Below are 72,089 nucleotides of genomic sequence, written 5' to 3' on the forward strand. Positions count from 1 at the left end.
GCATCTAGATACATCTATATGTAGTAATATTTTGCAAACAAACAAAGATACATAGAACATCCATGTTGAATGCGTTTATCAATTTCTATCGGACAACCATGGTCTTGGTCTTTTGGACATGCCTATGCATATACTACTGCTTGGATCACTCTCCTTTACCCTTAGCAAATCCTGTTAGCCACTGGGAACAGCGAACTACTACTTTGTTATGATCCACAGTTGAGTTTGGTTGATGCAATTCTGATGTCATGTATGATATGCGGGAGCGTTTATTTTTTTAAATTAGGTTCAAAACATCTTCCATCGTGAACATGATAAATAAATCCACCGCAAATTATATTAGCAACGAAAGGTACGCACTTTCGAGCTTATATTATGCTTGATTATGTGCTACCAAGAGTTAAGATGAGCTTTTGTGACAAGAGGAAATCAGAAGTGAGTGACATCCCTTACATTTACCAAGTTGAGCACATGATAGTCGGTGAGCAATCGTATGAAAAGCATGCAAGTCTATGACATAGGATAAGAAAAAGGTTCTACAATAAAGGCCAAGGTAGCAAATTATAACTGACAAGAAGAGAGCCTGCATATGCTAGAATCGAATAGCACTTCATGGCAACAATGCCCGACATATAAACATATGCCCATTCCAAGTCTCTCAGCTACAGTTACTATAGTGGCAATGAACTGAGATCACACATATATTCAGAGTGTAACGATCGCATTATATATGTAAGTGAGTTGTGTAGGCTTTGAAGGCAGTAATGTTTGAAGGCACCGGGGATTGGCTTACGTTGGCGTTCAAGAAAAGAAATATCTAGCGAAGGAGGCTCAGAACTGCATCTCTGTGGAAAGGCGGCTAGACTGGAAGCTCCTATGAAACCCTACACCTCTCTCAAAGATGTAATTCAACATGAATCCTGAGCAGATCAGCTAAGTTTGGTGTGGCCAAATCAGAGAAAAGGTATGTATCTCAACAGAATCCAGTAAACAATGTACTGCTATATAGCAAGCAACATATAGATTCACAGCATTTAGCCAGGGCTATCCTTCTCAGCGTCTCACAGCAAGTACAAGACCTAATATCATTGTGTTTTACCACTATTTTCCCCAATTTAATTGCTTCATAGATATCAGGCAACAAAACTGTAAGAAATGGGCGACAAAATCAGAATTTCCACTGTTCCATATAGTGCAGCAAATGTAACTTGTCATGGTATGGCCAAAAAAATCAGCAGCAGCCCTCTTTCAGTCACAATACTAAATCAAGAGAGGATCAAGAAACAACAGCAGTGCTATGCAGATGATTGTGAACATGAAAACTATATGAACCTTCAATATCCGTAGAAACCTGTCAAGGTTGGAGGTGAGAGGGTATTTTTCCTGCACGAGCTGCAGCATACACATCTGCGATCTCAGGAACACTTTCCTTGTAATGGTCGATGAATCTTGAAACGAAATATGACTCCCTTGCAACAACAATTGAGAATTAGTCAGAACTAAGAAGCCCCTTGCCCTGCAGTATCTACATGACAATATACCGAGGCACCAGCCTCGCTCTCAGGCTGTAACTGATGAGTGCAGGCCTACACATGGTGTACTCTGGCTCGAGACCGACCTTGCTGACGAGGAACTCTACGGTGCTGCACAGGTTGTGTTATATTGTGATCCAAATTCCAAGAAGAGGCTAACTTCTGACGAGCGGAGCGAGACCCGTCGCCGGTAGGGTTGGGCCGAGCGAAGGTACGGATCGTTGTCACCATCTATATATTTTTCCTGTAAGCCGCCGCTAGGGTTTTGTCGCATCATTGTACACCCACGGCGTTTGTAAACACCACCGAAATAGTGAAGTTTTGCTGGCTGGCGCCCGTGGTTTTTCCCTTGTGTGTTGCAAGGGTTTTCCACGTTAAAATCTCGTGTCCCCTTCAGTGTTTTACTTTTCGTTCTTCGTTTATTGTGCATCTCGATTATAACAGGTTGTCCTCAGATGCTCTTATGATGCTTGGGTGCCCGACGATCACAATTTGCAGCACTCCATCAGAGGAGCCAAGTGTCTTCTTCAGTAACTCCATTCTTGCAGCAATCTTCTATCGGTTTACGCAGGAGACGGTCGCGAGCGCATACATGAACTGGCCCGAGCCACGTTGCACTCCGAGCTCCTCTACACGTGCAATCAACTCCTTGAGCTTGTCTGGTTTGCAGACAAGCGCCCACGTCCCGCTGAGGCCAGTCTTGGCGACATCACACCTTAATTCAGTCGCTTCATAGATATCAACCGACAGAAGTGTAAGAAATGGGCGGCAGAATGACACAATGGTAAAATCAAGAGAGGATGAAAAACAATAGTAGTGTTATGTGAATAGCTGTGACCATGACAAATATATGAACCTTTAACATCCCTAGAAATGTGTTAAGGTTGCACGTGAGAGGGTATTTTATGAAATGCATCTCCTTGTTATCTGGTCTATTCTTAAGATGTCCTAATCTTTGCTGTTAGGGTTGTCTGAAAGGCTACAATCTTGGGCACTGGCAGAAGTCGTACATGGATGCTGGCGATGAAGAAATGGTAGTTGCAGAAAATGTAGAAGTGATAGGACAAAATGAAGCACTGAAAAGAAGAAGTTGATGAAGAAGAAGAAGCAGTGAAAAGATGAAATAGGTGAAGATGAATTGCAGCAGTTGGTGATCATTACTGGGGTTTGATATGACAATGTGTGGATAAAACGGGAGTTTTATTCAATGATCAAAAAGTAGTTCCAGGGGCCAGCTTCACTAGTGGTTCAATAACTCTATGTTATTTCAGCTTTAAAATTATCAGTCAGTAACCAAGATGTTTTTTTCATGGACTACAAAATGGAATAACTCCCTATTCTCATCCTCAATCATAACAAAGCTTGTGTACCTGCAAAGAGTCAAAGACTTTGTAAGTGGAAAAAATTCCTATTCTCATTCTTCTTGATTCGTTGGACAGGTTTGCCAGTTGCATCAGCAACATGGGAGGATTAGGATTTAGGACGCTGATCAGGCCAAGTTTCCTTCCACTCCAGCTTGGGGACAAGCTGCAACTCGAGAAGGCGGTACCGTCATAGCTACGGCGATGAAGATGGGTCCAGCTGTACCAGGGAAGGGGAAGCTCAAGGAGGTGCCAGAAGTAGAGGTTTGAATCAGCGTTATAAGAGTGGGCCGGCTGTGGTCGTTGTGTTGTGTCTTACACCAAGAAGCTCAATTTTGTTGCACATGAGCTTGCTCGTTTAGCTAGCTGCAATGGTACCTGTAATTGTTGGGTTGGCTCTTTCCCCGCTGCTATTGTTGATCTAGTACAAAAGGATGTTGTAAACACTGTTTTAGAGTAATATATGAGCCTCCCCTTAATAAAAACATGGAGTGAAATATTAGTTCCTTAAGCTAGTCAAATCACCAATTATTAGGGTGTCAAGTGGGGATCCCACCTAAATCCCACTTGTAGTTCATTTTAGTTTTTCTAGTGCAAATTTAAATTCAACACACAAAAGACTCCAAAAAAGAATCCAATGCCAATGCGCATTCCAGTATTGCAGGACTAAAATAAACTCGGCAAAACAGAAAAGGAAGTACTAAATTCATGAACAAGAGGTGTGGTTGTATGGTTCTTGTTGCAACAACATTTTCGACTGTTGTAGGCGAGGCAAATTGGATAGTATGAATCATTCATCTATCCTAGGTAAAAATACAACAAGAATTAAAATACATGGTAGGTGAGATTCTACACTGTACTAAAGCTAGTTGTCTTATTCTTGATGATATGTTACCAACAGTAAAGGATGAGCTTTACTGGCAAACAGAAATCAGAAGTGGGTGGCATATCACTGGTCTCCATATATTTACCAAGTTTAGCACATGGCAATCGGTGCGGAATGGCATGAAAAGCATGTGATTCTATGACATAGAAGAAGAAAAAGATTTTGGAAAAGATTTTGGAATGAAGGCCAAGATAGCAAATTCAAGACGTCAAATCCACAGCAATGATAAATGCAACGTTAAAGCACTGCATGGCAACAATGCCCAGCATATATACATATGTCCATTCCAAGCCTCTTTGTTCCAGTTAATATAGTGATGATGACGGGAGATCACCCATATATTAAGAGTAACGTTATATGTAAACGAGTTGTGTAGGCTTGGTAGGCATCCAGAATTGGTTTATTATGTGTTTCAAACAGAGAAGTATCCACCAAGGTAGGCTTTGAACTGCTGCTGGGAAGAATGGCCGCTAGACTGGAGGACATGGGCGGACCCAGGATCAAAATCAAGAGGGGGCAAAAATGTGCTAATGAGGGAAAAATCTCATGCTAAGTGGGGGCAAATGACTATTTTTAGCTTACTAATACAAAGGGACAAAAATTTGAGTGGGGGCATCTGCCCCCCATGGCTAACACTCTAAATCCGCCCATGCTGGAGGATCATGGACAAGAACTCCTGTAGCGCCTGTGAAACCCTACACCTCTCTCAAAGCTCTAAATCAACATGAATCCTGACCAGATCAAGCCAGTTTGGTGTGACCAAATCAGAGAATAAAGTGGACATTGCATTTATTTCGCCCCCTCTCCACCTTTGGTACCTCAAAATAGAAATTTTGTATCAAGTAGAACAAATGTACTGTTATATAGCGAGCAACCTACAGATTCACAATATTTGGTCAGGGCTATACTTAATTTTCCACAATTCAATTGCTTCATGACAATATAATCAAAACTGTAAGAAATGGGCGACAAAATCAGAATTTCCACTGTTCCATATAGTGCAGCAAATGTAACTTGTCATGGTATGGCCAAAAAAATCAGCAGCAGCCCTGTTTCAGTCACAGTACTAAATCAAGAAACAACAGCAGTGCTATGCTGATGACTGTGAACAAGAAAACTATATGAACCCTCAATATCCCTACAAACCTGTCAAGGTTGGAGGTGAGAGGGTATATTTCCTGCACGAGCTGCAGCATACACATCTTCGAGCTCAGGAACAGTCTCCTTGTAATGGTCGATGAATCTTGAAACGAAATACGACTCCTTCGCAACAACAATTGAGCAATAGTCAGAACTAAGAAGCCCCTTGCCCTGCAGTATCTTCATGACAATATACCGAGGCACCAGCCTCGCATTCAGGCTGTAACTGATGAGTGCAGGCCTGCGCACGATGTACTCTGGCTCGAGACCGACCTTGGTGACGAGGAACTCTACGGTGCTGCGCAGGTTGTCCTCGGATGCTCTTAAGATGCTTGGGTGCCTGACGATCGCAATTTGCACCACTCCATCAGAGCAGCCAAGTGTCTTCTTCAGTAACTCCATTCTTGCAGCAATCTTCTCTCGGTTTACGCAGGAGACGGTGGCGAGCGCATACATGAACTGGCCCGAGCCACGTTGCACTCCGAGCTCCTCTGCGCGTGCGACCAACTCCTTGAGCTTGTCTGGTTTGCAGACAAGCGCCCACGTCCCACTGAGGCCAGTCTTGGCGAGATCACGAACAGTTAAGCCGCACTTGAGAAGTAGCTCAACGTTGGGCTTAACCACCATGTCAATGTCACGCCTTAGGAGGGCACCGCCTCCCAAAGCACCCCCTGACACGGCCTGGATGAAGTCGTCGAAGGAGCCGAACAGTGGGATCCAGAACTGGAGCCTGCTGGCGACGTCGCAGGAGCGAACCGCGGGGGCGGCGATCAAGATGAGGCGCGCGATATTGGAAGGGGATAGCCCGAGGTCGAGGAGCTTGGCGACGCGGGGGGCGAGGGTCTCGTCCACACTGGAGCAGAGGAACCGTGGGTCGGCGGCGACGACGGAGGCGATGTCGGAGCTGGAGAGGCCGACGTCCGAGAGGAAGTCGCGGACGGCGTCGGGGTTGGAGGGGGACTTGAGGTGGGAGAGGAACCTGGAAGCCTTGAGGGTTTGCGCGCGGGTGAGGCCGCAGGTGGTGGTGAGGTAGTCCTCGACGGAAAAAGGGGAGCCGTCGGAGCTGGACGCGGCGGCGGAGAGGTGGCGGTGGAGGGTAGCGAGGAGAGGGGAGGCGCTGTCGTTGCGGAGGAGAGGGAACAGCCGATTTTGGAGACGGAGCATGGCGGCGGCGGCGGCGGAATGCTGGCTGTCGGCGGGATCTGTGGTAGGGTTGATGACGGGTAGAGCCGGTTCGGTGTGTTTAGGTCGAGACTGGCTAATTTACTACCGATTCTGGGGGCACTAAATCCTAAAGTAGTAGGGTTTAGAGTGAAAAAACTGGTAAATTTCAAATGTGCTTCAACAATGAAGATGCCAAGCTCTCATCCCCCCCTCCTGAGGCTTTCTCCTCGCCGGGCCAAACCGAAGCCGAACTCACCGGCGATGTTGACCGGGGGAGGCGGAGGGGAGGTGTCGGCGTTCATTCTGTATATACTAGGGTTAGGTTTCGGCAAGATGCCGGTAGTTGGTTTAGTGTAGGTGTAGGTCCAGATTGGTCCGGCAAGATTTGGAAGCTAGGGTTCTTCCTCGCCTTGGTCCAGTTCCTCTGGCCGGAGTTGGAACTTGTGGTGGAGGCCACTACACCGTCAAATAAGATCGATGTGAGTCTTCTCTTGCAGGCACAGTTCGATTTTGTTGCGTTTCCCTCTCTGACCGGCCAAGGTAGCGGGGGGATTTGGGCTTGCGCAACATCTTCTGTATCGGTGAGGGTGCTCCGGGTCGCAATGCTCTCTCTAGCTGGCCATGGTGGCGAGGGGAGGTGGTGTTGCGGTTCTGGCCTGCCCAAACCAGCAAGAGAGTGGGTTGTTTCTGCTTCTGTTTCGCTGCATCCCTTCCTTCTTCTTCCTCTGGACGGCTGAGGTGGCGAGGGGAGAACCAGTAGGGAGGTGATGCAGGAAGCGGAGCTTCGATGACAGTGGGATGCAAAGAAGCTCAATCTGCGGAAGATCCCAAGCGTCGGCGACTCCAGCTGCCGCTATCCTTGGCCAAGGGGAGCTCTCCGCACCTCGGAGAATCCGTTCCGGGGAGACTCTACTTCCTCCTGGCCTTTGTGCCGTTGTGGAGGATCTACAATCTCGGCACGTGGCCCATCCTGACGATGAACCAAGTAGCGTAGTCCCCGAAGTCGCCGCCAGCGACCGTGGCCCGAGATCCAGCCAACGACGCGGTGGAGAAGAAGGACTTATGTGCTTCCTTTGTTCAAGCCAGGGTCCTCTATGTATTTGTCCCCACCGTTTAAAGGAGCTTCTCGGCCTTTCGGGGCCTTCCCTGTTCAAAAAAAATACAATGAAGATGTCGTGAGTACCGAACACTGCAAAATCTATCTTAGAGCTATCTCATCTTGAAATTTAGAGGATGGAAGCAAAAAACCAGCCATCACTATGACCACTCCCCCGCTGCTGACACCAAAATCAACAATAAAAGAGAGAGAGGGGAAATAAAACTTAAGTTGCCGCCATACAGGATGAACCATTAAATTCTAAATTAAATAGGTAAAATATGTGCTTCAGAACCAAATTGTCGAAACCAAACTGGCCCATGAGTCAAAATCAAAGTAGTTGATTGTTTGTAGCAGAGAGAAACTGAGCTACACGGCCGTCAAATCAACCCAATTCCATCCTTATCCCGTACAATTTTCTCCAAAAAAAAAAAGTCGTCAAGCTCACAACAACATGGCCCAATGACGTAATGGCTTTTCAAGACCGGAGTGCATGCCAGCTCCAATCGACGGGGCAAAAAATTATGCTTGAAGAGTGAAGACTATCTTTTTGTTACCATGCACAACAGTGGCTCAAGTTCAAAGTTATTGCTGACATAACCTGGTAAAACCCTAGCTCAAGTTCGAAATTAGTACTAATGTGAACTGCATCATGCAGAACGGTAACACGCGGACCTACCTAATCATGTTAAATAAGAATGTAATATCTTTATATGAAGTTAGAGGTACAAATGAAAATAAAATAGAGATAGAGACAGACGGAAATAGGTAGCCAGGAGAACATGGGTCTAGGTGGACTTGTTTCTCAACGAATCTCAATGATGGTATTTAAAAGTTTTTAAGAAAATTTGAAATAAATCGTGCACATACATATTAGCTTGATACTTACTTTTACAAAAAACACGATTGTAGGTAGCCTACAAAAAACAAAAAAATGGAACTTTGTATTCTTTGAACTGTAAAAATAACAGTCATTTATTGTTACATGGATATTTTTTCAGACAAGTTACATGATTTTGCATTTCAGTCTCAAACTTGACATGCATATATTCTTTACATGCATGATTTATGTCAATTTTATTTAGTATTTTTACCCGTTTTCCTTTCCATAAAGGGTCCACACACCCATGTCCACCAAGGTTAGTTCCTTTTCAATTAAAGCTTGTAGTTAGGGAGTAGCGTTTAGGCGTAAAATCAAATCTTGTCTATAATAAGGGATATCATGGATTGGTTCATAGTTAAGCACTGTTTTAGTCAGAAGACACAAGCTAAAGCTTCGAAGCGTCTCTAATCAAATCAGAGATCAGGCCTACCAACAGTTAGACGAGGGTGCTAATGTCGTGATCATTAGTCGGCTGGTCTCGAGATCTTTACAAAATTTAGCACAGGACAACCAGAGCAAACTTATCAAATGCATGTGAGCCTACACAGTATATGGTAGATGAAAAAATATAGTTGTACAATAAAGGCAAATATACCAAATTAAAACACAGTAGAAATAGTACCACGGTCCACGGGTGATGGAATTGAAGAAGCGAGCACCTGCAGAAGCCAATAAAATACATTGCAGTGAAGCATTTCCACGGCAACAATGCCCAGCACATAAGCGTAGCTAGGTCCATTCTAAATCTCTTCGTTCTAGTTGCTCCAGCGATGGTGACAAGATCGCCCATATTTTCAAAGAGTATAGTTGTAAGTACACGATTTGTGTAAGCTAAGTTTGGAAGGCACCGGGAATCATCTTACAGCAAGGTGTTCAACGCACTAGTAGGAAAAACCTCATCAGTGGCGCACCAAAAATGGATTCTGTGGCGCATGGGAGGTGCGCCACAGAAACATCGCCACAAAAATAAGGTTTCTGTGGCGCACCTGCCCATGCGCCACAAAATTAAGGTTTCTGTGGCGCACTTGTTCTTAGGTGCGCCACAGAATTGGTTCTAAGTGCGCCACAGAATTTGCTTGTATTATACACGATTTTGTGCTGCCTGCTATACATATGCAGTTTATAAACAGCAATACAGATACACAGGTTATATACAACAACATTCAGATATAATATAAATATCATGTACATTGCACAGATATAACATAGACATCATCATCACATTACTTAGAGCCCGATCGAGATACATATATAGTGGCAAGTGTCAAATGTTTTGCATACAACTCTTAATTCATACAAAATTCACAATTTCGAGATACAAAGTAGTCTTCATCCGGTTCCTCCTTTGCTCCGTCATCTCTACCCACCAGGCTCGCTTGCATCGGGGTCCTTCATCCAGTTCCTACTATGATGAAAATGGAAGAAAGTGAGACCAACAAGTCCGATGCACAAGAGAAATGGAATAAATGCCTCATACATTGTTGGTCAACACAAATATTAACATTCAGGGACGGTGTAAGTGAGACCAAGTCCGATGCACAAGAGATTGATATTTGTGCCATCTTACCAGGCTCACTTACGCCGCCCCCGAGTATACGGTGACCAAACATTTTAATCATCGGCATTTTGAAAATCTCAAAGCAAATGGAATGACAAAATGGAATAAGTGCCTCATACATTGTTGGTCAACACAAATATTAACATTTAGGGATGGCGTAAGTGAGACCAAGTCCGATGCACAAGAGATTGATATTTGTGCTATCTTACCAGGCTCACTTACGCTACCCCCAAGTGTACGGTGACCAAACATTTTAATCATCGGCATTTTGAAAATCTCAAAGCAAATGGAATGACAAAATGGAATAAGTGCCTCATACATTGTTGGTCAACACAAATATTAACATTTAGGGATGGTGTAAGCGAGTCCAGGTAGGATGCACAAGAGATTGATATTTGTGCTATCTTACCAGGCTCACTTACGCCACCCCCGAGTGTACGGTGACCAAACATTTTAATCATCGGCATTTTGAAAATCTCAAAGCAAATGGAATGACAAAATAGAATATGTGCCTCATACATTGTTGGTCAACACAAATACTATGGTCAGAAACCATAGTTGTAGTATACACCGCCGTATACTTTGCAGAAGGGCCCCCTTTCCCCGGTCGGCGTTCCGTCAACGGGTGCTTGACGACACAACAACGCCGATCTGCATCTCCGGCGCAGAACCACGCCCGGTCCCTCGCTGTCCGATGAACGAGTCCTTGATGCAAAGACCGTGCGGCCTGCTTCAGCATTATGCCGGGCCGTGTTGCCGCGCTTCAAGCCGTGTGTCCCGCGCCCTGCACTGTTCGCCTTCTTGCCCGGTGAACCAATAGGCTGATCATTGGAATAAGGAAACCGATGACAGCCGATCGCAAGATAAAATTGCGATCGGCCGTCATCGGCTTCCTTATTCCAACGATTAGTCTATTCGTTCACCGGGCAAAAAGGCGAAGAGTGCAGGGCGCGTGATCGACACGGCCTGAATCGCGACAACAGGGGTCGGCATGATGCTAGGGAGGCTGGCACCGTCTTGGCATTAAGGACTCGTTCACGTACTGGACGGCTGTTATCACCAGAATTTGACCGAGCCAGAGGTGGGCCACGGTCAAGATGGGCTTGAAGATTATATACGAAGAAAATACGTAGATCGGCCTTATATGCAAAGTTGGGCTAGATTGCCCATATATCTGTAATATAATAGATCGTATCTTAGATAGAGTTTTACCCGTGCACTGTTAGGTGCACGCCTAAATTAGAAAGTCCGCTGGACTATAAATATGTATCTAGGGTTTATGGAATAAACAACAACCAACGTTCAACCAACAAATCAATCTCGGCGCATCGCCAACTCCTTCGTCTCGAGGGTTTCTACCGGTAAGCAACATGCTGCCTAGATCGCATCTTGCGATCTAGGCAGCACAAGCTCCACGTTGTTCATGCGTTGCTCGTACTGAAGCCTTGTTGATGGAGAGCAGGGTAGTTATCATAGATGTGTTAGGGTTAGCATAGTTCTTCGCGTAACATGCTATCGTAGTGCAACCCTTGCATGTCTAGCCGCCCTCACACCTATCTCGGGTGTGGGCGGCACCCCGCTGATCATTATTTAGTAGATCTGATCCGTTACGATTGCTCCTTGTTCTACAAGGATTAGTTTAATATCTGCAATAGTTAGGCCTTACAAAGGGGTGGAGGATCCAGCGGCACGTAGGGTGTCGTTCGCTGGCCCTAAACAGGATGTTCCGGGGATCAACCTTGTGTTGGTTTTTAGGCCTTGTTTAGGATCGGCTTACGATCACCGTGCGTGGCCGCGAGGCCCAACCGTGAGTAGGATGATCCGATTATGCGGTGAAAACCCTAAATCGTCGTAGATTTCATTAGCTTTATCTTGATCAAGCAGGACCACCATATATTCGTGCACCTCGTACGAATCATGGGTGGATCGGCTCCACGAGCCGATTCACGGGATAACCCGAGAGCCGATCGAGGCTCGTATTTAATGTTTACGTGTATGCCATGCAGGAAACTAAGCGAGGCATCTCCATCACCTTCACGACCAGGTATAGGTCAGGTGGCACACCCTTGCATCAGCATCGGACGTGTGACCAGAAGGCTGCGGGCCGTCGCTCGGAGGGACCTCGGCCACCGCAGCTCTAGGTTGTTCCCGGCTCTACGGTGTTGCCCGTCGCTGCCCGCCGGTGGGTTTCGACGACAACACATTCTCGCACGCCGGTGGGACAAGCTTCTACATCAACCACATCGCCATCTACATCTGAGATGGCGGACGGCACGCCAGTCACGTACGAGGATCTGACGGACGAGCTCAAGAAGAAGTATGACGAGATCAAAGTCATCCTCGAAGCCGACCTCATCGGCTCTTTCCACAGAACCCGTTCACATGGCATCAGGTGGAAGGGGTTCTCGCCTAATGGTGCACTAGATGGGATAGACCTCTACGCCCGTCGGAAGAACGCACCAGGTCCTGCGGCGGAGATCAACTACTTGGTGGCTCACTCGCTACACCGCCACTCTGAGAACCTGGTCAACACGTTGGAGCGTGTCGCTCTTCGCGTGATCCAGGAGATCATGAGGCACCAGTACTCGCCGTCAGGACCAGCTCTCGGGACGCATCAAGGAGAGTTGCCACTCCAGTCCCGTCCACCGCTGCCATATGCGTTGGCGGCACCGAGAATGCCGGCTACACCGGCATTCGTCGTCTACAAGATCGGTGGTGACCCTAGTGACTACCGGTTCTTGCCCGAGGCGCCTAAGGAGGTCCCTCACGGGTACACGTGCACGTATGTGCGGACCGTGGCAACCGGGCACTCACAAACCAGGCCACAACATCGGGGACTTGGGAAAACGGGAGGGACGTCGGCGACACACGACTTGAGAGCGAGACGTGGCTAACTAAGTACGCCACCCCGACGAACCTCCGAGCTCAGCTCCTGCGGTTGGCTCGAGCTGGAAAAGCAAACATGGCTGGCTAAGTACGCCACCCCGGCGAATCTTCAGAATTCAACTCCTGCGGCCAAAGACAGCGGATCAGATCAGTACCATCTTGAGAGACCGATTCGGCATGGTGCGAAAAGAAGGGCCATCGGCTATTCCAAGCTGTACCCCGATGACTACGAGATGATCCCGCTACCACCTAAATATCGGCTCCCTGACTTCTCCAAATTCAGTGGATCAGATGGTTCCAGCTCCATCGAGCACGTGGGCCGATATTTGGCGCAACTAGGACCGGCAGTGTCGGATCAACTACGCGTGAGGCTCTTCTCACAGTCCCTCACGGGATCGGCTTTCGGATGGTACACCTCTACGCCACGGACTCCATCCGGACTTGGAAGCGATTGGAAGAGCAGTTCCATATGCGGTACCATTCGGAGAGGCTTCCGAGTCGGCATTGCCGATCTAGCACAACTACGTCGAAGCGCGGAGAAGCGTGACGAGAATACATCCAGCGCTTCAGGAATCTTAGGAACCGATGTTATTCGGTTCGTATAAGCTGAAAAAGAAGCGATCGAGTTGGCGTAGCAGGCCTTGCAACACAGCTCAAGGACATGGCCTCCCAAGCAGATTATCCCTCAGGCGCACATGGTTCGAAACTATCGGCATATGAACAGCGCCACCGGACTGTACCAAGACAAGTTCAAGCGTGCGGTAGTCTGGTCGATGCGAGAGGAAGACAAAGTTCCTGCGGGAGACCAAGAGGTAACGATGGCTGAATGGACTTGGGGAGGAACCCCGTATCCTGCAAATGGGTAAAGCCACCAGGCCCGCCTGTGGGATTTGATTTTGACGTGACCAAGACTGAGCAAATCTTCGACCTCCTGCTCAAGGAGAAACAGTTGACGATTCCTGAAGGTCTCAAATTCCCCACGGTGCAAGAGCTGAATGGAAAGCCATACTGCAAATGGCACAACTCGCTCTCCCATGCCACCAACGACTGCAGGGTATGGCGTCAGCACATCCAAGCGGCGATAGAAAAAGGGCGTCTAATTTTCAACCAATACGCCATGAAGGTCGACACCCAGCCCTTCCCCGCCGTTAACATGGTAGAGTGCACTTACCCTGAAGGTTGCCAGTCAGGATCCTCATTCAGCATCAACATGGTAGGACCTGGGAACCACTCTGGCAAAGATGGAGACGAGGGCAGCTGCTCTCATAGCAAGGACACAGAAGAGGCCGCTCCACGCGATCGGCTCCGTCATGATGGCAAGCGCTACGTCACAGAGGGAGAAGTGAAGAACATGAGATATCAAAGACCCCTCTCTGATCACCTCCTCAACAAGTATGTGAGTCAGTATGACCAACGCCGACGATCCAGCGATGATGATGAGAGAGATCTGCCCGGCTAGAGAAGCCAGAAGACATCGTCGGCACGATCGCGATGAGGAGGAGCACGAGCGCCGTGCCACGGAAAAATCAAGGGAGCAAGACGACAATGACAGGCACTGGGACTGCCCCTTCTTCAGACACTACTGGGATTCAGGAATGAGCCGATTGCCCACAATCGGCAATTGCCCAGAATGCAACCAGAAGAAGAAGGAGGCAGCCAACGTGTCTGTGTTCAAGCGCTTAGGGCCTCTCCCGCCACAAAGCAAACGCGCAGAGTCCACTAGCTTGGCAGATCTCGAGGATTCGGAAGACGAGGTACAAGAAGAGGAAGAATACAGTTACCACCGTCCAAGGTGGTGCCCTGATGGACTCAGCCGTTCACAAAAGCGCAGGGTTCAGCGATTGCGCGGCCTGGAGGAAGCCGAAAGGTTATACTTGCATACGTTAAGGAAGGCACGACCTGATCTGGCTGCGAAAGTTCAGCGAACCCTGGACGAGGAGGGTCATCCACGGAAAATGAAGTGGCGCCCCAAACAAAGGAAAGCCGATGATGAAACATCGGCTGGCACAAACATGGTGTTCATCCTCCCTTCGGAGTTCAGTGCTCCAGGATTAGACGAGGCACCTGTTGCACAACTTGATCGCGGCCCGAGGCCGGTTATCTTTGAGAAGCCACGAGAAAGAAGCTACGGACATCTGAAGGCCTTGTATTTGCGAGGTTATATCGATGGGAGGCTGTAAATAAGATGCTGGTGGACACCGGAGCGGCAGTCAACATCATGCCGTACTCTATGGTACGTCGGCTGGGACGCTCTAGCTCAGATCTAATCAAGACCAACGTGACATTGAGCGATTTCAACGGCCAAGCGTCTGACGCACAAGGTGTTCTGAACGTGGATCTGACCGTAGGAAGGAAAACTATCCCTACAACGTTCTTCATCGTCGATAGCACGAGCACTTATGCTGTTCTGCTAGGAAGAGATTGGATCCACGCCAACTGCTGCATTCCCTCCACGATGCACCAATGCATATCTGATGGGATGGAGATGAGGTAGAAGTCGTCCAGTGCCGATGATTCAGCCGAAATTTCAACGGCCGGCATGAACGCATGGGAAGCAACGGGCCAAGAACCCCTCTCGGGTATCAATTTGGACGATCGCGAGCGCATCGACGTGACGAAGGGAAGGGTTAAGCTGGTTTTATCCACCGGCACGACCATGTAGCTGAGGCAAAGCAATGAGCAAACGGGCGAGGCTGATCCTTGTGATCGGCCCCAAAAATTATGAAGGAGCATTACAGAACCTTGATCAACACTTCAATAGATATGGAGGCCGATTCCAGCGATCGGCCAAAATTATCCTCACCACATGTTGCTTGTGTTCGTCCTTGATCCTATCAGAGCCGACGTGCGAATTCTGAGCCGATATCTGCCATTCCCCGACGTATTCGGCTCGGGGGGCACCTAAACACGATGAACATGGGAACAGGTGCAGGAGGACATGTGTGCAGCGAAATATTGGGGCCGATAGGAGAAAATCGGCCAGTAATTTTTTTTTATTTTATTTGGACAGCCGATGCAAGGGCCATCGACTCTAGTGGAATTATGCGAGGTTTACCGAATCTCCACCAAATTCAGGCCAAGCTGTTGTGCCATGCAGCTTCTTCGCAGGAGTAAAACAATGGAAATTTCTTCACTGCTTCGAGCCGATCCGGGTTCTGAACCTTCTTGTCGAGGATTTCCAATCTTTGGTGCTAGTTCAGCCGTGTTGGGAAGGGGTTGTCGGCTTTCTAAGGAGGAAAGGTGATCGGTTTTGGTACGTCCTCTTCGACATTCTCGCCTCGAGTAAGGCTCGGGGGCAGCAGGCCTGGGTGGATACTCGGTTTAAGAGCAGATTGGGGTACCATCGGCTGGTCTTTCGTAGGCACCTTCTTCACAAATGATGAGTATTAAAGAAGACCATTAGGTTTGGTTGGAAGAATTCAAAGGCTTCCCTGAAGATTCTACATTATCCACCAGATTTCAAAATCATCAGTTGAAGGATGGAAGGGTGATTTTTAAAGGACCGATGCGTTGCTATCGGCTCGTTACGCATTGGCAAAGGGGACAAATCGGCAAGATCAGTATAAGAAGAAATCGGCTAAATTAAACTCAAAGGAAATCGGCAAGATCAAATTGGGGAAAGTTCTTCATTGATAGATTTCTTACATAAAGAGCTGATTGCTCTCAAAAGGAAGTACTAGGGGATACATTGCCCCATCTACTACTACTGGTCCTATACTAGAGGTCCTATCTATGGGCCGTCGCTGCCCTCGTCGTCGCCGTCGTCGCCGCCGCTGTCGGCGCTGCTCCCGGCGGGCTCGTCGTCGCTCCAATGGCCGCCGACCGGGCCCTCATTGTCCTCGTCCTCTTCGTCAGCGTCGCCGTCGTCGCTGTCGAAGTCGCTGAGGTTCCCCGGCCAGGGGCAGAACCGCTTGGACGGCGGCTCGTCGGAGGAGGTGTCATCCTCCTCCTCCTCCTCTTCTTCCTCCTCCACCTCCTCGGGAGAGGTGAAGTCGCAGGAGAAGCGGTCGTCGTCGCTCTCCTCCTCCGTTTCCCCGCTGGCGAGGAAGCGGAGGTCGCTCTCCCCGTCGGTCAGGGACTTGTCGTCCTCTGACCAGATGGAGAAGTCATGGCTAGACTCCTCCCCGGCCTCAATGGCGCGGCGGATGTTGGCTGCGTGGACCTCCGCCGGATTCGGTTCCGGCGTCGGCTCGCGGGAGGAAGAGGACTGGGTGGAAAGATCCGATGAGGCAGAGGAGGAAGAAGACATGGTGGCATAGGAGGGCTTTTGGAGTGCTAATGCGAAGAAGATGCGGAAATAAACTGTGCGGAGCGGTTAAATAAAAGGGGATATAGTGGAAATTCAATGCCACAGCAGTTTCCGAGGAAGTGGTGCCTAAAAGGAAAAAAAACTGCCAGGTCACGCGGAGAAGTTGAGAAGGCAAGGCATCATGATGACGGATACTGCAACGGTTCTGCCACGACATGACCCGACGAAGGAAAAGCAGAGTGATTTTGGAATTACCAATTCCAAAACCAGGGGGGCATGTGTTATCACCAGAATTTGACCGAGCCAGAGGTGGGCCACGATCAAGATGGGCTTGAAGATTATATACGAAGAAAATACGTAGATCGGCCTTATATGCAAAGTTGGGCTAGATTGCCCATATATCTGTAATATAATAGATCGTATCTTAGATAGAGTTTTACCCGTGCACGGTTAGGTGCACGCCTAAATTAGAAAGTCCGCTGGACTATAAATATGTATCTAGGGTTTATGGAATAAACAACAACCAACGTTCAACCAACAAATCAATCTCGGCGCATCGCCAACTCCTTCGTCTCGAGGGTTTCTACCGGTAAGCAACATGCTGCCTAGATCGCATCTTGCGATCTAGGCAGCACAAGCTCCACGTTGTTCATGCGTTGCTCGTACTGAAGCCTTGTTGATGGCGAGCAGCGTAGTTATCATAGATGTGTTAGGGTTAGCATAGTTCTTCGCGTAACATGCTATCGTAGTGCAACCCTTGCATGTCTAGCCGCCCTCACACCTATCTCAGGTGTGGGGGCGGCACCCCGCTTGATCATTATTTAGTAGATCTGATCCGTTACGATTGCTCCTTGTTCTACAAGGATTAGTTTAATATCTGCAATAGTTAGGCCTTACAAAGGGGTGGAGGATCCAGCGGCACGTAGGGTGTCGTTCGCTGGCCCTAAACAGGATGTTCCGGGATCAACCTTGTGTTGGTTTTTAGGCCTTGTTTAGGATCGGCTTACGATCACCGTGCGTGGCCGCGAGGCCCAACCGTGAGTAGGATGATCCGATTATGCGGTGAAAACCCTAAATCGTCGTAGATTTCATTAGCTTTATCTTGATCAAGCAGGACCACCATATATTCGTGCACCTCGTACGAATCATGGGTGGATCGGCTCCCTGAGCCGATTCACAGGATAACCTGAGAGCCGATCGAGGCTCGTATTTAATGTTTACATGTATGCCATGCAGGAAACTAAGCGAGGCATCTCCTTCACCTTCCTGACCAGGTATAGGTCAGGTGGCACGCCCTTGCATCAGCATCGGACGTGTGACCAGAAGGCTTTGCGGGCCGTCGCTCGGAGGGACCTCAGCCAGCCGCAGCTCTAGGTTGTTCCCGGCTCTACGGTGTTGCCCGTCGCTGCCCGCCGGTGGGTTTCTGACGACAACAACGGCGAGAGAAGAAAAGTGGTGCTGCGCCGGAGAGGCATGTCGGCGTTGTTGTCTCGTCAAGGACTCGTTCACGGAACGGCGGCCAGGGAAAGGGGGGCTCGTCTACAAAGTATATTGCGGCGTATAGGTGACCAAACATTCTAATCATCGGCACTAGAATGGAAGAAAGGCCAATGCAATTAAGAAGTAGCTAGTATGAACTAAATGGAATGCCTCATACTTTGTTGGTCGAAACAAATATGAACATACCGGGATGGCGTTAGTGAGGCCAGGTAGGATGCACAAGAGATTGATATTTGTGCCATCACACCAGGCTCACTAGCGACACCCCGGAGTGTACAGTTGACCGAACATTCTAATCATCGGCACTAAAATGGAAGAAAGAGCCAAGTGGTATCAACTAAATGGAATGCCTCATACTTTGTTGGTCGAAACAAATATTAACATCCAGGGATGGAGTAAGTGAGGCCAGGTAGGATGCACAAGATATTGATATTTGTGCCATCACACCAAGCCTCACTTGCTCCACCCCCGAGTGTACGAGTGATCGACCAACCATCTAATCATCGACAAGTAAATCACTTGGGGTAATGTTAAAATGTTTGTCTCCATATTTGGGAGACATTTTTAATATTGGAGTCTAGCTAATGGAAATCAAGAACTAGTCTTGATCTCCAAATGGTGATTAGAGGGAATTTATTCATCTTAAGCAACATTAGGGACAAATGGGATCATGCAAGGGACTTGGGTCATTTGGATCATAAGGCATCAATTAAGGAGGCAACCAGGGACAAAGGGAAACATTTGATGATCCATTATCATAGGCAACAAAGCGAACTTTGTCCCCTCTAATCTAGCTAGAGTCCTTAAAAGAAATCCATCATAAGCATGGTCAAATACACATATATAGCATGGGGCAGATGCTCCAAAGGGATTATATATTCATCACTTGGTAATTTGGAGAGCAAACAAGCAGTAGCCATGTCACTCAATCCAATAATATAGTAATTTGGATCATAAGGCATCAATTAAGGAGGCAACCAGGGACAAAGGGAAACATTTGATGATCCATTATCATAGGCAACAAAGCAGCAACTTTTTCCCCTCTAATCTAGCTAGAGTCCTTAAAAGAAATCCATCATAAGCATGGTCAAATACACATATATAGCATGGGGCAGATGCTCCAAAGGGATTATATATTCATCACTTGGTAATTTGGAGAGCAAACAAGCAGTAGCCATATCACTCAATCCAATAATATAGTAATTTGGATCATAAGGCATCAATTAAGGAGGCAACCAGGGACAAAGGGAAACATTTGATGATCCATTATCATAGGCAACAAAGCAGCAACTTTTTCCCCTCTAATCTAGCTAGAGTCCTTAAAAGAAATCCATCATAAGCATGGTCAAATACACATATATAGCATGGGGCGAGATGCTCCAAAGGGATTATATATTCATCACTTGGTAATTTGGAGAGCAAACAAGCGAGCCATATCACTCAATCCAATAATATAGTAATTTGGATCATAAGGCATCAATTAAGGAGGCAACCAGGGACAAAGGGAAACATTTGATGATCCAGTAAGTGCATGACACTTTGAGCTACCCAAGAATAAAGGCCAACAGTGGATAAACATCTGCTCAACCATTTCTTGCACTAGAGGAAAAGTAACCAACATTGAAACTTGAATAGTCAAGTGACACTACAAGCAGCTCACACACACATGCAAACACATGTGTTGACAGTAACTAAACAATGAGAAGAACACCACCAGGATATTCATGGGTACTTAATTAGGATCAGTAGGGAATTGATAAAGTACGGTGAGGAGCAAGCATACCATCAGAAACTGTCAATTTGAGAGAAATAACATTGGGGTAATGTTAAAATGTTTGTCTCCATATTTGGGAGACATTTTTAATATTGGAGTCTAGCTAATGGATATCAAGAACTAGTCTTGATCTCCAAATGGTGATTAGAGGGAATTTATTCATCTTAAGCAACATTAGGGACAAATGGGATCATGCAAGGGACTTGGATCATTTGGATCATAAGGCATCAATTAAGGAGGCAACCAGGGACAAAGGGAAACATTTGATGATCCATTATCATAGGCAACAAATCAGCAATCTTTTTCCCTCTAATCTAGCTAGAGTCCTTAAAAGAAATTCTACTTAAAATGAAGTAGCTCTCTGTTGGTATTGGTTACCAACGGGAACTCAAGCCACTACTTGATCTTACTAATTCAAAGCGGGACCAATGCGGGACCAGTGCTGATGTTGCCATCATCTACGCCCCCAAGAACTCTCTCATGCTCTCTCTCACATGCCATGCCACCGCTTGCTCCAAAACACAAGCATCACGGGCAGAGCATAGAAAAAATATATAGCTAACGACACGGTAAAACAAAAAGAATGTTTGACTGTTTTTATTCATGATGACCACAACAACAAAGACAACAAGCATCCGGATCGAGCACAACATCATCCTCTCTGTAATTTTGTCCAGAGCAGCATCAACATCCGAGAGAACAACAGCAGCACAAGAGCATCCAGATCGAGCACAACATCCATAGCACAACATCAACACATCCGGAGCAGGGGTAGAGGAAGAGGGAGGGAGGGAGAGGTGGAGCTCACCGACGCTAGGGGTGGAGGAGGAGGTTGATGACGACGGCAGGGTGGAGGAGGAGGGAGGGGAGGGGAGAGGTGGAGCTCACCGACGATAGGGGTGGAGGAGGAGGTTGACGACGACGGGGGGTGGAGGAGGAGGAGGAAGACGCGGCGGCTCCTCCTCCTTGACGCGGCGGCCCCTCCTCCTCCATGCGGCGGCCCTCCTCCTCCACGCCGCCGCGGCGCTTGTGCTGCAGTGGCGGGGATGGGTGGAGCGTGGCGGCATGCGGCCCTCGCGGAGGAAGGAGGCGGCGGCGGCGACGGCGACGGCGACGACCATGGCGGCGGCGGCGGGGGAGAGGGGAGAGGCGCGCGGAGGTGAACGTACGGGCGTGGGGAGGGGAGGGGAGGGGTACGGGGATGATATAACTTACCCTATTTCTGTGGCGCACCAGCACAAGTGCGCCACAGAAATAACTACTTCTGTGGCGCACCAGAGCCAGTGCGCCATAGAAATAACTACTTCTGTGGCGCACCAGAGCCAGTGCGCCACAGAAATAGTTATTTCTGTGGCGCAGAAAGCATTGTGCGCCACAAAAATACCTACCCTAATAAATCGTGGTGGCAGAATGTGGGCCCCACATAATTTCTGTGGCGCACGGTTCAGCCTTGCGCCACAAAAATAAGCTATTTTTGTGGCGCACACTTCCTGGTGCGCCACAAAATAAGTTTCTGTGGCGCATTCAAAACGGTGCGCCACAAAACTAAGCTTCGCCTATAAGGGTTTTCCTACTAGTGACGTATGGAAGTGGGCTTCACGATAACAATTTCCACCGTATTAACATAGGTCCATTCCAATACTTTTCAGTTCTAGTCTCTCCAATGATATTGACCAGAGATCGCCCATATATTCAAAGAGCACCGGTCGTGGTGTAAGCAAATGAGTTGTCCAGGTTTGCAAGGAACTAAGAATAGGTTTTACAGCTAGGATGCGCGACCAAGTAGGATGGGCACCATACCCATACTTGAAATCCTAATATGATCTGCCTTGCATCAAACTGGTACCATGGAACTCCCGCATGTTAGCGGTGTCCACGGCATCCACACCCATCCTGAGTGCCAGTGGTCTGCTTTGATGTTGCTATCAAGTGTCGAATTAAGTTGATCATGGTGTGAATGTGTGAGTATGCAGTTGCTAATGTCCTTAGTACATGTTGAAATATGGGAGTTGAGCAGGAGGGTTCATAGGTAACTTTGGTAGCTAATCATCTATTTCTGATCATGAATTTTGATTTGACCGTAAATGTAGAAGAGTTGCACAAAGTTCAAGAAATGATCACAAGGGTTGATGCACTAAGAACAAACTACTTGCATGTCGAACATGCACAAAAGTAAATCTCAAAAGAGCACTTTATGGAGTGACATGTACATGATGTGCTGATGTACATATGCTCAGTATACCTTCAGATGTAATATTGTGCATCCATCTTCTATATTTGAGATTCCACAAAAAGCCTTATATGTCCAAGATTCCACCGTGATTATGAAACTTCATACATTAATGAGAGGTCGAACAAAATAAAATAAAAACTATTAAGACTTTTTTGTAGGAACTAATTATTGTGACTTTCTCCAGCAAATCGAAAGCTGAAATCTAAATAAATGAGAGATCAGATAAATCACATACATAGAAAGCTGAAATCTGAACTAACTCCGATAAGAACACAAAAGCTTGCTGAATAACAATAGTTAGCTGACACAGGAGACATGATTAGGGTGGAGTGAATCACTTTAGTAGCATGGAGGAAGTTTTGTCACTTCGTGATCGCAAGAATCTTCTTCTTCTGAAGTGCACATAATCAATTTTGTTATGTAGACATTCTCCTGTAAACTTTCTAAGACAGAATTGTTACTGGAGCTCTCAAGTTGGTACCCAAGTGACTCCAGCCTCCAAAGAATACATCGAGCCACCAAATTATATTCATAAACAAGCATGAAATTTTGGTTACACTAAAACTAACAGAATTGCTTGATAAAAAAATCCTTCTGTGTAGTGACTTTGGCCACTATGTAAAATCAAACTAGTCAAAAGCCTCAATGGAGCAATGGACCAATTAAACAACAGTTGAGATGGAAGTGGTCCATTGGATGAAGACAGATGGTAAAGCCTCAAAAACAGTAGTGACTAGTCAGCTATGTAAACATAAGTCCAAACAGAAATACACTGCTGTGTTTGGATGCATAGAAAGTTGGCATGGAATTGAATTGGACCAAAATTTCAAATCTAAGGTGGAAATGAATTGGCTTCTAATTCAATTCTGTTGTTTGGATGTGTTTGGAAATTGCTGTTGGAATTAAAGGGTGAAAGCAATTCCAAAAGCTGTTTGGATGAAAAACTATGGAATTTGGAATTTCTCCACAAGCGGCCAGCAGAACGAAGCTACTAGGAGCACCCATCCCCTGCGTGCTCGAGCTGGACCCTCCACCATGGCTCGAGCAGGAGGTGGCCAGAATCCCATCAAAGCGGCGGCCACCAAGTGGAGCATCGGAGCAGGCCGGCGTCGGCCAGATCTCCTCCAGGAGACTTCGCTGTAGGCTGGAGGCGGCGGCGGCGGAGGGAGGGCCGCGCGGCGGCGGTTGCAGTAACGCGGCGGCGGTTGCAGGGACGCGACGGCAGCGCCTGCCGCGGCCGAGACCGAGCGGGGCGGGTGGCGAGAGGAGCAGCAAACGGCGACGGAGGGAGGCTGGGGCACACGCCGGCGGGGGAGGGAGGCAGGGGCACCAGCGGGAGCACGCTGTGGAGGGAGGCGGGGGCACACGCCGGCGGCGGAGGGAGGCGGGGCTCATGCCGGCGGCGGAGGGAGGCGGGGAGCTCACGCCGGGTGGGGATGGAGACGGGCGCACGCCGGCGGCGGAGGGAGGCGGGGCTCAAGCCGGTGGCGGAGGGAGGCGGGGAGCTCACGCCGGGTGGGGATGGAGACGGGCGCACGGAGCGAAGGGATAGCCTGCGTTTCCGTGCCTTTCCGAGGGTGAGACCTCGGAAAGTTTTGTGGGCTGTTTGCACGCGAGGTGGGGGGCTCGGAAATTGGCTGGGCTTTCCACATATCAATTCAAAGCGCAGTCCAAACAGCAGAATTTGCGGAATCGACCCAAATTCCAATTTCATGCCCAGTTTCTATGCATCCAAACACAGCCTGAGAGAAAAGGGGAAGTTGAAGAAATCACCATAACAATGACAAATCTCTAAAGCAACATTTCAACTTAAGCGTAACCTAGATCGGAGTGGCAGGGATAAATAGTGACTAGTGAGAGACAAGCAAAAAGGAACCAAAATAAGAGAATCCAGTTCCTTCATACATACCAAAAACTGAACATAAACTGTGAGCATTAAAATTTTATTAAAAGAGAAAACATGTACAAGAAAGAAGAAAGGAATGTACAAAAGGAGGACTTAGCCCAGGGCATAGCCCAAACAAACTACAGAGCGTCTAGCCAGGCCAAGAGGGGAGATTTCAGGTCGTCCTTCATTCTGTAAGAAAGAAGGAAGATGTCTCTTTTAAAAGAAAAGGACCAAGCACTAATGGAAGGTGTTACATTATCAAAAATGAGAGAGTTCCTATGATTCCAAATCTCCCAACAAGCAGTGGCAAACCCTTCGAAGAAGAAAGGTCTTCCAAAGTTGCATCTTGCAGCGGAGATCAACTGAGGAGGATCCAGGCTATCATTAATTGTCATATGACTTAGCATTTTCTCAACCAAAGAAACATGGATTGTGAAAAATCAGATCACTAGTTTTTCAATTGCTGAGACTAAGAACTAAGAGTGTTTGTGACATGGACAGTTGCTAATGGGCAGAAGCTGCAGAGTTACCATCTAAACATCAAGTACACCAAAGGATATAAAATCTTATGTTAAGATGTCAAAATTGAACTTGGGGGACAACTTCGCAGCACAATCTGTATCATACTAATGTGTATCAGCGAGCCCAGGGACACTGTCCGTTTGACAGTTAATGAACTTTCATTTAATAGTCTCGTCAGAACAAGCAAGTAACGCGCAAAAACGAAAGTTGTTCAGCAATCCCACTGCCAGAGTGATCTTCACGACATGATGCCAGGGAACCAGATGCCTCTCCAGGCTCTACATGAGTAGCACAGTATTTTTCTTCTTGCAAAATCCAGTGTGCTCGGGCTCCAAACAGATCTCATTGATGAGGAACTCAATCTTGCGACCTAAAAGAACTCCTCGGACAGTCTCAAAATGAGCAGATTCTTGGACACCAAAGTTTCAGTCTTATGGCAAAGCATCTCCATCTGGTGCTTTCCCAAGACATCGAGATGCATAATCATCAGCGAGGCCTGGAACGCTATTCTTATAAGGATCCACAAACTTCTTTACAAATTTATTTTCAGCCATCGAGGCTGTGGTATAGTAATCCCACTCCACATTCAGTAATCCCTTCTCCCTGAGAACCTTGAGCAAGGATTGTCGGGGCATCAACCGCTTCTTAACGCTATACATGATCAGCACTGGCCTTTGGGCAATGTACGGTGCCTGCAGACCAATATTCTTCATCAAGAACTCCAAAGCTTGCTGTATCTTTTCGTCAGATTTTGCCAGGACAGGCGGCGCCTTCTTGGCAATCATCAATATATCACCCTGTGAAAACCCCAGCTCCCGCAACAGCTGCACTTTCCCGTCGAGAACATTCTTGCTCATGAAGGAGAGTGTGGCGAGTGCGCGTCGGAACATCCTCGAGCCCCGCACCGCACCTAACTCCTCCGCCTGCGCGATGGCGCCCAGGAGAATCTCCGGTTTCACCGTGAACAGCCGACTGGAGTACAAGCTTACCCTGGCAATCTCGCAAGCACTTACCCCGCACTCCTGGATGGTGTTGATGTTCGGCTTGATCACCTTCTCGAGGCTGGCGCTGAGAAGCTGGCGGTTTGACTTGGCGAGAACGAGCACCTCGTCGTAGGTGCCCAGGGTTTGGAGCCAGAACTGGATGTTGCCGCGGACAGCCCTCGTGCGGCGGATGGAGAGGACGGTCGCGATCTGCGAAGGCGAGAGGCCGATGTCGGTAAGCTCGGCGAAGCGGGGGCCGAGGACCCTCTCCACGGTGGCGGACAGGATGAGCGGGTCGGCGGCCACGGCGGCGGCGATGTCGGCGCGGGGGACGCCCTTGGCTCAGGATGCAAATGGACGCGGATTTCCGTGGAGTCCGTTCGTCCGTGTCCGTTAAAATAGTCAAACGGCGTCGCGGATGGGCCGTGCAGTTTACACGGACTCACGGACAACTTCCACAGAGCCTGCCAGGCCCGTTCGTCCGTCTGCAAAATAGAAAAAGAACGAACAAGTCTCCACTTCTCCATCTCCCACGATGGGCACGGCGGCACGCCGCCACGCTGTTCGCTGCCGCTGAGCCTGCGCCCCGCTCCTCGCCACCAGCTTGCACCCGCTCCTCGCCGCCCTCCAACTCCCCCCAACCCCCCGTCCTAGCTCCTCCCCTCTAGCTACTCGCAGGACGGTCTCCAGCGCCGAGCGCCTGGCCGCCGCCGGTTCCCCGCTCCTCGCCGGCAGCCTGCACCCGGCTCCTCGCCGCCCTCCAACTCCCCCCACCCCTCCCCGTCTTAGCTCCTCCCCTCGAGCTACTCGCAGGACGGTCTCCAGCGCCGATCGCCTGGCCGCCGCCGGTTCCCCGCTCGTCCGCGTATGTCCGGCGGATGTCCGTAGAAAACTGAAATACTTATACGGAGACTGTGGACAGCTAAAATTGTTTACACGGCTGACAAAAAATATGTGACGGACGTCACGGACTCGTCCGTCTACATCCTGACCCTTGGCCAAGAAGAAAGCCACGGTGGCCCGAGGCCTGGAGAGAGAAGTGAGGCGGGAGAGCCTTTTGGAGGCCTTGAGGGCTTGCTCTCGGGTGAGGCCGCAGTCCGTGACGAGGAATTTCTTGACGGAGAAGGATTTGAGGAAGATGGATGCGGTGGTGGAGAGGAGGCAGTGGAAAGGAACGAGGTGGGCGGCGGGGGCATGGGATGGTTGGTAGCCGGGGAAGAGAGGAAGGACGCGCGTCCGGAGGTAGCGAATCATGGCGTCACGGCGGCGGTGAGCGGGGCGGAAAAAATCAGCGGCGAGCGGCGGCGGAATGTCAGAATTTGGGTTTAGGGCTACTCAATGGCTGGCCCCATATTTGGTATTTGGGCCCGATATAAAGAGGCCCGCCCTGACCCATGTCCGAAATTTGTTAAAAATGTACTCCCTTTTAATGAATGTAAGGTCTATATATTTTAAAAAAAGTTAAAAAAAGTAAATTTGACAAAGTTTTAGGAAAAAGATTTTCTAATTTCTAAATTATATAAATATAATATGAACATATATTTCATGATATATCTGCTGATATTGATTTTGTATTTTACATGTTCATAATTTATTCTAAAAACTTTATCAAATTTTGCATAGTTTGTTTTTTAGAAAAAATATAAATCTTATTCATTGGAATGGAGTTAGTATCACTATCAATAATCAAGTACTCTTCCTTCTCTGTTTTCTTTCACATATTTTTGCTTTAGTATACTAAGGTCCCTCTATGCATGTTCTAATTAACTCAATGACCATCTATAACACCGAGTTGTAAAAACACATCTATACCATCGAAAAAATGAAGCAAAAAAAAACCAAAATATAATTTTAGAGCCAATCAAAGATATGATTCTATTCTAGTGACTAATCTCGTTCGGCTGAACATGAATTCTATTTGAAATAAGGCATGTCAAAGTATTCTACCTTCTCAACTCTGTGTGCAAGAATTGAATCTGAAGTTGAAATTGAACTCAACATTTACTAAATCAATTACGGTTTTGTATCTATTTAAAATTTATCTGTACTAGTGGTCAAACTAGAATGATTTCAAATTTCTGAGGACCACGATACTTCCCCAACATAATCCGCATTTTAAATGAAAGACCAATGGCTTCTATTTAAGTTTTCTGGCAAAGAAGATGAAAAAATGTATGAAAATGATTTTAGCAGACAACTATATTTTGGAAAACATCCTCACCTCTGATATGGGGTTTTATCTTCTACCTGGGAGTATATATTATAGGAGTAGAATGAATATGACTAGGTTCTGTATTTTCAGGACAAACATGGGAAACAAAAAAAATACAGCATGGTTAAGTGGGAGGCAAATGAGAGTTGGGTGAGAAATATTTATTTATATTTAAATTATAAAAGTAGTGATCATGATCTAAGCTGTGAGATTCTGAGACGCAAGTACAGAAAGGCTTTTGCTAGTATGAGGCTGGAGGTTGATCCCAATTTTGGAAAGCATCACACATTAGTCAAAGGCCGGTTTGATCTTGCCTCTAACTATTGTGTGCTCAATGGCAAGAAACCACACTATGGCGTGATTGGGTCGTGGAGACACCTCTGAAAACACAATTTCCTTCCCTCTTTGTTTTAGCAGCTTGATAATACACTGTATCAGTACGATTTGTGGGATCACGGTGTGTAGGGCTTGGCTTTTCGATTCACCTTTTTTTTCTCGAAATGGAGGCAAAATATTTGCCACATCTTCATTAGTTAGAAAGAGTTCACAAGACGAAAGCCAAGGCGGCAAAAAAGAAAGAGTCAATGTTTTACTCTTGCAGCGTAACGAAACTCAAGTGTTTAGCTCCGGTCAGCGCCTAGTTGGTGGCTTAAGATTTGAGCTCAAAACATCATTGAGTGCACACTGGAGAGGGATCGAAGATAAATTTATCTCGCTCTGCCTCGGGCCTTGGGGTAGAAATGGAGCAAGTGTTTGTAATGGTTGTTGTTGCTTGGTCTATGTGGCCAAAGGCGGAGTCGGTAGGGGGTCGAGGATGGTCAACCGATTGGAACAGGAAAAAAATCAGGACCGTGTCGTGGGCTCGCTCTATCGCTCGCCTCCAAATTCCGTCTCACGCTCGGTCGTGTCTCTTCCCATGCCGCCCGCGCCTCCTCTCTCACCAGCCGCCGCCACGCCCCACCCCAGCCGGCACGCGGCAGATAGTGCCCCGCCCAGGTAGCGCCCTGCCCCGCCGGCAGCTCGTTCCTCCTCTCGCGCCCACATCTTCTCTCGTCGGCCGCCGTCACGCCTCCTCGGCTCCTCTCTCGCCGGCATCCTCCACGCCCCGCCCAGCCGCCGCCACGCCCGCCACGCAGCAGGCAGCGCCCCGCCCGGGCAGATCTTGCCCATTTGCCTGCCCCTGCCTGCCCCGCTCTGATGGACACCCGTGAGGAAGATGAGTGGATTCAGTTTGAGGAGGAAGAAGAAGCAGCGTTGGCTCAAAGCTCAGCAAGAAAAGGTGGCAGAGGGCTCAAGAAAAAGGGCACGCCAACAACAACAATAACATGTTCATTTCCATTTCTTTCTTTCTTTCTTCAGATTTTATTTTTATTTTTGATATGTACTTGTCCAGTGACTAGTATTGTGACTAGTATTGTGTAAGAGATTGTTAGAATCATTGTTGTAGGACAATGCACAAACAGAAGAGAATGGGAGATGATTGGCTCAATGATTTGATGTCTTGTTCTTGATAGTCATTTTGTAATTGTATTTAATGAAATATGCAAACTAAATCGATTAGAACCTTTTTGGTTGAATATATTTTCTTTTCTATCAAAATAAAAAAATTAGAGCTTATTTTTCCAACACAGCTCAGTTCAATTTCTGGTTCCGCCGTTGTATGTGGCAACCACACCAACAATGAAGCTGGTTTTACCCGTTCATCTGCAGGAGACACAAGGTGCCGTGGCCCATGGGTAAAATCGACGCAAAGCTGAGCCCAACGTCGCGCCACCTGAAGCCTTCTGCTATCTATGCTATAGTTTGCATCCTTCTCCTGCAGGCAATTTGTATTTGATGATTGCCTGTGTCGAGGCTTTGACAGTGAAGTGTCAGTCTCCTGGTCTATAGATGCAAGGGATTTCCTTTTGCCAATCTGATGTCCCCCGATCAGCCCTTTTGTGCTCTCTTTGTAGCAGACGTTGAAAAACCTTCAGTATAAGGCGTGCCCATGCATGAGGATTCGTCTAAAAAAGCGCACATTCCAGCCAAAAACCATGTGCACAGATGTTGAGAACATCGGTATCTTCATGGCCAATTATTTGTTTTACAAAAGAAGAATCCCAAAGGGAAAAGAGAACTCAACTGCACATTGCATAACTAAAGAAGCTAATAGTTGATGTCATTGCTATCAGACAGCAAGTTATGCTGTCAGTTTGATGACAGATCGGAACTGACTAGAAAAGTACTCCCCATGTGCTGAAATTGAAGAACACAAACCGATGAATGGGATGCAGTGACACACCTTCATGCCAACAATGTCCTGCATATAAACATGGTCTATCGTAAGCTTCTTAGTCTCGGTTAGTATGGTGATGATGAACGGACGTCCATATATTTGGAGAGCAGAGATGGTTTTTATATACTCCGTATAAGCTACTAGGCTTGTAAGGCATCAGGAATTATTTTAGAGCCAAGGACTTCATATGTGTCACTTTGACCTCGTAATGAAGAGCATGATTTTTCGATAAAAGGCGCTTTATTACTCAAAACAAGCAATACACCCGGCCTCTGCATAATGAAGAGCCTGATAGACATCATAGCCATGTATATCCTGATATGAAGCTGGGAGAAGATGTTGTCGCCAATGGAGAAGGAGATCCCTTGCCATATGACCTAAATATCCAGGAACTATTCAAACACAGATATATCATTCTATAAAGAAATAAAAGGGTAGAACAGAATATACCAACAAAGTATAAATCAACTAACTGAAGACAGAAGGTTAATTACATAGTTTAATGATGCATCCATGTTTGCACATGGGCAAGTTAACATCCATATTTGATACATTTAGCGTGCACCTAAGTGTGACCACGGGCACATCGTGCATTGTAGCTCCTTGCTCAGTATATATTGCAGCACAAATGAGTTGTGAAGTGGAAATGGCATCAACAATCCACTCATAGACTGATGCCCATTAGACCAAATAAAAGTGCAGGGTAGCTCTATTTGAATCACATGTTCGTTCCAAAATTGTCCATATATCAAGTCAAGAAAATGAATAGTCAAAGATGAAACCAATGGTACAGGAGAACTGGCCAGAGTTTGCCATGAAGAAACAGTTATTTTACCTAGAACAAAGCTCCATCTTTATCCCACCCCGTAGAGGCAGAGGCGACCCTATAGTATTACGTAGGTGAGGGAAGGATGATGTGGATTGGGGGTAATACATGGTTTTGGAAGTTGCTAAATCAGATGGTGCATTACGGAGACTTTTTAGTTCTATTCTGCTCTACTACCCTTTATAGTAAATCCTTTTTGAGATGTTCTTTTATAAACCTGACTCAAGATAATGTACTACAGTTACATCGGTTTCTTCTAGCAACAATAAGGCATTATACATTAGAGACTGAGATTGCACGAAAATGAAGAGGCTCATCTCTTTTAACGACAAATAATCTAGCATCCACACCATGCCACGGCGTGGTTTGAAGTTTTAAACCATAATACCAAGTTGATGAAGTCATGGATTCCACCAGAATAACTGAGCACCTACATGATTATTTGTAGCTGCTAGCTTAAATTACAGATATTTGTTCGCTTTATAAGAAACGCTTGGCAATCAGTACTGTAGTTTGAAGCTGGAAATATATTTCGTGATACAAATATAGATTGACTAATATGGCAATTCACCTGATGTTAATTTCATTACCAAATATTCATGCAAGGCGTCACACAGCAAGTTATATTGGGCTGAAGAACTAGAAGATTACAACTTCACACCATCTTCAAAAATTATCCAGTCTTCTTGTAAAATGTTAAATCTGCGATTTCCATGATTACTCTTTGTGGTGTAGGATCTAACTGATTTCAACGTGGTTTGTACAAAGCACGGAATTTTGCCACTTTCTAAAAATTAATCTTCAGTAGCTGAAGTGACAACCTCTATTAGTTTGTAAATATTCAAATGCATGTTTTCGTGGAAGCAGAAATTTAAATAGAACCATTGGATATACAAATGTCAAGGCACATCTCCAAGAATTCTCATTACACTTTCCATTTCTGGCAAGATGAAAATTCATAGTCGGCAGCTCTGTTTTTTCCTCGGTTAAGAGCACTATATAGGATCATCCAGAGAAAAATTGTATAAAACTATAACAGTGGATCAGGGGGGTGTGGGGGACAAACCTTAAACTCTTGGGCCCAACACAGCAATCCTATGGTACTCACCCATGACAGCCATGGCACATTATCTAGTTCTCCTTCTTTGGTAGCAATTCCATGGGTATTTTCTGAGCACAGGTAGAAGCATAAACATCAGCGAGGCCTGGTAAACTCTCCTTGTAAGGATGCACGAACTTGGCAAGAAACTTCTTCTCGGATAGCGAGGCAGCATAGTAATCGAACCGGAGATCCAGCAGCCCCTTCTCGTTGAGTAACTTAAGCAAGCGGTACCGAGGGAACAGACGGCGCTCGAGGCTGTACTTGAGCAGCACCGGCCTTTGAGCGATGTAGGATATCTCCAGTCCAGCAACCTTTGTCAGGAAATGCATATTCCTCTGCAGCCTCTCCTCGGACACGGTCAGGATACCCGGCATCTTCTTCACAGCCAGCAGCACATCGTCATGCGACCAGCCAAGCGTCTCGAGGACCTGAATCTTGTCGGTGAGCTTCTCGGGACTCTGCAGCGTGAACGCCACGAGCGCGTAGAGGAACATCCGCGAATTCTGCGACACGCCGAACTTGTCAATGTGCGCCAGAGCGTCCTGGACCTGCTGCGGGGTCCTGACGAGCACCCGGGAAATGAAGGGCTCGGAGAAGAGAGAGGGGTTTAGCCCGCACTGCTGGAGGAGGGCCAGATTTGGCTTGGCCACCTTGTCGAGGTCGGCGGCGAGGAGGCCGGAGTTCATCCGGAGGGCCTTGAGGAGCTTGTCGTAGGAGCCGAAGACCGAGAGCCAGAAGTCGAGGTTGCGGCTGAGGGAGCTGCTGCGGAAGGAACAGAGGGCGAGCGGGACGAGGCGCGCGATCTGGGAGCGCGAGAGACCGAGCTCGCTGAGCTCGGTGACGCGCGGCGCCAGAGTCCTCTCCACGCTGGCGCAGAGGAACCGCGGGTCGACGGCGACGAGGGTGGTGATGTCGGAGCGGGGGACCCCGAGGTCGGAGAGGAAGGCGAGGACGGCGTCGGGCTTGGAGGAGGATTTGAGGTGGGAGATCTTCTTGGATGCCTTGAGGGCCTGGGCGCGGGTGACGCCGCAGGTGGCGACGAGGTAGTCCTCGGCGGCGAAAGGGGTTGCTGCAGTGGATGTGGTGGTGGCGGAGAGGTTGCGGTGAAGGGCGAAGATGGGAGAGAAGCGGGAGGCGGGGTGACGGGACGGGGAGTGTAGGAGGAAAGAGAGGATGCGCGCTCGGAGATGGATCATAGCGTTCCGGCGGCGGGCGGCCGGCCGGCGGATGGTTTCCCGACGGCTTGGGGATAATGTAGGGCGTGTAAAATCTTATCTTCTTTCCCGATTTTGGGAGGGAAATGTCTTCTTCCGGCCTTGTTTACTTCTCTCGTATTTTTTTCCCCGATGGGTATGAGGATGGGAGGGGATTTAGTGTTCACCCAATCCCCTCAAATACCCTTCCCCAAAGATACACTAGTATGATGGAGAGCGTTTGATTTAGGCAAAAAATGCAGGGATGGGAGGGGATGGAAGGGGATATCTTGGGATTATGTCGTTCAAAACCGAAGAAGCAAACGGACTAGTGGGGATTTTCCGGGATACGAAATAATCTCCTCTCATCCCATAAATACCCTAGAAGTAAACAAGGCCTCCAGCTGCCCTAGGCCTCGAGTAGATCTCTGAAACTTCAACTCCCAAAACTTGATCTGTCGTAGCTACCTTTTGTATGAGAGCTTTTTTTTTCTCTCTTCTCCTCTCTCCTCTCGACTCAGGCAAAAGATATTGTAATTCCTCTATTGACTAACATAAGATGTTTTAAATTGAACTAAATACTACAAAAATTAGTGAACTTACACGCTCAAAGTAAACTAGATACGAAACAAAATCAGTGAATCTGCAAAAAGGTTTTACATCAGTGAATGGAGAAAGTACTTGCTAATCCATATTGCATGTTTATATCACTCTATTGTATTTTCTCTAAATTATTTTTCCTTGTAAAATGGTTGGGCTCTAGTTTATCTCGAGCGAAGTCCTAATATGGCTCTCAAAAGGCATTTTTAGGGAGTGAAACCCAATCCTCTAGTAGACTCCGAAAAGGTGGCTCCCAAAGTCTGCTAGTGCCCTATCAATATCAATTTCACTATTTCACATATCTATCTATATCTATACCAAATAATAAATTAAAAAAGGGGTTCCGTCGTCCATCAATTTTGTTTCCGACTTTACCCCTACAGGGTTTGGAATATTACTTTGTTCTGCCACCGCAAAGTCAACGTTTTTTTGCTTCTCTTTCGCACTCTGGCTAACTTTCCCTCGGGCTCCCCACTAACCGCTTCCGTGGACGCATGGTCCACCCTCGCGCAGAGCAACTGCTGTAGCCGCTGCACCAAAGAGATGCTAGCACACCGCCGCCACCTGTGTCCTCGCTAAGAATCAAGTGAATGAATCCTAACGCTGTAATGGAGATCCACGACTACGAATCTGTCTAACGATGCACGCGAGATCTGGTGGACGCTCCCCAGCTCCGCGATATACTCCTCCGCACAGAACCACGCTGGACGCAGTATCTCGGTCCTGCCTAGGAACTCGCCCAACACTTCACCTCTGCTCTGCCCAAGCCTCTTCTGGTCGGCGCACCATATAGATGGGTCTACACTCCTCCCAAGAACTCCTTCCGACGAAGACCGTTAGAAGGGATTGCGGGTCAAGGGCTGACATGGATTTGAAGCGACGAAAAAATAGCGCGCTACTTCGGCGTTATAGCGGTGCTATAGCGTATTTGGAAAGTAAACGCTACGCTATGCACATTTGGCTCGCTATGGCGCTAAGCACGCTATTAGCATCGCTATGCGCGCTATTTTTCGTAGCGTTATAGCGGCGCTATTTTTATAGCGTTGTAGCGGTGCTATTTTTACATGAAAATCGAGTAGCCGACTAGCTATTTTGGATCTTTTGTCCCACGAGCTTCCTAAATCCCCATTCTAACCGTAGTCATTCAACCCGTTGAAAACCACAGAAGCACATCGAAAATTCCCACTCCTCCTCATACGACGCGTACATGTTGAAGAGGAAGAATCAACCTCACAACGAGTAAGAGCTACTGATGCAATCTGCCTAAGAAGAAGCTGCTTCTAGTTTTTCATTATGATGAGCTGCAATAAGGGATTCTTCTTCTGAATTAGATGATGAACGAATGCATTATCCATCTAGTTCATCTTATTTTGATTAATTACTACTTAATGCTATGTAGTTGACTCTTTAATTGTTTGCATGTTGGTAGGTTAATTAGTTATCTACTTGTCTACCTTTTGACCGACGAATCTTTATCTTTCAGTGCGATCATGACTTTATCAATTTAATTTGTTGATCGTTGTGACGTGGATAATTTTTGAGCTGCTAAAATCCTTAGTATATATATACATTTTTTTATTTTTTTATTTTCACGTTATAATCTTCATAGCGTATTTTGGAAGGCCACGCTATTTTGTTTAGCGCGCTATTTTTTTCCTTGATTTGAAGACATGGATTTGAAGAAGAGAATGTCGATTCAGGGAGAAATTTTGAGATAGGAGGCCGATCTGTATTGAGATAAAGGGGTTTTTTCCGCCCATCGGTATGGATAGAAAGGGGTGTTTTCCCGTGGATGTTGACTTGGTCAAGTTTTGTAGGTCCAACATTTCGACGGCCGCGTGGACACACAGTGTTAGAGCGGTGCTAGAAAAAATCGTGCAGCTCTTCTACTATACGAGGGTCATGATTTGGTGGCATGTGCCTTGGTGAGTGTGGTTGAGAAAAAAGTTGCATCATTTGTTAGCCATACATCAGTTCCGAAATTAATCGAGTGAAAATATCTTGAAGATTCAATTATAATATAATACTTCCTCCATCTAAAATAGATATCTTACTTTTGTCTAGATACGGATGTATGTAAAAGCATTTTTAGTTATAGATATACCCGTATCTGAAAAAGGCTAAGACACCTATTTTTAGACGGAGATAGTAGTAATAAGATTGACCATTTAGCATGAACCTTGATCCAGTCTAGCAAAAAAAAAAAAAACTACACCATACCTGTCATACAAAATTGAGGGATTATTTCATCTCATCTTTTAAATTATTTTCCTCTCCCCATTTCTCTGGGGAGCGAGTGCACAGACACCGCGGCTAGCAACACTAACATTCGCCACTACTGCCGCGTGGTACCACCACCTTACACATGAAAGCAGGTGTACTCCTTCTCTGTCTCTAGGAAATCGTCAAAAAAAAAAAAGAGAGCCACCTCTATCGTCGCTGGAGCGCCACAAGATGATTACCATGAAGATCCAAAGGTCATCGGGGAGGCAGGTGCATGAAGAGTAGCTACACAGATCACGAAATCGCTATCATGGCGACGATGGTCACACTTGTTTTTAGGTTCGTGTGGCCGATGACCGTCAATGTTGGTGCAACCACGTCGAGGGAACACGTTATATGTTTTCCTGCTTTCACCTGGTAGATCGATCTATAGCTTCCTTATGTTATGTATTAGTATGCGGACCTTTTGTGGACAGCCGAGGCGGCGACACCTCTAGACTCAACGATAACACATTTGAGCTGCCCCAACATTTTGAAAAATCAGAAGCCTGAAATCTAGTATTAGACATCAACTACATATTAAATAAAAAAACAATCCGTAGCAATGCACAGGTAAATAAAGGATGTAAGATTTCTCCCTTCTTTTATGGACGTTGCTACACGGTGCCCAGGCACCAGATTGTCTTACGGAGTGCTCTCCCTTAAAAAGGAAAGTGATCCCCAACTTAAAAGCGACATATTACTAGAAGTGGAAACTTGACCCGGGCTTTCCGAATTGAAAGCGACATATTACTGAAGTGAAACTTGACACGGGATTCCTTTCTTGCTTTCTTACGCACGCCAGAGCGAGTGGGCATAAGTTGTCCATGCGCACGCACATGTAACCGATCAGCCCATGCAATTGAAGCACGCTATGATATACAACGTGAACTGTTCCAACCCATGAAATTTAGTTGCAAAGCTACATCTAGATTTTACAAAAAAAAAAAACACATTCCTAATAAATAAAAATTAATACACTTAATTTTATGATCTAATTGAGGATGTAAAAATGCAGCGATGGATGTAAGAAAAATATAAAAATTACATCCAAAATCACCAAAACTGAGATCACAAATATACTAGTGTTTTACAGCTTGATCCATTGAGCGTTCAGGATGTATAAAAATGATAAAAATTACATCTAAAGTAGAGAAAGAAATTAATATAGTTACATTCTACTGGAAGTGAAAAATTTAAGAAGCAATAATTAGTCTGCAAAAAAATACATCTAGGGGATAAAATATACATCCTTCTACTGATCTGGAAGTAAAAAAGAATTAAGAGGCAAAAGTTAGTCTGCAAAAGTTACATCCGGAGAACAAAATTTGGACCCTTCTATTAATCTGGAAATAAAAAACTACATAACCAATATGCAATAAAGTAGATCAAGTAGTAATAAGTATCATGCTCATAAGTCTGGTCTTTTTTCAGAGGCAAACCATGAAGTTCTACAAATACAAGCATCAAAATAATAATTTTTATGAGCTATTACACCAGAAGCAAAGAAGAAGCCGACGCGGGCTTTGCAGTCTGAATCCTAGAGCGAGGGTCAACAGTTCATGTCATTATATGATTCCACGGACCTCAAAGAACACTACTCAGTTTTGACTCAAAATCGTCCACATAATCAGGTACGTACTATATGCCATCAAATTGCCCCCAAGAACCAAATCCTTGTGCACAGCACGGTATTGCAGTGTATCAATCTAAACACCACGGGCATAGGCAGAGAGGCAGGTAAGGGAGTGACCAGCAGACCAGAGACGAGTGGAACTTAGATGTCGCGTCGAAACTGTGACATGAAGGCCAGGGGATTTAACAATTTGTATCGGCTGAGGAAGGCAAGCTGAAGCTGGTACCTCAAAGGAGACTTCGCGGCCAGAAACATACCCACCGCGCCACCAGATCGAACCTGCAGTCAATTCACCGCCACCGCCACCGCCCCGCCCCAAACTCGAATCCGCTTACCCGCTCGATACGGCTGCAGATCTTCGCCTCCGATGAAGAGAATCGTGCGGGATCCCGCCACCGATTCACCCACCGGGAGGAACACCCCAAAACTTCTCGGCAGACTGCGACAGCGAGGTTGCTCCACCACCGCTCCCATCCACTAGGATCACCGCGCCACAGCTTACCGGCAATCCGCTCGCGCCGACTAGGCAGATTTATTGGGTAGATCGAGAGGGAGTGAGTCGTGAGAGGAAGTTGACTCGGATCCACGAGAGGAGAGGGGTTGAGGACGACGAAAGGAGGGGAAAAGCAGTCTCGTGTTTTGGAGGCTTGCGCCGCTTCGTTCAAGCCGCTCGATCGCGATCCGACGGCCACGAGAGGGGAGCACCGTGTAAGACTAAAACGTGCTGAGGCAGTAATTAGAAATTGGGTTCTTTTATCCTTGTTTTACTGGCGAAATTACAAGAGATTGACACCGCATACATTAAAACAGGTTCGTCTCGTCCGTCGCCGAACAAGTTCGCGCGTGTGTGTCCTGCGGCCGAAACGTGTACTCCCTCGTGAGTTGTCGTTCCCACCACACGTTAGCCCATGACATAGGCCCCATACAATCTGGGCTGGACCAGACCAGCCATATCAACGCACGGAGCCACGGACAAGTCACAAAAAAATACCATGCATATCACAAAGAGAAGAAGTTAGTTCCAAGTTTATATAGGTTCGCAAGTTCCAAGGATATCAGCAAGGTGCAACGAGGGCGGAATAAAATTCCCCATATGCTGATGGTTGGAAAAGGAGAGGGGATTGTGCATAAACGAGGTCTCTGTTGGGCTGCTTCTGCGTGCATGAGTGAAAATACAATGTGCCTGACGTTTCCATTTTTTATGATTGGGAGCTTCAGCTAAGGTAATGCACGTTCATGTCCATCTCACGGGTTGGCCTTATATTAATGACGCAAATGATTAGAGTTTGTTAGTTTATTTTTTAGACCAAAAAAGGTAGAGGGTACCCAAATGATAGACCACTTGCATCTATACCTTATATCTTCTGATATATCTGCGCATTTTTTTTCTACCATCATGTTACAAAATTTCTTATTTATGCAGATTTATTACAATTTAGTCTATTCTTTTGCTCTACCGCAGCGCGGGCATTGTTCTAGTCTATCTTTACTATTATATTGCAGTTAGTCGTAGGTCATGCAATGCGTTTAGTGAAGGAGATTAGAAGCATCAACACCGTCGGACATATATCTCACGGTAGCTCATCGATGGTGTACATCGTCTCAATGCTAATTACGCGCATCTGCCACCGACGAGTGGAAAATACCGGTTCATACCACCCACCCAAAAGTAAAGGGCAGCAACGCTCCGAGGCCCCATCGCATCGCTCCCTGACCCCCACCCATGGAACCCTAGCAAAGGGTACCGCCGTCACCACTTCCGCCAACTCCACGAGCGCGAGCGCAACAAGAAGCTCGGCCGCCTCCGCTCCCTCAAGGGCAAGAAGCGCCAGAAGTTCCACGGGCGGTACATCTCCGGCAACACCAAGTACCAGGACGCTGCGCAGGAGCTCCTCACCCCCAAAGCCGGCTACGGGCTCGATTTCGAGCTCCGACGCGCCGGCGTACACGTCCGCACCGTCCCCGACAAGCCGCAGGCTGCCGACCAGGCGCTCAAGCGACAGGTGAAGCACGCGATTGCATGCGGCGTCGACTGCGTCAGCCGCCCTCCCATCGCCATATCGCTGAATTTCCCTGTCCCCCACCGCACTCTCGGGGTCATGGAAGCCTGAGGCCCTCCCTAGATCGTGAGCAGGAGCACAAGGCGTGGATCGAGGAATGGAGACCTGGATGTGGGCATAGGTGCGCAAGATCTGGGCTTGGAGGCCCCGATCCGTACTCCTCGCTTGAGCTTCGTTTTTTCGTGACTTTTTTTTGCATCAAGTTTGGGTTGAATCAGAGGTGAACCGGTGAAATCTTCTAAGAAAATGGCATTCTAAGTTGATGTATCTATCATGGTAAATTACCCGTACATAATTTACCTAGCCTTGACTAATATATTTTGTTTTGCTGTAGGCGCTGCAGCCGCACCATTACATTGGAAACTTTCCGGGGATATCAGGGAGATGGAGGAGGAGGGTCTGTTCTACAAGGTTGGCGTTTTATCTTCATTATGTATTCTCTATTCTCAGCCACAGCCACCCTCCCATCGCCATATCGCTGAAAGGCCTCTCCAGTACTTAGCTTGCCGTCGTCAGACTGGTGCACCTACAAGCCGTGCGATTTCAATTTCCTGAACAAAAACAGCATTGTCGTTGCTTATTCGACGGTACCTCGGAGGAGGGATCCTCACGAGGGGGAGAAGAAGTAGGGGTCTGATACGTCTTCAACGTATCTATAATTTGTGATGTTTCATGCTTGTTTTATGTATCATTGTCACATGTTTTATATGCATTATATATCATTATTATACATTTTCTGGGACTAACCTATTAACAAGATGCCACAGTGCCAGTTCCTGTTTTCTGATGTTTTTTGTTCCAGAAAAGCTGTTCGGGCAATATTCTCGGAATTCGATGAAACAAAAGCCAAACCTCCTATTTTTCCGAGGGACACACGGAGCCAGAAGGGCAAGCCAGGGGGAGGCCCACGGCCTCCTCCCCATAGGGCGGCGCGGCCAGGCCCCCAGGCGCGCCGGGGTGTGGGGAGCCCACCTCGGGACTCCACCGACATCGCCCCTTTGCCTATTTATTCCCCCACGACGCGAAAACCCGAGGGAGATCTATCATACTCCAGAAAGACTCCCGGAGCGCCGCCGCCATCGCGAAACCTAGTTTCGGGGGTCAGAAGTTCCTGTTTCGGCACCCTGCCGGGACGGGGATCGACCCCCGGAGCCTTCTCCATCGACGTCACCGCCCCCATCATGCCCCGTGAGTAGTTCCCCCATGGACTACGGGTTCTAGCAGTAGCTAGTTGGTATTCTCTCCCATGTACTTCAATACAATGATCTCATGAGCTGCTTTACATGATTGAGATCCATCTGATGTAATCGGTGTTGTGTTTGTTGGGATCCGATGAATTGTTACATTATGATCAGTCTATCTATATAAGTTTGTGAAGTTATTGTTGCTGCAATCTTGTTGTGTTTAATGCTTGTCACTAGTGCACGAGTGGCATGATCTTAGATTTAATCTCTATAATTATTGCTTAGATTGTATCTACAAGTTGTTTGCACATGTCTATGTCCGGAACCCGAGGCCCCAGAGTGACAATAACTGGGATAACCGGAGGGGAAGGTTTAGATATGAGGATCACATGTTTTCACCAAGTGTTAATGCTTTGCTCCGGTGCTCTATTAAAAGGAGTACCTTAATTACCAGTAGATTCCCTTGAGGTCCCGCTGCAAACGGGCTGGTAGGACAAAAGATGTTGTGCAAGTTTCTCATTGCGAGCACGTATGACTATATATGGAAAACATGCATACGTATAATTAATAGACTGGATGTTTTGTCTTAATGCTATTTCAATCCTATCAATTGCCCAACTGTAATTTGTTCACCCAACACTTATTATTGGAGAGTTACCACTAGTGTAGATAGCTGGGAACCCCGGTCCATCTGTCATCATCAAATACTCACTCGGTCCTATATGTCATTGGAAGTAGTATCAACTATTTTTTGGTGCCATCGCCTCTGTTTTACTGTTACTGCTGCTGTGTTACTGTTACTATTGCTCTCATATTACTGCTGCTTTCACATCACCCCTGTTACTAGTGCTTTTGCAGGTGCAGCTAAATTGACAACTCAGTTGTTAAGGCTTATAAGTATTCTTTGTCTCCCCTTGTGTCGAATCAATAAATTTGGGTTTTACTTCCCTCGAAGACTGTTGTGATCCCCTATACTTGTGGGTCATCAAGACTATTTTCTGGCGCCGTTGCCGGGGAGCATAGCTCTACTCATAAGTTCACCTGGGGAGTACACTCTACCTCTCTCTCTGTTTTTTTTTTTTTTTTTTGCTTAGTTTACTTTTGTCTAGTTTATTTGTGCTTAGTTTATTTCTGTCTAGTATTATTTTGCTTAGTTTACTTTTGTCTAGTTTGTTTTTGTCTTGTTTTATTTTTCTTATATACCCGAAAATCTATAAAAATTTGAAAAACCGAAAAATTAAAAACTGTTGTTATGGAAGAACCCACAACCTGTATGGAGCTTATAGAATTATATATTAATTATAGAGAATCAAGAAAGGGTAAAGTCATGAGTGCCGTGTTAGAAAAATTGAATACAATTGCTAAAATCTTGCTTAAACGCCATGATATAAACTGTTGATCTAAACAGGATACTAAACATCTTAAATTCCAATGTGGCTTTAGTAAAGAAGTTTTAATTGCGAACTATCATTGGAATAACTATATTCATCTTGGATTTGAAGAAGTAGAACAATTTGTTTTATTTATGGGAGCTTCTGAAATAGAATCCTTCATGTCTAAAAATTATGAAACCTGTGTTGCTTGTAATGATCTTAAAGATTATGTCTCTTCTATCCTTGATTATTGCATAGAACATTACAACAATAATTCTTATATCATTGATTATAAAGAGAGACTCATTCATGCACAAGAATGCACTCACAATTTGCAGGAACATGTGGAAGAAGAAATTGCTGAACCAGAAAGCTCATTAGATGAAAAAGAGGAGAAGAGTGATGAACAAAAGGAGAAAGAATGGATTAGCTACCCATGCCTACCTTCCAATGAGAGTAACTCTTTATCTTTTAAACTATTTGATTGCCCTCCATGCTTACCAAAGGAGGATGAATGTTATGTTCCTGTGGATTCTCTTGAAATATTCCCTATGAGTAAAACTTGTGAGAATAATTATGCTACTGTTATCTATGATAATCCATGCTATTTTGATAAATCTTATGATAATGCTTTGTTTGTGCCTGATATCGAAATGCATGGTACTAAAGAGTTTTGCTTAGCAAATGTTTATGATAAAGCTCTAGATGATGGTCCTATGTTACTTGATAATATTAACTAGCAATGAGGGGCGCGGCGGCACGCCGCCCCATATGGTGACTTGTTGATGGTAATGTTTATGGTGATAAATATTTATCGGTTGTAGATATTCTTTTTTGTCCTTTTCAGAATTGGGTGTGTTCTGATTTTTTTTAGGCTTAGTTGTTGTATTGTTTTATTTTAGTAACCGGTGGCCATAGAAAAATAAAATTATTAATAAACCATCAAAACATCACATGGCGCAACCAAGCACCTGCAAAATTATGCGTGCAAAATTCAGAGTTATAAATTATAACTGCATTCAGAGCGTTGCAGTATTATTTATCTTTTTCTTTTCTTTTAGAGATTTTGGGTTAAACCTTCTGGTCAAAAATATTTTATTTTCTTATTTCCCCAACTGTGATTAGAGGACAGTGTTCAATTACTTAACTTTTTTATCTATAGGTCTAAAATAACACGTGATTTTTTTGAGGATATAAAAATAACACGTGACTTTCGCTACACAATATGAATTTCCTGTTCCGTCAATACGTTGGCGGCAACAACGAAGTGAGGAAGATACGGCCCAACGACGTCTATAGAGAAGCCTAGCAACCACGGCAAATGAGAACCTAAGAGCAATGGTTGCAACGACCCGGTGACAGCAGTGGCAACAATACATCGACGACTCAAACGGCAATGCATGTGTTTAGCAGGCTTTTCTGCAACTTGTGCTTCCAACAGGATCTTTCAAAGTGTTCCCTAGCATTGAGAGAATTCCATATGCATTGAGCAAATTTTAGTACAACAGAATTAGAATGCAGACTCTCGTCGATGATATTTCTGTGGGCACTGAACTTGCACATTCAGGTGGAGATTCAGATGCAAAACTTAAATACATGCATATGTAAACTAAGTACAGGCAATGCAAGCTGATCATAAATGTATTACAATTTGCAATAGGCGTGCATTGTGTGATCAAATGGTAGATGAGGACAAGGATAGTCGTACAGCTACTCAGAAGTTTATTACATAAGATAGTGCCGAACGGATTTGTAGGATGCAATTTAGATTTATTACTAATATCAATCAAAGAAAAATAAGAATAGCATATAGACTTTGACTGGCAACGTGATTTGACATAAGAGTAACCTCGTCATGTTAGACCAAACAACTATAGAACTTCTCATTAAAAAAAACATGGACCGGCAATCTCTTAGAAGTGATAGCCTGATAGGAATGTTCTCTTGTATATAGTTACATCATCTTGATCAAGTATTAGAGATCTTCCTTTTCTGTAGCAACTGGAGAAGCCAGCCTCGCTAGAGTCGGTGCAGTTGCTACAAATTCAGACTGCGGTGTGATATTCTCGGCTGCACCTTTGCCAATTGCATGAACGATGATAAAGCTCAACTTCGTGCTCTGAAAGAAGGCATCGACCTTGCTGCTCCTGGTGTCACAGACCAGTTAATTTTAAGGGCGCTGATACGTCTCAAACGTATCTATAATTTCTTATGTTCCATGCTAGTTTTATGACAATACCTACATGTTTTGTTCACACTTTATATCGTTTTGATGCGTTTTCCGGAACTAACCTATTGACGAGATGCCGAAGTGCCAGTTCCTGTTTTCTGCTGTTTTTGGTTTCAGAAATCCTAGTAAGGAAATATTCTCGGAATTGGACGAAATCAACGTCCAGCATCTTAGAATTTCACGAAGCTTCCAGAACACCCGAGAGCCACCAGAGGAGAGCCACAGGGGGCCCACACATGGGGCTGGCGCGGCCCAGGAGGGGGGCGCGCCACCCTGTTGTGTGGCGGCTCCGTAACCCCTCCGACTCCGCCTCTTCGCCTATTTAAAGCTCCCTGACCTAAATCTTCGATACGAAAAAGCCACGGTACGAGAAACCTTCCAGAGCCGCCGCCATCGCGAAGCCAAGATCTGGGGGACAGGAGTCTCTATTCCGGCACGCCGCCGGGACGGGGAAGTGCCCCCGGAAGGCTTCTCCATCGACACCACCGCCATCTTCATCGCCATCTTCATCACCGCTGCTGTCTCCAATGAGGAGGGAGTAGTTCTCCATCGAGGCTAAGGGCTGTACCGGTAGCTATGTGGTTAATCTCTCTCCTATGTACTTCAATACAATGATCTCATGAGCTGCCTTACATGATTGAGATTCATATGAGTTTTGTATCACTATTAGTCTATGTGCTACTCTTGTGATGTTATTAAAGTAGTCTATTCCTCCTTCACGGTGTAATGGTGACAGTGTGTGCATCATGTAGTTCTTGGCGTAGGTTATGATCATAATCTTTTGTAGGTTATGGAGTTAATTATTACTATGATAGTATTGATGTGATTTATTCCCCCTTCATAGTGTAAAGGTGACAGTGTGTATGCTATGTTAGTACTCGGTTTAAATTGCAAAGATCTATTATGCTCTAAAGGTTACTTAAATATGAATGCCGAATGTTGTGGAGCTTGTTAACTCCGGCATTGAGGTGCTCTTGTAGCCTTACACAACGAATGGTGTTCATTATCAAACAAGAGTATATGTAGCACAAAGGAAGAGAACTTATTTATTTATGTGATCAATGTTGAGAGTGTCCACTAGTGAAAATATGATCCCTAGGCCTTGTTTCCAAATACTGCAATCATCGCTTGTTTACTGTTTTACTGCAACTTTACTTCCTGCAATATTACTACCATCAACTGCACGCCAGCAAGCACTTTTCTGGCGCTGTTACTACTGCTCATATTCATTCATACCACTTGTATTTCACTATCTCTTCGCCGAACTAGTGCACCTATACACCTGACAAGTGTATTAGGTGTGTTGGGGACACAAGAGACTTCTTGTATCGTGATTGCAGGGTTGCTTGAGAGGGATATCTTTGACCTCTTCCTCCCTGAGTTCGATAAACCTTGGGTGATCCACTTAAGGGAAACTTGCTGCTGTTCTACAAACCTCTGCTCTTGGAGGCCCAACACTGTCTACAAGAATAGAAGCACCCATAGACATCAAGTACTTTTCTGGCGCCATTGCCGGGGAGGATAGGTAAAAGGCACTCACACTCCGGTCCCAGGTAACTAAGTACTTTTCTGTTGCCGTTGTGTGTGTGCTCGAAGCTATTTCCTTTAGATCCTGCAATTGCATCTTTTTGTTTCTTGTTAAACACTAGTAAGACATAATGGAAAACATCTGTGAGCTTTTTAAACTATTTCCTGAGTCAAGACATGAATGATTTAATGCGAAAATTAAAAAACCTATGGAACCTTATTTGCATGCTAGTAGCAATGATATTAGTATGAACGCTTTGAACACCATTGTTGCTAATGATATAGAAAATTCTAAGCTTGGGGAGGTCGGTTTTGATGAAAATGATCTCTTTAGCCCTCCGGGTATTGAGGAGAAATTTTATGTTGATTATGATATGCCTCCTATTTATGATGATTATAATGATAGTGGTCTTTTGGTGCCGCCTACTATGGAGGATAAAGTTTATTATGATGATACTATACCTCCTATATTTGATGATGAGAATAATAATGATAGCTACTTTGTTGAATTTGCTCCCACTACAACTAATAAAATCGATTATGCTTATGTGGAGAGTAATAATTTTATGCATATAGCTCATGATAAGAATGTTTCATGTGATAGTTATATTGTTGAATTTGTTCATGATGCTACTGAAAGTTATTATGAGAGAGGAAAATATGGTTGTAGAAATTTTCATGTTACTAAAACACCTCTCTATATGCTGAAATTTTTGAAGTTACTCTTGTTTTATCTTCCTATGCTTGTTACTTTGCTCTTCATGAACTTGTTTATTTACAAGATTCCTATGCATAGGAAGCATGTTAGACTTAAATGTGTTTTGAATTTGCTTCTTGATGCTCTCTTTTGCTTCAACTCTTATTTCTTGCGAGTGCATCATTAAAATTACTGAGCCCATCTTAATGGCTATAAAGAAAGCACTTCTTGGGAGATAACCCATGTTTTTATTTTACTACAGTACTTTTGTTTTATATTTGAGTCTTGGAAGTTATTACTACTGTAGCAACCTCTCCTTATCTTTATTTTATTGCATTGTTGTGCCAAGTAAAGTCTTTGATAGTAGGGTTGATACTAGATTTGGATTACTGCGCAGAAACAGATTTCTGTCTGTCACGAATTTGGGCAGGGTTCTCTGTAGGTAAATCAGAAAAATCTGCCAATTTACGTGCATGATCCTCATATATGTACGCAACTTTCATTCAATTTGAGCATTTTCATCTGAGCAAGTCCAGTGCCTCTAAAAAATTTGTCTTTACGGACTGTTCTGTTTTGACAGATTCTGCCTTTTATTTCGCATGGCCTCTTTTGCTGTGTTGGATGGATTTCTTTGTTCCATTGACTTCCAGTAGCTTTGTGCAATGTCCAGAAGTGTTAAGAATGATTGTGTCACCTCTGAACATGTGAATTTTCAATTATGCACTAACCCTCTAATGAGTTTGTTTCGAGTTTGGTGTGGAGGAAGTTTTCAAGGGTCAAGAGAGGAGGATGATATACTATGATCAAGAAGAGTGAAAAGTCTAAGCTTGGGGATGCCCCCGTGGTTCATCCCTGCATATTTCAAGAAGACTCAAGCGTCTAAGCTTGGGGATGCCCAAGGCATCCCCTTCTTCATCGACAATTTATCAGGTTTCTTCTCTTGAAACTATATTTTTATTCGGTCACATCTTATGTACTTTACTTGGAGCGTCTGTTTATTTTTGTTTTGTTTGAATAAATTCATGCTTATGTGGGAGAGAGACACGCTCCGCTGTTGCGTATGAACATATGTGTTCTTAGCTTTACTCTTAATGTTCATGGCGAAGGTTGAAACTGCTTCGTTCATTGTTATATGGTTGGAAACAGGAAATGCTGCATGTGGTAATTGGTATAATGTGTTGAATAATTTGATACTTGGCAATTGTTGTGCTCATATAGATCATGTTTAAGCTCTTGCATCATGTACTTTGCACCCATTAATGAAGAACTACATAGAGCTTGTTAAAATTTGGTTTGCATGATTGTTCTCTAGAATCTAGATATTTTCTGGTTAAGGTGTTTGAACAACAAGGAAGACGATGTAAAGTCTTATAATGCTTACAATATGTTCATATGTGAGTCTTGCTGCACCGTTTTATACTTGAGTTTGCTTCTGTTATCACCAGAATTTGACCAAGTCAGAGGTGGGCCACGATCGAGATGGGCTTAAAGATTATATACGGAAGAAATGCGTGGATCGGCCTTATATGCAAAGTTGGGCTAGATTGCCCATATATCTGTAATATAGTAGATCGTATCTTAGATAGAGTTTTACCCGTGCACGGTTAGGTGCACGCCTGAATTAGAAAGTCCCCTGGACTATAAATATGTATCTAGGGTTTATGGAAACAACAACCAACGTTCAACCAACCAAATCAATCTCGGCGCATCGCTAACTCCTTCATCTCGAGGGTTTCTACCGGTAAGCAACATGCTGCCTAGATCGCATCTTGCGATCTAGGCAGCACAAGCTCCACGTTGTTCATGCGTTGCTCGTACTGAAGCCTTGTTGATGGCGAGCAACGTAGTTATCATAGATGTGTTAGGGTTAGCATAGTTCTTCGCGTAACATGCTATCGTAGTGCAACCCTTGCATATCTAGCCGCCCTCACACCTATCTCAGGTGTGGGGGCGGCACCCCGCTTGATCTTTATTTAGTAGATCCGATCCGTTACGATCGCTCCTCGTTCATCGAGGATTAGTTTAATATCTGCAATAGTTAGGCCTTACAAAGGGTTGGAGGATCCAGCGGCACGTAGGGTGTCGTTTGCTAGTCCTAGACAGGATGTTCCGGGGATCAACCTCGTGTTGGTTTTTAGGCCCTATCTAGGATCGGCTTACGATCACCGTGCGTGGCCGCGAGGCCCAATCGTGAGTAGGATGATCCGATTATGCGGTGAAAACCCCAGATCGTCGTAGATCTCATTAGCTTTATCTTGATCAAGCAGGACCACCATATATTCGTGCACCTCGTACGAATCATGGGTGGATCGGCTCCTTGAGCCGATTCACAGGATAACCTGAGAGCCGATCGAGGCTCGTATTTAATGTTTACGTGTATGCCATGCAGGAAACTAAGCGAGGCATCTCCATCACCTTCCTGACCAGGTATAGGTCAGGTGGCACGCCCTTGCAATCAGCATCGGACGTGTGACCAGAAGGCTTTGCGGGCCGTCGCTCGGAGGGACCTCGGCCAGCCGCAGCCCTAGGTTGTTCCCGGCTCTGCTGTGTTGCCCGTCACTGCCCGCCGGTGGGTTTCGGACGTCAACACATTCTGGCACGCCCGGTGGGACAAGCTTCTACATCAACCACATCGCCATCTACATCTGAGATGGCGGACGGCACGCCAGTCACGTACGAGGATCTGACCGACGAGCTCAAGAAGAAGTATGACGAGATCAAAGTCATCCTCGAAGCCGACCTCATCGGCTCTTTCCACAGAACCCGTTCATATGGCATCAGGTGGAAGGGGTTCTCGCCGGAAGGCGCGCTCGACGGGGTGGACCTATCCGTCTCGTCAGAAGAACGTACCAAGTCCCTGCGCCAGGAGATTCGCTGCATGGTGACTCACTCGCTGCATCGCCATTCTGAGAGCCTGGTGAATACTTTGGAGCATGTCGCCTTTCGGATGATCCAGGAGGTCATGAAGTATCAGCACCCTCTATTAGGACCAGCTCCCGGGACCTACCAAGGAGAAGCGCCACTTCAGTCTCGTCCATCATCGTCATTTGCGTCGGCGGCACCGGAAGTGCCTATTACACCATCATGCGCCGTTGACAGCATTGAGGACGCTTACCCTGGGAGGTGCCAGCCAAGAAACTCGTTCAACATCAACATGGTGGAACTGGGGCACCACCCTGACGAGGGTATGGACGAGGGCAGCCGCTCTCATAGCAAAGATGAGGAAGAGGCTGCTCTATGCGATCGGCCCCGACACCGCCAAAACATCCTGGTGATGATCAAGATGGAAGCCGATTCTAGCGATCGGCCCGTAGTATCCGTATCACCTGCGCTCCCAGTATGTGGCGTCGACCTCACAGGTGACGGAAAGCTAGGATATGGGTTTACATCGGCTGATGAGCTAGAAGAAGTCGACATTGGTCCTGGGGATAAGCCGCGACCGACTTTTATCAGCAAGAAGTTAGATCCACAGCTCAGAGGACAGATGATAGCTCTGTTGAAGGAATACCCAGATTGCTTTGCATGGGATTACACGGAGATGCCTGGGTTGGACAGGAGCATCATTGAACACCGGCTCCCCCTTAAGAAAGGATTTCGGCCGTTCCAACAACGAGCACGACAGATGAGGGCCGAAATTCTGGAAGAAGTCAAGAAAGAAATCGAGAAGATGTTGGCCACCGGGTTCATCAGGCCATGCAGGTATGCTGAGTGGATCTCCAGTATCGTTCCTGTAGAGAAGAAGGACGGCCGATGGCGTGTGGCCATCGATTTCCGAGATCTAAACAGAGCCACTCCAAAGGACGAATATCCGATGCCTGTGGCAGAAACGTTGATAAATGCCGCTGCTGGCCACAAGGTGTTGAGCTTCATGGATGGCAACGCCGGTTATAACCAGATCTTCATGGCTCCGGAAGATATACACAAGACCGCATTCAGAGTACCAGGGGCAGTAGGCTTGTTTGAATATGTGGTCATGACCTTTGGGTTGAAGAATGCTGGTGCAACGTACCAACGAGCCATGAATTATATATTTCATGATCTGATCGGCAAGTTGGTGGAGATCTATATCGACGACGTGGTAGTCAAATCTGTCTCCATGGAGGGACACTTGGATGATCTACGGCGCGTCCTGGACCGAACTCGGAAGTTCGGACTGAGAATGAATCCGAAGAAGTGTGCCTTTGGCGTGACGGCTGGTCAATTCCTAGGGTTCCTGGTGCATGAACGGGGAATTGAGATCGGCCTGAAAAGTCAGGAGGCGGTGCGCACCATGCAGCCGCCAACCACGAAGAAGGAGCTCCAACGTCTCATCGGCAAGATCAATTTTGTCCGACGATTCATCTCTAATCTGTCAGGACGAATCGAGCCGTTCATGGCGCTGGTGAAGACTAAATCTGATGACGAGTTTCACTGGGGGGCAGAACAGCAACAGGCGTTTGATGAGATTAAGCGGTACCTGACGACGCCGCCTGTGCTAGTTCCGCCCCAGCAAGACCGGCCGTTCTACATCTACTTGTCAGTAGCTGACACATCCATCGCTTCGGTAGTGGTGCAACTCTACGAGGGCGTTGAAAAGGTCGTTTTCTACCTCAGCAGAAGGATGCTGGACGCGGAGACAAGGTATCCTGAGGTCGAGAAACTTTGCCTCTGCCTTTTCTTTACCTGCACCAAGCTTCATCACATCCTTTTGACGGCGGAGATCATCGTCATATGCAAGTCAGATGTTGTCAAGCACATGTTGTCGGCCCCTGTTTTGAAAGGCCGACTGGGTAAGTGGATGTTTGCGTTGCCAGAGTTCGATCTCCGGTATCAGCCTGCGAAAGCAGTCAAGGGACAAGCGTTGGCCGATCTTATCGCTGAACGGATCAGTACCAATATAGCAGCACTATCTATACGTGCATGGGCTATGTTCTTCGATGGATCGGTTTGTGACGATGGTTGTGGCATCGGTATCCTGCTCGTGTCGCCTCGGGGGGCAGAATACTCCTTCTCCATCAGATTATCCGCCCCTTGCACCAACAACGTAGCAGAATATGAGGCAATACGCAAGGGAATGGAGTTGCTATTGGAAGCCGGGGCAGAAGCAGTAGAGCTTTTTGGAGACTCCAAGTTGGTGATTAACCAGCTCACGGATGAATATAAGTGCGAAAGTGAATCACTTTTCCCATATTGGATGGAATGCCGCGAGTTGATGACACAGTTTCGGTACATCAACTTTAATTGGGTCCCAAGATCCCAAAATACCGAGGCCAACAATCTCGCACAAATGGCGTCAGGCTACATAGATATACCTGACGGGTCGGAAGTTCAGGTACAGTTCCTGGAACAGGATGATTGGAGAGCCGAAATCTTCAATTATTTAAAAGATTCGGCTCGGGGGGCATCTAAACGGATAAGGTACAAAGCCATGAAGTATGTCCTCATAGGAGACGATATGTTCTACAGGACGTTGGAAGGGTTACTACTCAAGTGCCTGGGACCAACTGAGTCTAATCGGCTCTTACATGAGGTGCATGAAGGCGCCTGTGGAACTCATCAGTCGGCTCATAAGATGAAGTGGTTAATCAGGCGATCAGGGTTTTATTGGCCCACCATGCTTGAAGATTGCTTCAATTATTACAAGGGGTGCCAAGCGTGCCAGATGTTCGGGAAGATTCAGATGGTACCAGCGTCAGCGATGAACCCTATCATCAAGCCTTGGCCGTTTCGAGGGTGGGGCATGGATATGATCGGCAAAATCCATCCGGCGTCGAGCAAGAAACATGAATGGATTTTGGTTATCACAGATTACTTCACCAAGTGGGTGGAAGCCGTCCCTATGAAAAAGGTGAAATCTGAAGATGTGATCAAATTTGTGAAAGAACACGTCATTCATAGGTTCGGGATCCCCCAAACTATCACGACCGATGGAGGTTCGGTCTTTGTGTCTAAAGAATTCAGGAAGTTCTGTGATGACATGGGGATTAAACTGATCCGATCATCTCCGTACTATGCTCAAGCTAATGGGCAAGCTGAAGCGTCCAACCAGAGTCTAATCAAGCTGATCAAGAGGAAAATTGACGAGAACCCTAGGGATTGGCATGAGAAGTTGTCAGAAGCGTTATGGGCCTACCGCATGTCGTGCCATGGAGCTATAAAGACTTCGCCGTATCAGCTTGTCTATGGACAGGAAGCCGTATTGCCTTGGGAAATTACGGCTGGATCAAGACGTGTCACGTTTCAGAATGATCTGACAACTGAAGAATATGCAGCCTTGATGAGTGACACTATTGAGGACGCAACCGAGCTTAGGCTTTGGTCATTGGAGAAGATTAAGGAGAACAAAGCCAGGGTGGCTCATGCCTACAATAAAAGGGTTAGACCAAAGGAGTTTCAAGTTGGTGATCTAGTGTGGGAAGCTGTGTTGCCATTAGGAACCAGGGACAAGGCATATGGCAAATGGTCTCCTAATTGGCACGGTCCGTACAAAGTTGTCCAGGCCTTGAAGGGCAATGCATACATGTTGGAAGAGTTGGACGGCGAAAAGTTCCCAGTAGCTGTCAATGGTCAACACCTCAAGAAATATTTCCCAAGCATGTGGGATGACGGGCAGTAAGATGTGAGGGCCGATTTAAAATCGGCCAGTAAAAAAAAAAATCACAGCCGATGCGCAGGCATCGACTTGAGAAGACGTATGGAGATAACAGTATGCAAATACAGCCGATGCACGGGCATCGACTTCAGAATAACAAAGCCGATACGCTGATATCGACTCAGAATCGGTTCAGACCAGAAATCATGATGTGTGAGACGAGTCTCTTAGGGGTTGCTGAGGAGTTCATTCTGATGGTTTGGACGAGAATTAGGCCTATTAAGGCCTGTTGGACTGCGTGTTTAGGCAACAGCTTGGCCTCGGATCGTAATACGAGCCGATGTTCTGCTATCGGCTCTCTGTACGGCAGCCCCATTCGACGATCGGCAAGGTTGACAAGGAAGCGAAATTAATTAAAGGATTTTTCTCCATTAATAGGGGGATCCCTTATAAAGAAAGAGCCGATTGCTCGAGGGAGAAGAGGGCAAAAGCCAACTACTACTACTGATCCCTAATCTAGGGGCCGTTGCTGCCCTCATCGTCGCTGCCTCCGGCGCAGCTGCTGAGAGGCTCCTCATCGGAGCTTCCGTAACCTTCTACGGGAGCCTCATCTTCCTCATCGTCATCCTCGCTGTCGTCGTCCCACCAGGTGCGGAGGCGCTTCGCTGGTGGGTAACCTTCAAGGGAGTCGTCGTCGTCGTCCTCCTCCGCCTCTTCCTCGGAAGAGGTGAAATCGTCCCAGGAGAAGCGGTCGTCCTCGCTCTCCGCCTCTTCTTCCCCTTCGACGAGGAATTGGAGGTCGCCCTCTCCGTCGGTCAGGGATTTGTCATTCTCAGACCAGATGGAGGAATCATGTTCCTCCTTGTCCCACGTCGTCGGGGCGAGAATGTCGTGCGCCGCCAACGAACCCCACTCCGGCGTCGGCTCGCGGGAGGAGGAGGAGTCAGAGAAGACCGACGAGGAAGAGGAAGAAGAGGAAGACATGGTTATGGGAGATTGGGGGTTTTTTGGGTGCCGATGGCCAGAACAGAGCAAGATGATGAAGTGGCAAACTGCTCAGAGCGGTTAAATAAAGGGGTTATAGTAGAAATTCAATGCCACAACAGTTTCCGAGGAGGCGGTGCCCAAAGACAACGGTCAAATCACGCGGAATAGTTGAGAAGACAGGGCATCATGATGAGGAATGCTGCGACAGTTCCGCTCCGCCATGACATGACCCGACAAAGATAAAACGGAGTGATTTTGGAATTGATAATTCCAAAACCAGGGGGGCATGTGTTATCACCAGAATTTGACCAAGTCAGAGGTGGGCCACGATCGAGATGGGCTTAAAGATTATATACGGAAGAAATGCGTGGATCGGCCTTATATGCAAAGTTGGGCTAGATTGCCCATATATCTGTAATATAGTAGATCGTATCTTAGATAGAGTTTTACCCGTGCACGGTTAGGTGCACGCCTGAATTAGAAAGTCCCCTGGACTATAAATATGTATCTAGGGTTTATGGAAACAACAACCAACGTTCAACCAACCAAATCAATCTCGGCGCATCGCCAACTCCTTCATCTCGAGGGTTTCTACCGGTAAGCAACATGCTGCCTAGATCGCATCTTGCGATCTAGGCAGCACAAGCTCCACGTTGTTCATGCGTTGCTCGTACTGAAGCCTTGTTGATGGCGAGCAACGTAGTTATCATAGATGTGTTAGGGTTAGCATAGTTCTTCGCGTAACATGCTATCGTAGTGCAACCCTTGCATATCTAGCCGCCCTCACACCTATCTCAGGTGTGGGGGCGGCACCCCGCTTGATCTTTATTTAGTAGATCCTATCCGTTACGATCGCTCCTCGTTCATCGAGGATTAGTTTAATATCTGCAATAGTTAGGCCTTACAAAGGGTTGGAGGATCCAGCGGCACGTAGGGTGTCGTTTGCTAGTCCTAGACAGGATGTTCCGGGGATCAACCTCGTGTTGGTTTTTAGGCCCTATCTAGGATCGGCTTACGATCACCGTGCGTGGCCGCGAGGCCCAATCGTGAGTAGGATGATCCGATTATGCGGTGAAAACCCCAGATCGTCGTAGATCTCATTAGCTTTATCTTGATCAAGCAGGACCACCATATATTCGTGCACCTCGTACGAATCATGGGTGGATCGGCTCCTTGAGCCGATTCACAGGATAACCTGAGAGCCGATCGAGGCTCGTATTTAATGTTTACGTGTATGCCATGCAGGAAACTAAGCGAGGCATCTCCATCACCTTCCTGACCAGGTACAGGTCAGGTGGCACGCCCTTGCAATCAGCATCGGACGTGTGACCAGAAGGCTTTGCGGGCCGTCGCTCGGAGGGACCTCGGCCAGCCGCAGCCCTAGGTTGTTCCCGGCTCTACTGTGTTGCCCGTCGCTGCCCGCCGGTGGGTTTCGGACGTCAACAAGCCCATCTCGATCGTGGCCCACCTCTGACTTGGTCAAATTCTGGTGATAACACATGCCCCCCTGGTTTTGGAATTATCAATTCCAAAATCACTCCGTTTTATCTTTGTCGGGTCATGTCATGGCGGAGCGGAACCGTCGCAGCATTCCTCATCATGATGCCCTGTCTTCTCAACTATTCCGCGTGATTTGACCGTTGTCTTTGGGCACCGCCTCCTCGGAAACTGCTGTGGCATTGAATTTCTACTATAACCCCTTTATTTAACCGCTCTGAGCAGTTTGCCACTTCATCATCTTGCTCTGTTCTGGCCATCGGCACCCAAAAAACCCCCAATCTCCCATAACCATGTCTTCCTCTTCTTCCTCTTCCTCGTCGGTCTTCTCTGACTCCTCCTCCTCCCGCGAGCCGACGCCGGAGTGGGGTTCGTTGGCGGCGCACGACATTCTCGCCCCGACGACGTGGGACAAGGAGGAACATGATTCCTCCATCTGGTCTGAGAATGACAAATCCCTGACCGACGGAGAGGGCGACCTCCAATTCCTCGTCGAAGGGGAAGAAGAGGCGGAGAGCGAGGACGACCGCTTCTCCTGGGACGATTTCACCTCTTCCGAGGAAGAGGCGGAGGAGGAGGACGACGACGACGACTCCCTTGAAGGTTACCCACCAGCGAAGCGCCTTCGCACCTGGTGGGACGACGACAGCGAGGACGACGATGAGGAAGATGAGGCTCCCGTAGAAGGTTACGGAAGCTCTGATGAGGAGCCTCTCAGCAGCTGCGCCGGAGGCAGCGACGATGAGGGCAGCAACGGCCCCTAGATTAGGGATCAGTAGTAGTAGTTGGCTTTTGCCCTCTTCTCCCTCGAGCAATCGGCTCTTTCTTTGTAAGGGATCCCCCTATTAATGGAGAAAAATCCTTTAATTAATTTCGCTTCCTTGTCAACCTTGCCGATCGTCGAATGGGGCTGCCGTACAGAGAGCCGATAGCAGAACATTGGCTCGTATTACGATCCGAGGCCAAGCTGTTGCCTAAACACGCAGTCCAACAGGCCTCAATAGGCCTAATTCTCGTCCAAACCATCAGAATGAACTCCTCAGCAACCCCTAAGAGACTCGTCTCACACATCATGATTTCTGGTCTGAACCGATTCTGAGTCGATATCAGCGTATCGGCTTTGTTATTCTGAAGTCGATGCCCGTGCATCGGCTGTATTTGCATACTGTTATCTCCATACGTCTTCTCAAGTCGATGCCTGCGCATCGGCTGTGATTTTTTTTTTACTGGCCGATTTTAAATCGGCCGTCACATCTTACTGCCCGTCATCCCACATGCTTGGGAAATATTTCTTGAGGTGTTGACCATTGACAGCTACTGGGAACTTTTCGCCGTCCAACTCTTCCAACATGTATGCATTGCCCTTCAAGGCCTGGACAACTTTGTACGGACCGTGCCAATTAGGAGACCATTTGCCATATGCCTTGTCCCTGGTTCCTAATGGCAACACAGCTTCCCACACTAGATCACCAACTTGAAACTCCTTTGGTCTAACCCTTTTATTGTAGGCACGAGCCACCCTGGCTTTGTTCTCCTTAATCTTCTCCAATGACCAAAGCCTAAGCTCGGTTGCGTCCTCAATAGTGTCACTCATCAAGGCTGCATATTCTTCAGTTGTCAGATCATTCTGAAACGTGACACGTCTTGATCCAGCCGTAATTTCCCAAGGCAATACAGCTTCCTGTCCATAGACAAGCTGATACGGCGAAGTCTTTATAGCTCCATGGCACGACATGCGGTAGGCCCATAACGCTTCTGACAACTTCTCATGCCAATCCCTAGGGTTCTCGTCAATTTTCCTCTTGATCAGCTTGATTAGACTCTGGTTGGACGCTTCAGCTTGCCCATTAGCTTGAGCATAGTACGGAGATGATCGGATCAGTTTAATCCCCATGTCATCACAGAACTTCCTGAATTCTTTAGACACAAAGACCGAACCTCCATCTGTCGTGATAGTTTGGGGGATCCCGAACCTATGAATGACGTGTTCTTTCACAAATTTGATCACATCTTCAGATTTCACCTTTTTCATAGGGACGGCTTCCACCCACTTGGTGAAGTAATCTGTGATAACCAAAATCCATTCATGTTTCTTGCTCGACGCCGGATGGATTTTGCCGATCATATCCATGCCCCACCCTCGAAACGGCCAAGGCTTGATGATAGGGTTCATCGCTGACGCTGGTACCATCTGAATCTTCCCGAACATCTGGCACGCTTGGCACCCCTTGTAATAATTGAAGCAATCTTCAAGCATGGTGGGCCAATAAAACCCTGATCGCCTGATTAACCACTTCATCTTATTAGCCGACTGATGAGTTCCACAGGCGCCTTCATGCACCTCATGTAAGAGCCGATTAGACTCAGTTGGTCCCAGGCACTTGAGTAGTAACCCTTCCAACGTCCTGTAGAACATATCGTCTCCTATGAGGACATACTTCATGGCTTTGTACCTTATCCGTTTAGATGCCCCCCGAGCCGAATCTTTTAAATAATTGACGTCCCACCGGGCGTGCCAGAATGTGTTGACGTCCGAAACCCACCGGCGGGCAGCGACGGGCAACACAGTAGAGCCGGGAACAACCTAGGGCTGCGGCTGGCCGAGGTCCCTCCGAGCGACGGCCCGCAAAGCCTTCTGGTCACACGTCCGATGCTGATTGCAAGGGCGTGCCACCTGACCTATACCTGGTCAGGAAGGTGATGGAGATGCCTCGCTTAGTTTCCTGCATGGCATACACGTAAACATTAAATACGAGCCTCGATCGGCTCTCAGGTTATCCTGTGAATCGGCTCAAGGAGCCGATCCACCCATGATTTGTACGAGGTGCACGAATATATGGTGGTCCTGCTTGATCAAGATAAAGCTAATGAGATCTACGACGATCTGGGGTTTTCACCGCATAATCGGATCATCCTACTCACGATTGGGCCTCGCGGCCACGCACGGTGATCGTAAGCCGATCCTAGATAGGGCCTAAAAACCAACACGAGGTTGATCCCGGAACATCCTGTCTAGGACTAGCAACCTACCTGCCGGCTATGTACTCAACCCTTTGTTGGTGTTTCATCTACAACATCGACGTTCAGCGGAGGAAAGCCGATCAATGAGGGCAAGTTCGGTTGACTCTTCATGGTGGCTATCTCGGATTGCCAGATTGCCTAAAGTCAAAGCCTTTTGGTTTGACTTGTTCATCCTCGCTGGTGTTCTCGCCTTGATTAAGGCTCGGGGGGCAGCTAACTTGGTAGATGCTCTGTTCTTGGAGCCGATTGGAGTTGCATCGGCTGACCCTGCATCGTGGTCTTCTTTGAAAGCAGTGAGGTGTGGCAGAAGAAGACTGCTAAAGCTACGGAGCAGGAGCCTGTCCTGCAGAAGTATCAGCTCCGGCCTCTGGGTTGATTCAGCAGTGGTCCAAGAGCTCTCCCGAAGACAAAGGTTGCCGTCAATATACGCTCAGTGGCTGCGGTTTGGACCTGTTCGGTTGGAACTTGGAGATCTGAGTTTGAGCAAGGTTCACAGGTTACCATTTAAGGAAGTGGCTAAATTGGTCTATCTCGAAATTTACCGTAAGAGGTCGATGCGTTGCCATCGGCTCATTGAGCGTCGATCAAGCTAACAATCGGCAGAATCAGCACAAAGGGAAAGTCTTCTTCATTAATAAGAGAGGATTTTTACAATGGAGAGCCGATTACTCAAGCAAGGAAGAGCAAAAGAAGAGCCGATTGCTCAGGGACTACTAATCCTACGTTACTCATCCTCGCTAGCATCATCGTCGGCGTCGCCGTCGGCGCTACCGTCGGAGAATTCCTCGTCGCTGCTGTCCCATCCTTCGGCCGGAGTTTCTTCTTCCTCGTCATCATCGTCATCCTCGCTGTCCGCCCAAGCGCGGAAGCGCTTCGTCGGTGGGTACCCAGCGGAAGAAGAGGAATCATCCTCCTCCTCCTTCTCTTCTTCTACCTCGTCATCGTCCTCGTCCTCGCTGTCCGCCCACATGCGGGAGCGCTTCTTTGGCGGGAGCCTGGCGGAGAGGGAGGCCTCTATCTTCTCTACTTCTCCTTCTTTTTTCTCCCTGTCGGAGGAGATGGGATTCGCCCCGGAGTGGAGGTCGTCTTCATTCTTGCTCTTCGGCGAAGATTGGAGGGGGAGGCCTGAGGGGGAAGAGGAAGAGGAAGACATTGCTACAGGAGAAGAGGGTTTTTTTGGTGCCGATGGCTGGAACAGAGGAAGGGGATGAAGTGGGCTAATCAATCGGCACGGTTAAATAATGAGAAGCCTGGTGGAAATTTAATGCCATTGCAGTTTCCGAGGAAGTGATGCCAAAGCTATCGAATTTTGCAGAGAAGCTGAAAAGACAGGGCATCATGATGAAGAATACTGCGGCAGGTCTGCTCTGCCACGACATGACCCTTCGGAGGAAAAACAGAGTGGTTTTGAAATTATCATTGCCAAAACCAGGGGGGCATGTGTTATCACCAGATTTTGGCCAAATCAGGAGGCGGGCCGTAAGGGAGATGGGCTTGGAGGATTACACGTGGAAGATCTCTGAAACGGCCTTGCACGAAGAGTTTGGGCTAGATTGCCCGTGTATCTTTAATTATGGTAGATTGTATCTTAGATTAAAAGTTAGAGTCTGTATCGTGCACGGTGGGGATTATTCCCACGTTAGAAAGTCCCCTGGACTATAAATATGTATCTAGGGTTTAGGGAATAAACAACAACCAACGTTCAACCAACCAAATCAATCTCGGCGCATCGCCAACTCCTTCATCTCGAGGGTTTCTACCGGTAAGCAACATGCTGCCTAGATCGCATCTTGCGATCTAGGCAGCACAAGCTCCACGTTGTTCATGCGTTGCTCGTACTGAAGCCTTGTTGATGGCGAGCAACGTAGTTATCATAGATGTGTTAGGGTTAGCATAGTTCTTCGCGTAACATGCTATCGTAGTGCAACCCTTGCATATCTAGCCGCCCTCACACCTATCTCAGGTGTGGGGGCGGCACCCCGCTTGATCTTTATTTAGTAGATCCGATCCGTTACGATCGCTCCTCGTTCATCGAGGATTAGTTTAATATCTGCAATAGTTAGGACTTACAAAGGGTTGGAGGATCCAGCGGCACGTAGGGTGTCGTTTGCTAGTCCTAGACAGGATGTTCCGGGGATCAACCTCGTGTTGGTTTTTAGGCCCTATCTAGGATCGGCTTACGATCACCGTGCGTGGCCGCGAGGCCCAATCGTGAGTAGGATGATCCGATTATGCGGTGAAAACCCCAGATCGTCGTAGATCTCATTAGCTTTATCTTGATCAAGCAGGACCACCATATATTCGTGCACCTCGTACGAAATCATGGGTGATCGGGCTCCTTGAGCCGATCACAGGATAACTTGAGAGCCGATCGAGGCTCGTATTTAATGTTTACGTGTATGCCATGCAGGAAACTAAGCGAGGCATCTCCATCACCTTCGACCAGGTATAGGTCAGGTGGCACTCTGCAATCAGCATCGGACGTGTGACCAGAAGGCTTTGCGGGCCGTCGCTCGGAGGGACCTCGGCCAGCCGCAGCCCTAGGTTGTTCCCGGCTCTACTGTGTTGCCCGTCGCTGCCCGCCGGTGGGTTTCGGACGTCAACACATTCTGAACTCTTTGCGAAACAGGAGGTTCAGGAATCCTCGAGATCTAGGCAGAATGTGTTGACGTCCGAAACCCACCGGCGGGCAGCGACGGGCAACACAGTAGAGCCGGGAACAACCTAGGGCTGCGGCTGGCCGAGGTCCCTCCGAGCGACGGCCCGCAAAGCCTTCTGGTCACACGTCCGATGCTGTTTGCCAGGGCGTGCCACCTGTCCTATACCGGGTCAGGAAGGTGATGGAGATGCCTCGCTTAGTTTCCTGCAGGGCATACACGTAATCATTAAATACGAGCCTCGATCGGCTCTCAGGTTATCCTGTGAATCGGCTCAAGGAGCCGATCCACCCATGATTCGTACGAGGTGCACGAATATATGGTGGTCCTGCTTGATCAAGATAAAGCTAATGAGATCTACGACGATCTGGGGTTTTCACCGCATAATCGGATCATCCTACTCACGATTGGGCCTCGCGGCCACGCACGGTGATCGTAAGCCGATCCTAGATAGGGCCTAAAAATCAACACGAGGTTGATCCCCGGAACATCCTGTCTAGGACTAGCAAACGACACCCTACGTGCCGCTGGATCCTCCAACCCTTTGTAAGGCCTAACTATTGCAGATATTAAACTAATCCTCGATGAACGAGGAGCGATCGTAACGGATCGGATCTACTAAATAAAGATCAAGCGGGGTGCCGCCCCCACACCTGAGATAGGTGTGAGGGCGGCTAGATATGCAAGGGTTGCACTACGATAGCATGTTACGCGAAGAACTATGCTAACCCTAACACATCTATGATAACTACGTTGCTCGCCATCAACAAGGCTTCAGTACGAGCAACGCATGAACAACGTGGAGCTTGTGCTGCCTAGATCGCAAGATGCGATCTAGGCAGCATGTTGCTTACCGGTAGAAACCCTCGAGATGAAGGAGTTGGCGATGCGCCGAGATTGATTTGGTTGGTTGAACGTTGGTTGTTGTTTATTCCATAAACCCTAGATACATATTTATAGTCCAGGGGACTTTCTAATTTAGGCGTGCACCTAACCGTGCACGGATGAAACTCTATCTAAGATGCGATCTACTATATTACAGATAAATGGGCAATCTAGCCCAACTTCGCATATAAGGCCGATTCACGTACTTCTTCAATACATAATCTTAAAACCCATCTTGATCGCGGCCCACCTCTGACTTGGTCAAATTCCGGTGATAACACACATGCCCCCCTGGTTTTGGAATTGATAATTCCAAAATCACTCTGTTTTTTCTTCGTCGGGTCATGTCATGGCAGAGCAGAACTGTCGCAGTATTCTTCATCATGATGCCCTGTCTTTCCAACTTCTCTGCAAAATTCGATGGCTTTGGCACCACTTCCTTGGAAACTGCAACGGCATTAAATTTCCACCAGATCTCTCATTATTTAACCGTGCCGATTGATTAGCCCACTTCATCCCCTTCCTCTGTTCCAGCCATCGGCACCAAAAAACCCTCTTCCTCTGTAGCGATGCCTTCCTCTTCCTCTGTCTCCTCCGGCCTTTCCCTCCAGTCCTTCTCTTCGAGCGAGCCGTAGTGGAACTCCGACCACGCGCCAGTGGACGATCTGCCTCTGACCGATGGGGAAGAGGACCTCAAGCTCCTCATCGATGGGGAGTTGATAAGCGAAAGTGAAGACGACCTCCATCCTTGGGCGAAACCCACCTCCCCCGATGGGAAGGGGGAAGAAGTAGAGGAAGAGGAAGGAAAAGAGGAGGGCGGCCCCCCTTCCCCCGCTAAGCTTCTGCCGGCCAAGCGATTCCGTGCTTGGGCGGACAGTGAGGACGATGAAGATGACGAGGAGGAAGAGGAGGAGGATGAATCCTCCTCCTCCATCGGGTATCCGCCGAGCAAGCGCTTCCGCTCCTGGGCGGACAGCGAGGATGATAATGATGACGAGGAAGACGAAGCTCCGGCCAAAGGCTGGGGTAGCAGCGACGAGGAGCTTCCTGGGAGCAGCGCCGATGACATCGACGACGGCGATGATGAGGACAGCGACGACTAGTAGAGCAGGACTAGTAGTAGCAGTGCACTAGGCGCTAGATCCTTCTTTTGAGAGCCATCGGCTCTTTCTTGTAAAGCCGCTCCTTTGAATTAATGAAAATTGTTCTTTCAATTAATCCAATTTCATTCCTTCCGCCTGTCATGCCAAGACCGATAGCAACGTATCGGATCCCTTTTCCTTTGGACGCCCGTGAAGCTGGACTCAAATGTCGATTAGACCGCCAGTTAAGCACCTCTCAAATTCAGGCTGCGATTTGATATCTGACCATAATTTTCCGCAATCCCTTAGCCGATGACTACTCATCGGCTATTTTGAGAGTCCAGTCCCTTTCCTTTCTTGCAGCAACAGGACGGTCCAATACCTGTAAAGCCGACGGCCTCCTTTTTCGGTTCCTCTCCGTAGCTTTAGCAGTTTTCTTTTGCAACACCTGAACTGCTTTCAGAGAGGATCACGATGCAGGATCAGTCGATGCGACTCCAATCGGCTCCCAAAACAGAACATCTACCAAGTTAGCTGCCCCCCGAGCCTTAATCAAGGCGAGAATACCGGCGAGGATGAACAGGTCATTGATCAGCTTTCTTCCACTGAACGTCGATGTTGATGTGAACTTTGAGCACACAGCCAACATGTCTTGGTCTTGTGTAACTGTACTAGAGTCGATGGCTTTGCATCGGCTGTGACAAATTTTTTTTTTTTTACTGGCCGATTTTTCCTAATCGGCTCCCAGTGTTTCACTGCACACATGTTTACACATGTTTATCTGCATATGTTCATCTGACTATATGCCCCCCGAGCCGAATCTGCCAGATGACTGCAGATATCGGCTTTTGTGGTTAAGCCAGGGCACTGCACTTGCACGTCGGCTCCGCGAGGATTCGTGCTGACTTTCATCCGCCGACGTGGCCGCTGCCCAGTAGCTCGACGCTGAACACAAGCAGAACATGTGGTGAAGATAATTTTAGCCGATTGCTGGAATCGGCCTCCATATCGATTGAAGTGCTGACTGAAGGTTCTGTAATGCTCCTTCATAATTTTTGGGGCCGATCACAAGGATCAGCCTCACCCCGTTTGCTTATCGGTTTGTTCTTGCTACTCGGTCAGGCTGGTGGATAAAACCAGCCCAACCTCTGACTTGATGTGCTTGCTGTCGTCCTCCTTGAGTGCATCGTAGAATCGTGGAGCACTAAGCTCCGTCGGAAGGACGAGCACCATGTTTGTACCAGCCGATGTTTCATCATTGGCTTTCCTTTGCTTGGGACGCCACTCCATTTTCCGTGGACGACCCTCTTCGTCCAGGGTTCGCTGAACTTTCGCAGCCAGATCAGGTCGTGCCTTCCTTAGCGTATGCAAGTATACACTTTCAGCTTCCTCCAGGCCACGCAATCGCTGAACCCTGCGCTTTTGGGAACGGCTGAGTCCGTCAGGGCACCACCTTGGCCGGTGGTACCTGTCTTCTTCTTCTTCTCCCTCGTCTTCTGAATCCTCGAGATCTGCCCAACGAGGTGACTCAGCGCGTTTGCTTTGTGGCGGGAGAGGCCCTAGGCGCTTGAACACAGACACGTTGGCTGCCTCCTTCTTCTTCCGGTTGCATTCTGGGCAATTGCCGATTGTGGGCAATCGGCTCATTCCTGAATCCCAGCAGTGTCTGAAGAAGGGGCAGTCCCAGTGCCTATCGTTGTCGTCTTGCTCCCTTGATTTTTCTTCGGCACAGCGCTCGTGCTCCTCCTCATCGCGATCGTGCCGACGATGTCTTCTGGCGTCTATAGCCAGACGATCTCTTTCATCATCATCGCTTGATCGTCGGCGTTGGTCATACTGACTCACATACTTGTTGAGGAGGTGATCAGAGAGGGGTCGCTGATATCTGATATTCTTCACTTCTCCCTCTGTGACGTAGCGCTTGCCATCATGCCGGAGCCGATCGCGTGGAGCGGCCTCCTCTATGTCCTTGCTACGAGAGCAGCTGCCCTCGTCTCCATCCTTGCCAGCGTGGCGTCCAGATCCTACCATGTTGATGCTGAATGAAGACCCTGGCTGGCAACCTTCAGGGTAAGTGTACTCCACCATGTTTACGGCGGGGAAGGGGTGGGTGTTGACCTTCATGGCGTACTGATTGAAAATCAGACGTCCTTGTTCTATTGCCATTTGGATCTGCTGACGCCACACCCTGCAGTCGTTGGTGGCATGTGAGAGCGAGTTATGCCATTTGCAGTATGGCTTTCCGTTCAGCTCTTGTGCCGTGGGGAATTTGAGACCTTCAGGTATCTTCAACTGCTTTTCCTTGAGCAGGAGGTCGAAGATTTGTTCAGTTTTGGTCACGTCAAAATCAAACCCCCTGGGCGGGCCTGGTGGCTTTACCCATTTGCAGGACACGGGGGTTCCTCCCCGAGTCCATTCAGCCACTGCTACCTCTTGATCTCCCGCAGGAACTTCGTCTTCCTCTGCGTCGACCAGGACTACTGCACGCTTGAATTTGTCCTGCACAGTCCGGGTGGCGCTGTTCATATCTTGTGACGCTTTCGAACCATGTGCGCCAGTGAGGGATAGTCTGCTTGGGAGGCCATGTCCTTGAGCGGTGTTGCGAGGCCCGCTACTGCCAACTCGACTGCTTCCTTTTCAGTTAAACGAACCGAATAACATCGGTTCCTAAGATTCCTGAAGCGCTGGATGTATTCTGTCACAGTTTCTCCACGCTTCTGACGTAGTTGTGCTAGATCGGCGATGCCGGACTCGGAAGCCTCTGAATGGTACTGCATATGGAACTGTTCTTCCAACTGCTTCCAAGTCCGGATGGAGTCTGGTGGCAACGAGGTGTACCACCCGAAAGCCGATCCCGTGAGGGACTGTGAGAAGAGCCTCACGCGTAGTTGATCCGACACTGAAGCCGGTCCTAGTTGTGCCAAATATCGGCCCACGTGCTCGATGGAGCTGGAACCATCTGATCCACTGAATTTGGAGAAGTCAGGGAGCCGATATTTAGGTGGTAGCGGGATCATCTCGTAGTCGTCGGGGTACGGCTTGGAATAGCCGATTGCCCTCCGTTTCGGCACCATGCCGAACTGGTCTCTCAGTATGTTGCTGATCTGATCCGCTGTGCTGGCTGCAGGAGTTGAACTCTGAAGATTCACCGGGGTGGCGTACTTAGCCAGCCACGTTTGCTTTTCCAGCTCTGAGCCAACTGCAGGAGCTGAGCTCTGGAGGTTCGTCGGGGTGGCGTACTTAGTAAGCCACGTCTGCTTCTCAAGATCTGTTGCTGACGTCCCTCCTGCTTTCCCAGAAGTCCCTGATGTTGTGGCCTGGTTTGCGAGCGTCCAGTCACCGCAATCTGGCACATACGTGCACATGTACCCGTGAGGGATCTCCTTGGGCGCCTCTTGCAAGAACTGGCAGTCACTAGGGTCACCACCGATCTTGTAGACGACGAATGCCGGAGAATTCGGCACTTCTGGTGCTGCCCACGCAAATGGCAGTGGTGGACGGGACTGGAGTGGCAACTCCCCTTGATGCGTCCCGAGAGCCGGTCCTGACGGCGAGTACTGGTGCCTCATGATCTCCTGGATCACGCGAAGAGCGACACGCTCCAACGTGTTGACCAGGTTCTCAGAGTGGCGGTGTAGCGAGTGAGCCACCAAGTAGTTGATCTCCTGCCGCAGGGACCTGGTGCGTTCTTCCGACGGGGCAGGGAGGTCTATCCCATCTAGTGCACCATTAGGTGAGAACCCCTTCCACCTGATGCCATGTGAACGGGTTCTGTGGAAAGAGCCGATGAGGTCAGCCTCGAGGATGACCTTGATCTCGTCATACTTCTTCTTGAGCTCGTCGGTCAGATCCTCGTACGTGACTGGCGTGCCGTCCGCCATCTCAGATGTAGATGGCGATGTGGTTGATGTAGAAGCTTCAGTACAACCAACGTTCAACCAACCAAATCAATCTCGGCGCATCGCCAACTCCTTCATCTCGAGGGTTTCTACCGGTAAGCAACATGCTGCCTAGATCGCATCTTGCGATCTTGCTGTCGGGCTGCCACTACCGGTTGATAACACTCATAACCGGGCTTGATGATCCGGTTCGAGGTACTCATGCCAACAGGGAGGAAGCAAGGACGAATCATGAGGGAGTACAAATGCTGTGTGCTGGCGTCATCGGCAAAGTCGTCCAATCGGAAAGAGACTGGGTTTTCAAAATTTGCCGATTCAGTATAAGGGTGGAACAGGGGGTTGTCCAAACCTTGGAAGAAAATCTTAAACCACCCTGCTGCTTCCTTGGGGATCAGCCTGCTGCCTGGGAGACCATACAGGGCTTGGCCGTAGCTGGTGCATCGAATTTCCTTTCCATTTACATCCGGAAAGGTGCAGGTGGTCAGCGGTGGGAAGTCTGGGATTTGGTTTTGGAAGTAGAGTTGGGCCCACAACTGAATGAACCACCAGGGGCCGCCAGTTTTAACTGTCTTTTGAGAGAACAGTTTGACAGACATCAGTTAAAGGGATCGGTAGACCTCTCCAAGAAACAGTTTGCCTAGGCCGAGTTGGGTGCCTTTAGCAAGTTCATAGGCCAGGGAGAGGTAATTCTTGGTAGGAGCAAGTGATGGGCCACAGAATATGAAGTGCTCCAGCCAGAAATTCAGGAAGGCTGTGTGCTCCCTCTCTGTCACGGGGCCTTTGTTTTTCATATAACGATTGAGATAGGCGCCCCAGCTGGTACACTCTTTTTTAGAGGAAAGAGTGAAAGGGACTTTTGGCAGTTTGAATGCAGAAGGGCTGGGGGATGCAATGTCTAGGCCTGTGATCATGGCCACATCCAGCAGGGTCGGTGTCATAGGGCCATGACCAAACATGAAGCAGTTCAGCGCATCAGACCAGAAGTAGCCGATGGTTTTCAGGATGTTCTCATTCTTTTCAAGAGGAGATAGTGATAATGACAGGGCATCGGCTATCCCTATGGTTTCCCAAGTGGCATAGTGGGTTTTTGATACTCTATTGTACCATGCCACCCAACCCTCAGGAGGATTAGGCCAGGCTCGCAAGCAGTCGGCCCAGGAAGTCAGATCTAGGTTCTGGCTCACGAAGGGGATTCTGTTAGCTTCGCACGAAATTAACAGGGCGGGACTCTCAGAAGAACGAGGACCGAGGCACATCGAATTTGCGAGAGAAGGATGTGGCAGAAGAATGTCTGAAGCCTAAATTAGTAGCGGAGCGAAACATTAATTCAGGTGTTTGCCATTAATCCCATGTCAAGTCGAACGGCGAGAGGAGGTTGAGGATTACCTTCAGTCCGGAAGCCGTGGTGTCGGTATTGGATGATTCCGCCATGGGATGCGTTGAAGGAGCTGGGGGCGGCGCGGTCGAGATCTGTGTAGGTGGTTTTGGGTTGGAACTGCTCAGGCGGCGATTTGGGGATCTGAGTTTGCCTTTTCAGATGGAGGTCGCAGGTTACCGTTTGGAAGGGCGGCTAGGTCGACTTTACTCGTGTTTTTATGATAGAGACCGATGCGATGCCATCGGCTCTTTTTGGAGATTTTGTGACTTTGACTATCGGCAAAACAGTTGACTGGAAATACTTCTTCATTAACAAAGGAGGGTTTTTTATAATGAAGAGCCGATTGCTCAAAGAGGAACAAAAGAAGAGCCGATTGCTCGCATACTACTGATGCTATGTCACTAATCCTCGCTGCCCTCGTTGTCGGCATCGTAGCTGTCACCGGCGCTACTTCCGGAGAACTCCTCGTCACTGCTGCCCCAGCCTTCGACCGGAGCTTCTTCCTCTGCGTCGTCATCGTCACCTTCACTATCTGCCCAAGCACGGAGGCGCTTCGCCGGCGGGTACCCAGCGGAGGAGGAGGAATCATCTTCCTCCTCTTCTTCCTCCGCATCCTCGTCTTCCTCTTCCTTATCATAGGAAGTGGGCTTCCTCCATGAGGAGAGGTCATCCTCATTTTCGCTCTCCAGTTCCCCTTCAACGAGGAGGTGAAGGTCGCCCTCCTCATCGGTCAGGGGCATGTCGCCATCTGACATGAGATCGAAGTCCCACTCGGGCTCCGACATTGGCTCGCTTGGGGAAGAAGATTGGAAAGAGAGGCCGGAGGAGACGGAGGGAGAAGAAGACATTGCTACAGGGAAAGAGGGTTTTTTAGTGCCGATAACCAAAACAGAGGAAGGGGATGAAGGAGGCTAGTCAATCGGCACAGTTTAATAAGGAGGAGCCTAATGGGGATTTAAAGCCATTGCGGTTTCCAAGGAAGTGGTGCTAAAGTTATCAAGTTTTGCAAGAAGGTGAGGAGACAAGGCATCATGATAAAGGATACTGCAACGGTTCTGCCATGACATGACCCGACGAAGAAAAAACGGAGTGATTTTGGAATTAATAATTCCAAAACCAGGGGGGCATGTGTTATCACCAGAATTTGACCAAGTCAGAGGTGGGCCACGATCAAGATGGGCTTGAAGATTATATAAGGAAGAAATACGTGGATCGGCCTTATATGCAAAGTTGGGCTAGATTGCCCATATATCTGTATTATAGTAGATTGTATCTTAGACAGAGTTTTACCCGTGCACGGTTAGGTGCACGCCTGAATTAGAAAGTCCCCTGGACTATAAATATGTATCTAGGGTTTATGGAATAAAACAACAACCAACGTTCAACCAACCAAATCAATCTCGGCGCATCGCCAACTCCTTCATCTCGAGGGTTTCTACCGGTAAGCAACATGCTGCCTAGATCGCATCTTGCGATCTAGGCAGCACAAGCTCCACGTTGTTCATGCGTTGCTCGTACTGAAGCCTTGTTGATGGCGAGCAACGTAGTTATCATAGATGTGTTAGGGTTAGCATAGTTCTTCGCGTAACATGCTATCGTAGTGCAACCCTTGCATATCTAGCCGCCCTCACACCTATCTCAGGTGTGGGGGCGGCACCCCGCTTGATCTTTATTTAGTAGATCCGATCCGTTACGATCGCTCCTCGTTCATCGAGGATTAGTTTAATATCTGCAATAGTTAGGCCTTACAAAGGGTTGGAGGATCCAGCGGCACGTAGGGTGTCGTTTGCTAGTCCTAGACAGGATGTTCCGGGGATCAACCTCGTGTTGGTTTTTAGGCCCTATCTAGGATCGGCTTACGATCACCGTGCGTGGCCGCGAGGCCCAATCGTGAGTAGGATGATCCGATTATGCGGTGTAAACCCCAGATCGTCGTAGATCTCATTAGCTTTATCTTGATCAAGCAGGACCACCATATATTCGTGCACCTCGTACGAATCATGGGTGGATCGGCTCCTTGAGCCGATTCACAGGATAACCTGAGAGCCGATCGAGGCTCGTATTTAATGTTTACGTGTATGCCATGCAGGAAACTAAGCGAGGCATCTCCATCACCTTCCTGACCAGGTATAGGTCAGGTGGCACGCCCTTGCAATCAGCATCGGACGTGTGACCAGAAGGCTTTGCGGGCCGTCGCTCGGAGGGACCTCGGCCAGCCGCAACCCTAGGTTGTTCCCGGCTCTACTGTGTTGCCCGTCGCTGCCCGCCGGTGGGTTTCGGACGTCAACACATTCTTGGTCTTGTATAACTGCAGTCGAGTTGGCAGTAGCGGGCCTCGCAACACCGCTCAAGGACATGGCCTCCCAAGCAGACTATCCCTCACTGGCGTACATGGTTCAGAAACTGTCAGCATATGAACAGCGCCACCCGGACCTGTACCAGGACAAATTCAAGCGTGCAGTAGTCCTGGTCGACGCAGAGGAAGACGAAGTTCCTGCGGGAGATCAAGAGGTAGCAGTGGCTGAATGGACTCGGGGAGGAACCCCCGTGTCCTACAAATGGGTAAAGCCACCAGGCCCGCCCAGGGGGTTTGATTTTGACGTGACCAAAACTGAGCAAATCTTCGACCTCCTGCTCAAGGAGAAGCAGTTGACGATTCCCGAAGGTCTCAAATTCCCCACGGTGCAAGAGCTGAACGGAAAGCCATACTGCAAATGGCATAACTCGCTCTCCCATGCCACCAACGACTGCAGGGTGTGGCGTCAGCACATCCAAGCGGCGATAGAAAAGGGGCGGCTGATTTTCAACCAGTACGCCATGAAGGTCGACACCCAACCCTTCCCCGCCGTTAACATGGTAGAATGCACTTACCCTGAAGGTTGCCAGCCAGGATCCTCGTTCAGCATCAACATGGTAGGATCTGGACGCCACGCTGGCAAGGATGGAGACGAGGGCAGCTGCTCTCGTAGCAAGGACATAGAGGAGGCCGCTCCACGCGATCGGCTCCGGCATGATGGCAAGCGCTACGTCACAGAGGGAGAAGTGAAGAATATCAGATATCAGCGACCCCTCTCTGATCACCTCCTCAACAAGTATGTGAGTCAGTATGACCAACGCCGACGATCAAGCGATGATGATGAAAGAGATCGTCTGGCTATAGACGCCAAAAGACATCGTCGGCACGATCGCGATGAGGAGGAGCACGAGCGCTGTGCCGAAGAAAAATCAAGGGAGCAAGACGACAACGATAGGCACTGGGACTGCCCCTTCTTCAGAC

General features: G+C 47.8%; 2 protein-coding genes and 1 long non-coding RNA gene across 6 annotated transcripts; all 3 read right to left on the reverse strand.

Annotated features, from left to right (window-relative positions):
• Positions 1-2,046: 2,046 nt before the first annotated feature.
• On the reverse strand, positions 2,047-6,170 carry LOC127317609 (transcription termination factor MTERF8, chloroplastic-like). Of its 2 annotated transcripts, none has more exons than XM_051348178.2 (2): positions 4,926-6,170; positions 2,047-2,260 (listed from the first exon to the last, which is right to left on the reverse strand). In XM_051348178.2, the coding sequence occupies exon 1, from the start codon at positions 6,081-6,083 to the stop codon at positions 4,929-4,931; it is 1,155 nt and encodes a 384-aa protein (XP_051204138.1). In that variant the 5' UTR covers positions 6,084-6,170; the 3' UTR covers positions 2,047-2,260; positions 4,926-4,928. The 2 variants fall into 2 exon arrangements, with proteins under 2 accessions (XP_051204138.1, XP_051204136.1); XM_051348176.2 differs by lacking the exon at positions 2,047-2,260 and adding an exon at positions 4,742-4,828.
• Positions 6,171-30,151: 23,981 nt separating this feature from the next.
• Positions 30,152-33,395, reverse strand: LOC127317607 (transcription termination factor MTERF8, chloroplastic). Of its 3 annotated transcripts, none has more exons than XR_007861291.2 (2): positions 32,038-33,395; positions 30,152-30,169 (listed from the first exon to the last, which is right to left on the reverse strand). XR_007861291.2 is itself a non-coding variant. In XM_051348173.1 (1 exon), exon 1 carries the CDS (start codon positions 33,267-33,269, stop codon positions 32,103-32,105), a length of 1,167 nt encoding a protein of 388 aa, XP_051204133.1. In that variant the 5' UTR covers positions 33,270-33,395; the 3' UTR covers positions 31,863-32,102. The 3 variants fall into 3 exon arrangements, 1 of the variants encoding a protein (XP_051204133.1); XR_007861290.2 differs by lacking the exon at positions 30,152-30,169 and adding an exon at positions 30,191-30,522; XM_051348173.1 differs by lacking the exon at positions 30,152-30,169 and having other exon boundaries at positions 31,863-33,395.
• Positions 33,396-37,133: 3,738 nt separating this feature from the next.
• On the reverse strand, positions 37,134-38,451 carry LOC127317606 (uncharacterized). Its single transcript, XR_007861289.1, has 2 exons — positions 37,991-38,451; positions 37,134-37,923 (listed from the first exon to the last, which is right to left on the reverse strand). It is a non-coding gene; the product is annotated as an uncharacterized lncRNA (long non-coding RNA).
• Between the last annotated feature and the right edge of the window lie 33,638 nt (positions 38,452-72,089).

The sequence above is a fragment of the Lolium perenne genome, chromosome 7 (genome assembly GCF_019359855.2).
Source record: "Lolium perenne isolate Kyuss_39 chromosome 7, Kyuss_2.0, whole genome shotgun sequence".
Taxonomy (NCBI): domain Eukaryota; kingdom Viridiplantae; phylum Streptophyta; class Magnoliopsida; order Poales; family Poaceae; genus Lolium; species Lolium perenne.

What these genes read in the sequence shown, in the direction of transcription:
- LOC127317607 (XM_051348173.1), bottom strand. Translation starts at nt 33,269, where the DNA reads ATGATCCATCTCCGAGCGCGCATCCTCTCTTTCCTCCTACACTCCCCG.
- LOC127317609 (XM_051348178.2), bottom strand. Translation starts at nt 6,083, where the DNA reads ATGCTCCGTCTCCAAAATCGGCTGTTCCCTCTCCTCCGCAACGACAGC.